At 35.9% G+C, this 72,089-nt stretch overlaps 1 protein-coding gene and 1 pseudogene across 1 annotated transcript; both read right to left on the reverse strand.

Moving 5' to 3' along the window:
- Positions 1–13,902: 13,902 nt before the first annotated feature.
- Positions 13,903–15,775, reverse strand: LOC112919236 (ubiquitin-conjugating enzyme E2 variant 1). The gene has a single exon (XM_025997580.2). It carries the CDS (start codon positions 15,753–15,755, stop codon positions 15,312–15,314), a length of 444 nt encoding a protein of 147 aa, XP_025853365.1. The 5' UTR covers positions 15,756–15,775; the 3' UTR covers positions 13,903–15,311.
- Positions 15,776–25,601: 9,826 nt separating this feature from the next.
- Positions 25,602–38,264, reverse strand: LOC112919249 (ubiquitin carboxyl-terminal hydrolase 49 pseudogene; annotated as a pseudogene).
- Positions 38,265–72,089: the final 33,825 nt, after the last annotated feature.

Raw genomic sequence — 72,089 nt, forward strand, 5'->3', positions numbered from 1 at the left:
TTCTCTTGCCTTTGCTTTAGACACGGAGCTCCAGACTCCTGTGTAGAAGAACAGGGTCCTATTACTGATGTAGCTTATGAAGCTCTCCCCTGGGCCCTGAAAGGTGATTCCCAGGCATGGGAGAGTGAATCCATGAGAACATCACAACTTTGAATAGAGTCCAGTGGGTTGGGAGAAGGTGGGTGGGGGTGGGTGGGAGGTGACAATTCTCAAATTCTGGTTAAATAAAACATGAATGTCCAATGGAAAGATAAAAAAAAATAAGATAGTTCTTAAAGAGATTTTGTTACTTGATATATTGGAATGTCAACTGCATATCAACAGCAAAGGAGAGCACTAAGGGTAGAATCAGAGATATAGAAGTTCACATAGCCATCGCTTACTGATCATGTATATTAGAACAGTTCAAGGGACATAGGAATCACTACTTTCATTCAAATAGCTATGGTCCAGAAAACGTCGTTCTAGTAGGGGACATGGGAACCAAATAGTTAATTAGTGGCAAGACTGACATCAAGAGAGTGTGAGCCTGTGATGTCCACGGTGTAGATACTAGAGATTGTCTTACATTCTGCTTTCCAAACAACAGAATTAATTCCGGGGGATGCAAATTTTCAATATAACAAAGCTTGGTGAATTGACTGAAGCTAAACATACATATCAAACTACTGTACTGACAGCTGATGAAATGGCATAATGAAAATTACAACCTTTTATTTCCTATGATGGACACAAAATATATTTGAACTGATAAAAAAAAGGTATTCAGAAATATATTTAGTATTTAAAGCATATAAATATGAAGTTAAGTGGATTGTTTTATGGTGTCTTGGAGCCAGTGTTTCTTATGAAATTACCCTTGATGGTTTACCCTACTTTGAGTGCACATGCTTTGTTTTAAGCTTCCTGATGCTTTGGTCAGCCTCGAATGACAAGACTAATTACATTGCATGTCCATTTATTGAGAGGATTGTCAAGCAAGCCCTCAGCACATCTGTGGTTACATTCTTTACCCCAAAATTTTCAAGCTTATTGATTAGATTAATAATAAAAGGAGGCAGCTTCTAAAAGAAATCTCATGACTCATGGGTACTAAATAAATCAATATCCAGAGTAACTCAGGTTCTCAAGAGAGTGATAATAAAAACTATGAGGTGATTTTTAAGCTGTTTAAATCTTTATTCCTATTTTGCATGTTCTATATACTTTTGAATTGTCTCTTTTATTGTCTAAAAGTACGAGGAAAAACATTTTCTTCTTCAGCTTTTGCTTTTCAAAAAGTTTTATTTCATTAACGTTGAATTGACACACATATTGAGAAAATACTCTGTGCCAGGCCTGTCTTAGCTATATTGATCAGACAAATCAGAATATCTGTATATTAATTAGGAATATCTTAATCCAATGGTGCATCATTTGTTGGCACCTATGGAAGTCCCCCCAAAATTGCTCAGGGTGTGGGGGGTAAGCTTTGGCCATGGGTATACGCCCAACAGTGAGCAGAATGGCAGTTCCAGAGAGGCCTTGAACTGTGAATCCAGGTTAATGAAAGGCCAAAACAATCACAAATCCAAGATTGTTAGAAGTCAAAAAGTTAAGGGCCCTGGTAAGAGTGCAAGAATCCAGTGAAATTGGAATTTGTCAACACAAATGTTTCCAGACATTAGCTTCAGACACTTCCAATGATCCAGTGCTAATTTTCTGCATTACTCAGGCCTTCTCCCATTCAGTTTTGTGCTCATCTCCAGAGAGGATCTAATGACCCAGCATGTGGGCCCCGAAAGCTTTGAATGGCAAAATAGCTGCTCCAAAGTCAGCAGCTGACTCTGAGCTGTGACCTGATGGATATACACATGCCCCAGTTTGCTGAAATATTTCTGGTACAAGACAGAGAGAGGTCAATATTCTCAGTTCTGATACCAGCTCTTCAGTTTTACATTAGAATCATCTTGAGAGATTTTAACCAATGTGTAGCTGGGCCTCACCCCTGAACTGTTGGGTCTGATTGCCTCAGGGGTGAGAATGGGCAATCTGTTTAAGAAAAAAAATTCCTAAGTAATTTTGACACAATGCTTGATACTAAGGCTTTGAGGCAACAGTTTGATATACTAATTAGGGAAATAATGTGTTAAATATAACACTGTCTAACATCTGGTCAAAACCTGAGGCAAAATAATAAAAAAGTAATCAAAACTATTTATCACACTTTGGTGTAGAATAGGGGAAAAAATGGAAATTACCTCAATGTCAAACTGAAGGGTATTAGTTAAGTACATATTATTTAAGTACAATCAAATATGACATGGACATTTAATGACAATGTAGATCTAAACACAATGACCTAAGAATTATCTACAATATACCATACTACACAAAAAAGCAAAATGCTGGGTGATAGTGCACAGGAGAAGCCCATTCTAAAACAAAAAAGAAAGAGAAAGGAAGAAAGGAAGAAAAGAAGAAAGAAAGAAAGCAGGCAAATATATATATATGATCTTGGAATATATACCATGATAATGTACTTTTTCTCTGGGTGGTACAATTATGGGATATATTCATTTTATTCATTTCATTTTATTCTATTTCACTTATTTTTTTGTAATTACTCCTTTTTACTTCTATAATATTTCATTAAAAAATCCAGAAACTGGGGCATCTGAGTGGCTCAGTAGGTTAAGCATCTGCCTTTGGCTCAGGTCATGATCTCAGGGTTCTGAGATTGAGCCCTATGCTGGGCTCCCTGCTCAGTGGGGAGTCTGCTTCTCCCTCTCCCCATGCTGTTTCTCTTGCTGTGCTCTCTCTCTCTCTCTGTTAAATTTACATAATCTTAAAAAATAAATCCAGGAACCACTATACATTACAATTGGCATCAGAGTTGTATGTAGAAAAGTAAGAGGGAAATTATCTGGGGACATAGGACTCCTGTTATCATCACCAAGCTAGTAATTCTCTAATTGTTCTATAATTACCACTGTTAGGACAGCCTCACTCACTACAAAAGAATCACTTACAGTAGCAGAAGAATTGGTTCAATATTTAATAGTCCCTCACCTTGCCTATTTCCTAATGCAAAAACCAGCCCTTTATCAATTCATACATAGCTCTGAATTTGCCAAGATCCTGAATGCCAGCTAATAGAAGATGCACATGGAATAATTAACAGGTAAGATAAATGACCTATCATGTATTTTAGAAAAATCGTCACTAACCAAAAATTTCACCTTCCAGTAACTGTTAGGAGTAACCAATTAACACAAGTAACTAGACCACATTAATGTTTATCACAAGCATTTTGGCCTTTTCAATGAACACAAACATTCATATGGTTAAATTTCAAATGCCAAGTTTCATAGTTAATGAGGTTACTTCATTTTTGTCAGATCTGTGACCTGCATGGAGCTCTTATTTGCTTTAAAAGGACTGAGATACCTATGAACGTCAAATCAGTAGTCTCCCAACAAGAAAATATGCAATTGAAATCAACAGTGAGGTGTGAATAGTGTCTCCTAGGCAGAAAACCATAGTGAAGAAAGTTGGGGAGCAGGGGGTTGGAAGGTGAGACATTCTAAATGCAATGATGGAGCTTTGAAAGATTATTGCAAGAATGCTTTGAATGACATTGATGGAAATAGCAAAGGTCTAAAGCATGTAAATATGAAAGTCTGAATAATACATTAAGTAAAGTCTTACTACTTCAGGAAGGTTACACAGCTCATATGTCACTATACTTTCTCTATTCCACATGGTTAGAGAACCGTGTGCATGTTGTGAGTTCAACAACATGTTGAATAACTGAAAGGAACCTTAGCATCTTCTTTTTTATCAGTGCTACATTTAATTAAGATGATCCATTTCCAATAACATTAAAACACATAAATTCTGTTGTTGTTAGCCACTAATATTTTATTTTCCACTATATAGTAAAGAATGTTTATATTGTTAGATCTCTACATTTCCTATGAACTGTAATTTCAAGCATGCAAATTATGTGAATGGGGAGTAGTAATTTTATTACTTATGAATGAGCTCCTATGTCCAGCATTATCACTATAATGGAAGATGCTTAATAGCCCCCAAAAATTAGACAATGGTATTATTTAATATTGGAATTTCTTATCTTTATCTGAATAAAAAGAATGACACAACAGATGCTTGTATCTTTCTCTTTATTAAAAGCTAATTAAGAAATCCCTACTGAAAACTTTACATTTAAATGCCTAGTTCTTTGGAGAGACATCTGAGTCAGGCTGAATTAAGTAGTGAAGCACCACATTCATAGCCCTAAGAACTATGCAATGGTTCCTAAATTTGTGCTTAACAGAAAATATCATAAGTCTCTAAGGAGAAGAAATCATTCAAAACCAATTATTAATTCCCTAAGTGTGTTATTTTTAAAGGATCCAATGAGCCAAGTTGAATATTTAACTTAATTATCATCATAAAGTACACAGTTATGATATGTTCTGAGATAATTCAAAGAGGGATTTTTACCTTTCAGATAAAATACAATTTCCATTCATTTAACCTTTAGATGTGTAAACAGCATTATTAAGTCAATTTATCAAGTGAAGAAATAGTATAATGTGTGATGGGGTGGCAAATGGAGAGATTAAATGTAAAGTGTAAAATTATACTTTAACGTTGAAATTGCTTTCCCCTTTTGGGCTGATGTGATTTAGGCCGGGTGGTCAAACACATTCTGGTAAGAGGATGATGGCCACTGCCTTCAGAACTCACATCCTGATGATTTTGCCCTTATCTCCAAAGGAAGCACTTAGTTCATTTACATTAGAATGTGTCACAAAATACTCCTCTAGTAGAGCCTTATTAAAAGAGCATAATGCCTTCTAGAATGCTTTTGGGGAAAATGTTGTTTATGTTTAGTGTAGACATACAACCAGGACTCAGCCCACAGCCACCAATATAACAATACTGGTTGTTCCAGCTTGTTATCTGTCCTTGCTTGGCCAGAGCCCATACTGTTAATACCATTAAATGTTTTGATTATCACCCTTGTGAATCCACATTTTGAGATAGATATTGTCTAGAAAACATGTTTATAGCATGAAATGACTCATGTGAAAAACAGCTTTTCTCCCAAAGACTTTATTTACACAGTTGAAATATGTTAAAAAATTTAACAAATCTTTCTGAAAGGTCTTCTGCATGCTAGACACAGGTGGAACAGGTAAAGGAGACATTGTCTCTGCCCTGTCACTATGACGTTATCATCAAGCACAGGGTTTCTCAGAGCAGCACTATGGATATCTGAACCAGATAATTCTTCCCAGTGAGTGGCCTCCCTATTTGTTGCAGGATGTTTGGCAGCATCCCTGGCCTCTGCCCCCTGGATGCCAGTAGCTTTCCCTTCCCTCAGCTGTGAACACCAGGAATGTCTCAGGATATTAAGTGCCCCCTGGTGGGGAGAATAGCCTACAATTGAGAACCTCTAGTCTACCATGTTAGAAAAGGAAAACTACTTATTAAAACATGAAATTGTAAAGATTCGATAGAGAAACATTCATAAGTGCTACAGGAAAGGGAGGGTGTAGGAGCAGCAGGTGTTCTGTACGGCTGCAGGTTCTGAAACAATGGGTAGAAATGGCCAAATAGAAAGGGGGCAGGAAAGGTGACAATGTTGCTTTGAAGGTAGAGTAAGGCATTTTGTCTATGCCCATCTCTGTCATATGGAGTCTTCAAGAACAGGTATTCTTTAAATGTTTTATTACTACAATTTAACTAACTGGACTCTGTTTTTTATCTTTCTTATCATAGGAACATTTCTTCAATTTAATATTTGTGCTCCTCCATCCAACTCTAGTCCTGTATTAATATTGGTATTTATAATGTAATAGCAATACATACTCTATGTTTATCACAGTTCTGAATACTGTATGTGATTTAATGCTTATAATAACTATGTGTGGAAAGTATTGATATTATCTCCATTTTGCCAATATTGAAAACTAAGCAAGAAATGTTTTATTCAAGTTATCCCCATAGCTAATAAACATGGTGCTGGAATTTGAACCCAGGTCATCTGGCTCCATCATTGATATCCTTAACTGCTGTGATACCTAGCCAAATAAACCTTCCTACTTCCCTAGCAGTCCTCACTGATCCATACTTGGCTTAATCCAGCCTGATACTCACCCACTAGAGTGGTTTCAAATCTATAACTTAAATATCCCATTAAATCAATTTGTGAAGGCAAACTTATTCCAAATAATGCTATTTAAAATCATTAAAACTAATTTACTAGTCTAAAATTATCTGTAAAATATTGTATTAACCTTTATATTGGTGTTGTGCATCAGGATGGGACAAGCATCACTAACTCCATTTTGCAACTGTCAAACTAAAGAATAGGAGACTGAGCTACTATCTGCATTTTCAGAGGCCATTCATCCAAGGAGGATTCGGGCACAAATCTCCAAATGACACTCTCACTGTCTCGCCTCCTATGCTCACCAAACACATTTCTATCACCATAAGACTGGAGCAGCTGGCATACACTTTATCGATCTGGTTTTCTAATTTCAGTCCTGAAATCATTTGCTTTTTGCTACAGCTTCCTTTAGTTCGCTTGGCTTTGTTTCCTTTGTTTCACAGCTTTATAAAATTCCTTCCTTAGCAAAAAGCCTTCTTTCAATCTATTCTAGCTTCCCAACAGGGCTCTCCTTTCTAGATTTTACTGTTGTTTCCTTGAAGGACAATATCTTTGAAGACCTTGTTCCACTTTTCTGACATACTTTTGAAGAAGTCTTCTGTCTCAAACATTTTAAAGAGCTATGGATTGTATCTCCTGTTTTGTTGACAACACATTATGGAATCATTATACCTTATCTTAAATGGGAAAAATAAAGACTGAAATTATCCAAGTAATACTTGAAGTTCCATTTTACACATTTCTTATTCCATTTTTCCCCCTCACAGACACTTGAAGTAGAGGTGAAACAAACCTTCTTAAATTTTTCCACAGTTTTATCCAACAACCCTAGAAATATTTTCACAGATATGCCGTGCAAATACATATCCATTGTTATAAGTGTTGTGTCTAATGCCTAAATGTATCTAGTGTTACGTTTTAGTTTATAAATGAAATTATTTTCATAAAATTTTTAAAGTCGATCTGCATGTTTTAAATGATTTTTTAAATCTGTGGATAAAAATAATATTTGTGAAGACTTTTATGTCCAGCATCATGGCAGACAGAATAGCCTGAAAAATCTTGCATTAACAACTAAAATTTTGGAGTGCACGCATGTGTGTGTGTGTGTGTGTGTGCACAACGTGTGGGTGCACACAGGTGCCTATGTACATGCACATGTAAATATATCTAGCTGGGGAAATAAAGGGAAAATATTAAAAATCCACTCCCCTGAAGATACAATTCTGAAGCATGACCCCAAAGACATATACAAGTACAGAAGCTCCTGTCTGTTCTAAATGCCTCTGCGATCTTCTGTGACTTAAAGATTTTATTTCAATGGGAGTAGGAGCACAGTCCACATGGGGGGTGGACCAGGAAGCCCTGTGTGAAATTATAAAGATTGTAAAAAACTGGAGAAACAACCAATAAACAAATAAACCACAATGGTACCCCATCAAACCCATTCTCTCAAACTCGAGTCTAGGTATGGAGATGGAGAGGACCTCCTATGAACCCCAACCTTGTTTTCAAGTGAAAACCTTGTTTTCAAGTGAGTTTTTTATCTGAATGAACACTATCCTTATCTAGAAAAACAAACAAGCAAAAAAACCCTCAACATCATTGGTTTGGAAAAGTTTGGAAAAGTAGGCCTGGTTTACTTGATGATTTGTAGATGATGGTAAAGACAACTTGAATCTGTATGGGAAGATTTATAAGCAGGGGTCACCATCACCTCATTTAAACTTGGGGTAACAATACTGGTTGTGGAATAAAGAATAGATTAGAATGGGACACATGTGGAAACTTTGAAACTGCTAATGGGGTTCTTTATAATGTGGTTCTGTGTCATTGAATAGCTGAGTGGACGATGTTTCTAATGAGCAGTAGATTTAAAAAGGGAAAGGCATATGAGTGAAAAATTTAAGAAAATAGTATTTGCATAAATAGTATTTGCTCACAGATGAAACTCAGATAGTGAGAAAGGAAGAGCAGCAGGAAAAATCCCAAATTTTTGGGTAGACCAAGTAGATACAGGTTGGTGCCATTGTTAGAAATCCTGTTTGGGCAATAGTGGAGAGAGATGAAGATTTCAGATCCCATTAGGCAAAATGAAATGAACAAAAGTTTAAAGCTTTTGAAAGTCCCTGGAAAAATTCTCTTGTGAATTAATTACTATATTTTAAAATAGTATTCCCTATTATCTTCTATAGAATATACTCTTCCTTGTTGACTATTTATCCATATTTTCTCAGATATTCTATAACTTTTGCTCTCCTATGAATTCCAGATTCCTTCTTTTCTTTAAATTTCTTTAGAAATCCTGGCTGTGATTTTTATTAGACCAGCACTTAATTCATATATTAATTTGTGGCAAAGTTCCCTCTTTATAATATTGATTTCTCTCATCACAAAAAAATAAATCTCCCTCCTTATTAAGGGTTTATTTTATATATGTCAGTCATTTCTTCATAAATAACTTGCACATAATTTTATTTATTTATCCATAAAAAGCTTATAGTTTGGGTTGCTATTCTGGATGTCAGCATTATTCCACTTTCATTTTCTATTTGGCCATTGCTGTAGTTAGGAATACAAATGGTTTGTTGATCTTCTATTCACCAAGTTTGCTAAACTCTCAATTATTCAGCAAATTATTTTGGAGTTTTTCCTTTTTTTTTCAGATGGAATATCATATGTTTAAATTGTACCAATTTTTGTTTCTTCCTTCTAATCTTTATCTCTCAGTGATTTTTGTGGTTATATACAGTTCTGTAAGTGGCATTCCCTGGTATCCCAGACTCTGAAACCAGCAATAACTTTCAGTGTTGCCTTCCCTTTGGTCACTGTGGATGGATGACTACTGAGAGGTCAGTTCAGGCTTGTGCTCCCCAGAAATTCCTCTACTTATGGACTGAGGAGTGTGGTGGGTGGTGCAATGTGAATTTATATATTTATCCTGAAATTATTGATGTGTTCTTTCCCATTAGGCAAAATCAAAAGTTACCCTAAAACTGGCAGATCCACTAATCTATGACCTGATTTATTACCTGAGTGACAGTTTTTGACCAGAAGTGAAGAAATTGTGTCATGTTGGTTCTCAGTCCTTTACTGAGGCTAGATTGAAGGAGAGCATACATCAGGAATTGTGGGGAATAGATAGTATTCATGGTGTTACCTGGACAGGCCCAAACAAAGGACACATGAATACATGAAAACAGGATGAAAGGAAAAATTAAATGTAATGATGTCAAAACAAATATAAGTTAACAACAAAAGCAAAATGGGTATATAAGAAATGGAAGAAAGGGAGAAGTATGGGCAATGAACCAATGCCACATCCTATGGTATATGATAGATTAGTTTCCTCAGAGCAAAACATGAGTCATTTCGTTTAATTCATTTCAATGACTATGATTGATTTACATTTATATTGAAAGCTACCTCCAGTCTGTTTTAGAAGTAGATTATTATATATATATGAAAAAAAGAAAATGCAATCACTAAGCAATAAAGTCCTCTGCAGTGGTATTTTTTGACAGCCCAGTTTTGACTAGTAGGCCCCCAAATAGGCCCCTTACATGTTACAGAAATTGTAGAAGCAGCAAGTAGTATAAATCTTCTATTTAAGTAGTACATAGAAAACTTCTGCTCAGCAGAAGTCAGCAAAATCAGCAAGTCCATGGTCTATAGCATCCTTAGATTAACCAATTTCCATTCAAACAGCTCAAGTTTGCTAGAATACAACTTGAAGATTTTACAAAGGGAAAATAGATGCCGCATGAGAAATTAGAGTGAATGGTCAACTGTATAAAACCTCCGTGGACCAAGTGACAAGTACCGTACTTATTACTCACGTAATTTGTTTTAATAATTCAGTGGCATCCATTACATTCATGAAGTTATGCAGACACCACTTTGTTTGTTCCAAAATATTTTGATCAGCCCCAAAAGAAAACCCCATGCCAATTAAGTAATTAATCCTATTTCCCTTCTTTCAGCCTCTGGCATCCCCCATCTACTTTCTGCTCTCTAAATGTATATATTTGGAATATTTCATAAACATGGAATCATACAGTATGTGATTGTCATCTGGCTTCTGTCACTTAGTATAATATTTTATTTTATTTTAAAAAAGATTTCATGTATTTATTCATGAGAGACACAGAGAGAGAAAGGCAGAGACATAGGCAGAAGGAGAAGCAGGCCCCCTATAGAATGCCTGATGCAGGACTCGATCCCAGGACACCAGGATCACGACCTGAGTCAAAGGTAGACGCTCAACCACTGAGCCACCTAGGTGCCCCAGTATAATATTTTGAAAGTTCATCTATGTTGTAGAATGTATCAGAACGTCTGTAATCTTTATGGCTGACTAATATTCTAATATATGTACATACCATCTTTTGCTTATCTATTCATCCACTGATGGACATTGGGTGTTTCCACATCTTGGTTACTGGAAATACTATGCTGTGAACAATTGTGTACAAATATTTTGTTTGGGTACCTGTTTTTAATTATTTGGGTTATATGACTAGGAGTACAATTACTGGGTCATATAATAATTTTGTGTTTCACTTTTTGAGGAACCACCAGTGTTTTCTATAGTGGCTGCATCATTTTTCATTCCAAAAATTTATGAAGGTTTCATTTTGTCCACATCCTCACAAAAGTTGCTACTTTGATTTTTAAATCACAACCATCTTAGTGGGTGTGAAGTGATATCTCATTATAGCTTTGATTTGCATTTCCTTAATAACTAATGAAGATGAGAATCTTTTCATGCATTGAACATCTATATATTTTTTGAAACCTGTCTATTCTACTTACACATAAACGAATCACTAACAAAGAAGAATTTACTTATTTGCTTCTGCCATTTTGTTATTTGTTTTCTATATATTCTATATGCTTTGTGTTCTTCATTCCCCCCAGTACTTCCTCCCTTTGTGTGTAATTGATTTTTTTCATAATGCACCATTTTGATTCCTTTTTTGTACCCTTCTTTGTCCATTTTTTTCAGAGCTTACCATGGAGTTTACTACTAACATGACAAATTTATAACCATGTAGTTAAAATGACACCACTTTAGCTGCAATGACATACAAAAACTCTACTCCTACACAAATCTAGTTCCCCATTATGTTATTGTCACAAATTTGTACATTGCATACCAATTAACATGGATGTCTAATTATTATTTTAATCATTTGTCTCTTAAATGATGCAGGAAACAGAGGAATTAGAAGCCAAAAATACGATAATGCTGGTTTTATATTTACTTTTGTGGTTTGCTGTGGCAGAGTTCCTTATTTATTTAAATAGCTTTGAGTTGCTATCTAATGTCATTTCATTTTAGACAGATGGACTGACTTCCTTTGGCATTTCTCATAGGGTAATAATACTATAATGAACTCTCTTTTATTTCTTTGAGTAAATTTTTATCATTATTTTTAAAAATAAGCTTTTATTTATATGGAATGTCTCAAATTCTCCTTCATTTTTGAAGCATTTTGATGAATATAGACTTCTTGGTTGCCAGATTTGTTTTCCTTTCACCACTTTAAACATGTCATGCCTCTTCCTTCTGGTCTGGATAGCTTTTGATGAGAAATTGCCTATTAATCTTATGAGGATACTTTGTATATGATAAGTTTCTTGCTGCTTTTAAGATTCTCTCTGTGTCTTCCAACAAGTTGATTAGAATACATCTAAGTGTGTCTTAGAATATGTCTAAATATGTCTGTTTATCCTTCATGAAATTCCTTAAGCTTTTTTTGATGTGCAGATTAATGTTGTTTTTTTTAATACAATTTAGGAATTTTTCAGCCCTATTTCTTCAAGTAGTCTTTGTCTCACAATATTTCCCCTCCTTCTGGGACTCCCATTATACATATATTGGTATGTTTGTTAGTGTCTCATTGGTATCATAGACTCTCTCTCTCGCTCTCTCTCTCTCTCTCTTTCTCTCTCTCTCTCTCCCTCTCTTTCTCTCTTTAATTCAGTTCCTCAGACTGGATCATTTCAATTGATCCATCATCAAGTTCACTGATTTTTTCTTCAGCATGGTCAAATATGCTATTTAAAATCCCTAGTGAAATTTTAATTTCAATTATTATAATTTTCAGCTCCAGAATTTTTGTTTTTTTATAATTTTTATTTCTATTAATACTCTGTATTTGGCTATGCATCATTCTCCATGTTTCCTTTAGCTTTTGGTCTGTAGCTTCTTCTATCTCTTTGAATGTATTTAGGATAGTTTGTTCAAAGTTTTTGCCTATTAAGTCCAGTATCTATGCTCTCTCAGAAACAGTTTTCTCATTTCTCCAATAAATGGGCCATATTTTCCAGTTCCTATGCTTGGTACCTATTTTTGTGTGCATAGGAAACTAGACATTTTGAATACTATAATGTAGTAACTTCGGAATCAGATCCTTCCCCTTTCTGAAGGTTTGGGTGTTTGCTTGCTGTGGGCTTTATGTTCATTTAGTGACTTTTCTAAACTATGTTCATAAAGTCTCTATTCCTTGTCTGTGTAATCTCTGAAGTCCCTCTTCCTCTATCTTATGCTGAACTAGCATTTTGAAAGATTTTCCTGAATGCTAGGAGAAATAAGGAAAGAAGGAACGAGAGAAAAAAGATATCCTGGTCCTTATGCTTTAGCTGTTTTCAGACACCTATCAACACTTGATGAGACTGTTTATAGCTTTGTCTGGGTCTTCTCTTTCTGCTTTAAAGTGTAGAGATAAGTCATAGGAGAAAGCTTAGAGTATTCTTAGGTCATATCTGAACATATGGCCTCTCTGCAAGCATGAGTATTCTAAATTCCTCAGGATACATAAACTCTTTTCAGTGTCTTAATTTCACCAATGAACTCTTTCTTAAGATTTTCCTCACAGTTTTTCAGTTAATCTATTGTTTATCTCAACTGTAATCTTTTGCTCCAGAAATCTATGGGTTGTTCATTTATCGTTAATGTTCTCAAAGAATGCCCACCGCTTTTCCATCTTGAATAAGTTCCTAGTTGGGTGAAAGAAAGGCAAATACCTTCCATTAGTTATTTAGATATTCCCAGGTGGGTTAGAATAGACAAAACAATTATTTGAGAGTAAGGTCCGTTCTGTTTCCTCTGGAACCAGGGACCAGATCCCACACTGGAAATGTGAGCTACCATCTTCAAGACTGACACCAAGGTCAAAAGCAAGTAATATGACACAAAAATTTCCTATCATTTTTAAGGGTTTTTAAAATTTATTTTTGATTCACATTTCCTTTGTTTCAATAAGTCTTGGAGTATTTTCCAGAATTTCAAAGAATTGATTCGACATTTCCCCCAATATTTTAGTGTTTCTATACAGGAATGAGCCCTAGGCAATACCTACTCTGCTATTTTCACTGATGTAACTGGCTTATAGGATTTTTAAATCTAGAGTTAAGACAGTGGGTCAATACTCTATGCATAGCAAAGTAATCCAGTGCCCTGCTTTATTTGAAAGAATGCATAGAGTTGGACAAAAGCACTCAATGAACATCAAGTCTGTTCTGATACTTCAATAAGGTAAATGTTACATTATTTCAAAGGCCCTTTGCCAAATACAAAATTTAAATGACTGTATAGAGATGGCTGCTTACAGAAATTTTGTGAAGACACAGCATGCCTCCCACAGAGTTTTCACCCATAGTGAAAACTGGAGCATGGAAACCTAAGAGTTACTGAATTTATTTTTTTTTTATTTTTTTTTTTAGAACACAATGAATCGCTTTTATTTCGGTATGCATCCACATCTCAGCATTTAGTGGTCCTGAACAGAAAAGTGGAAAAACGCAGCAATTTGCCAGGAAGTCAAGCCCGCCAATTTCGGGGATCTGCTGTGCACACTGAGTTCTTTCTCGATCCCTGCTGAGGACCATGAGACGCAGCAGCACCAAAACCAAAGTATGCACCGAATCCAAGGTTCTTTTCGTTCCAGTTGTCAGATTCCAAACTAGACGCAAATGGATTGTAAGATGACCACATGAGAACCCTGTTTAAAACTTCTTCAATTGTTAAAAGCAAAAGCAATTACAGGAAAAGAAAACAATTCATTCAGAGGGATCGTGTGTGCTTACAAGTGTCTTCTGTGGCCTTTCTCCAAGTTTTACCACCAAGCACTTTGAGAGCTGGCAGGTCTGAATACCCCTGGTGACTGTTCTTTTCACTTTATCAAAACCTGAGCTAAAAAACGGCATCAGCTGATGATGACAGCAGAGGGTGGCAGGGCTGAGGACCCAATATTCATTCCCAGGCTGGTGGAGAGTGAGTAAATGTGGTTCCAAACTAAACGAGGGAAGTCAGAGACTCTTTCCAACCTTACCTGATGGCTTCTGGCCAAAGCAAGGAAGTATTGGGTTGTGATGGTGCAAAAAGGGACTTGAGGAGGAAGGAAAAAGCAGCACCCCTCGATTAAGGTGGGGGAGAAGATATGGGGAAAGCCCTGAATTCCTCACCAAAGGCCAATTTCAGAGGGGAGCAGAGGGGGTTACAATCTATGCTTCGGCCGAGGGTGGTCATGGGAAGTGGAGAAAGGATGATGGCTTGGAGGGGGGAGGGCATCATTTAAGACTTAAAAAAAAAAACCAGGGGTGCAGCTGGAGCACCCCTGCACACCCAGCAGTAGTCCCACAGGCTGCGACCTGAAACCTTCACGCCTATTCTAGCAAGCCACCCCAAGCTGGAGGGCTGTTGCAGGGACAGAGGGGTGGGTGGGTAGAGGGAGGGAGGGAGGCAGCAGGAGGAGAAGGGGAGAAGGCAGAGACCCCAGGCCATGTAATCAGCAGCAAGGTGATTGTGTGATGTGTCTTTTCACAGTTGAGTTAGATGTGCCCCACCGGTTATGATGGGAATCAATTTAAATATACTTTCTTGATCCCAGAAGTTCAACTATGTGGACAGTGGTTACACTTGACAGGATGATTTGTTATAGCACAACTTATATATTTCAAATGGACAAAAAATTAGTATCGTTTACAGTATCTTAAGATAAATTGCCTTTGAATGGGAGCTTCCTTTCCAGTACTTTTGAGGTCTACAAGACGTATCTAGAAAATGTACTACTGTGGAAAATGACTGCTTAAATCGAATGGGGGGGGAGGGGGGGCCTGTGGTTTCTCTTTTTGATTAATTGCTGTAACACTGTCCTTCGGGTGGCTGAGGGAGTTTCATGTTTTCTTTAGACATCATTAGGCGCCGGAGCTCTTGCAGGACAACTTTGATGCTATATGAATTCTGCCATTTTGCTAGCACGGATATGGCTCTTGGGTCCACCACTCCATTAGAACTATTAACTCCATTCATATTAATTTTTGTTACAAATCTTACAAAGGGGGGTGCTTCTGGGTATTTAGGTCCACATTCTATTTTAAGGCTGTATATTCGGTTTTCATAAATTGTTCTTGGAGGCCCAATTATCATCCCTGTCCATCTTGTAAGTGTCATGTCTTCGTCATCTTCTAGACCCCAGCTAACTGTGCCATCTCCTACTCCTTTCTGGCCTTCTTCCAGTTCTTCCAACAGTCGAAAATTGCGAGGGACTTTTACTCCCGAGCCCGTGGTGGCTGCCATCTTGCGTCGCTGTCGCTCGAAGGCCCGAGTTACTGAATTTATTATAAGAACTAGGAATCTGTGTTCAAGTTATACACAGGACCAGGAGTGTTTCCACAGAGCAATTACCAACAAGATACAATCAGATAAATAAAGAGATTGATGACAAAAGAATCAAGTATTATTCCATCTCTGCTTGCTTTTCTGCAACACATACAATTATTAATGACCCAATGGGTTCTTTATATAAGTGAATTAAAATGTCTGTTCTCACAACAACTAAACTAAGTGGCAGCACAGTAAACTGGGGCTCATAGGGGTGAGGTAACTTGTCAGTAAGATGCATACCTTTAATGTAATCCCAGGTCAGATGACTGTAAAGTCAATTTCATCTCTATTACATTTTCAGGGTCTTAATATTTTATAAATGTACTTATTTTTCTTGAGAAACAAAATTGATAAAGAGCTCAAGTATCTTTTTGGACTAGGTGCTTTCAGACTAGTTGCATACTTCTAGAAGGCTGCACTACTCTCCTGCTGACTAATGGTGACTGCGGTGATTGCAACCTTATTGTGATCCACACACTTTGGCTGAGTCTCAGGCCAGTCAGCAGTCAGTACCACCCCTCACAGCTCCTGTAAGGTGAAGGTCTTGGCAGAGTTCGACCTTGACTCGGCTCACGCACAATTGATCATGGATGATGCTGCATAGTTGTTTGAGCAGTCATCATTCACTGACAGATGTTCTAAATTATGTGCCTTCAGTTCAGAATTTCTATTGCCACTGGAAATTTCCAATGATTCATGAAGTTCACTTTTTTTTTGAATTCCACAAATGGCATCATTTTTCAGCTATATCTCATTGTTTGGATTAGTAAAGAATGAGCATAGAAATACTTCAAAAATTCTTGGGTGACTTGGATAATTTTAAGAGTGAAGTACAAAAGAAAGAAGTACAAATTTAAAAAAACTTTCAATGGTCATACTTATTATTCATTCAACTTTTATTAAGTGCCGGTTAGGTATTAAGCCCTGTATGCCTCTACATATTTAAATTTTTTGAAAATATTTTGAAATAGTTTACTATTGAAATGGTGGGAATAGTGCTCCTTATTCCTATAATACTATATTCTTATTAGAAATAAATTAAGAGTTAGGACATGATCTAAATCCATTTCTTGATCGTATATAATCAGTTGCCAGTAGATATTTTTTAAAAATTAACATATAGTAGGAGGAATTAGGAACTTCTCAGAAATGACCTTCATTGTATCATTTTTAAATTTTCTTAAAATAGCATTAAAAGATACCAATCTTTGGGGAAAGACATAACAGACTCAGGGTGAGAGCATAAGAAAGAGAGATGATAGATAGAGATAGATAGAGATAGAGATAGAGATAGAGATAGAGATAGAGATGATAGAGATAGAGATAGAGATAGATAGAGATAGATAGAGATAGAGATAGAGATAGAGATAGATAGAGATAGAGATAGAGATAGAGATAGAGATAGAGATAGATAGAGAGAGAGGGTCTCTTAAAAATTTTAATTGGAACTCCAAAACCCAGCTCCATCAGCAGACATCTGATTTAATATTACTAATATTTTCTGATAGAAATACTGACTATATCCTTTCATATAAGAGGATTCTTGGAGTGTAGACCTTGCCTCCCTTCAGATTTTATAAAGGCCAGAGGTGAGGTTGTCTAAGTCCTTAGAGCTTTAGCTACAGTTTGCTAGAATAAACCAAAGAATTTTTCTTTTTTTTTAATAAATTTATTTTTTAATGGTGTTCAATTTGCCAACATACAGAATAACACCCAGTGCTCATCCCATCAAGTGCCCCCCTCAGTGGCCGTCACCCATCCACCCCCACTCCCCGCCCTCCTCCCCTTCCACCACCCCTAGTTCGTTTCCCAGAGTTAGGAGTCTTTATGTTCTGTCTCCCTTTCTGATATTTCACACACATTTCTTCTCCCTTCCCTTATATTCCCTTTCACTATTATTTATATTCCCCAAATAAATGAGAACATATAATGTTTGTCCTTCTCCGATTGACTTATTTCACTCAGCATAATACCCTCCAGTTCCATCCACGTTGAAGCAAATGGTGGGTATTTGTCGTTTCTAATGGCTGAGTAATATTCCATTGGATACATAGACCACATCTTCTTTATCCATTCATCTTTCAATGGACACCGAGGCTCCTTCCACAGTTTGGCTCTTGTGGACATTGCTGCTAGAAACATTGGAGTGCAGGTGTCCCGGCGTTTCATTGCATCTGCATCTTTGGGGTAAATCCCCAACAGTGCAATTGCTGGGTTGTAGGGCAGGTCTATTTTTAACACTTTGAGGAACCTCCACACAGTTTTCCAGAGTGGCTGCACCAGTTCACATTCCTACCAACAGTGTAAGAGGGTTCCCCTTTTCTCCACATCCTCTCCAACATTTGTGGTTTCCTGTCTTGTTAATTTTCCCCATTCTCACTGGTGTGAGGTGGTATCTCATTGTGGTTTTGATTTGTATTGCCCGGATGGCAAGGGATGCAGAACATTTTCTCATGTGCATGTTGGCCATGTCTATGTCTTCCTCTGTGAGATTTCTGTTCATGTCTTTTGCCCATTTCATGATTGGATTGTTTGTTTCTTTGCTGTTGAGTTTAATAAGTTCTTTATAGATCTTGGAAACTAGTCCTTTATCTGATACGTCATTTGCAAATATCTTCTCCCATTCTGTAGGTTGTCTTTTAGTTTTGTTGACTGTATCCTTTGCTGTGCAAAGGCTTCATATCTTGATGAAGTCCCAATATCATTTTCGCTTTTGTTTCTTTTGCCTTCGTGGATTTATCTTGCAAGAAGTTACCGTGGCTGAGTTCAAAAAGGGTGTTGCCTGTGTTCTCCTCTAGGATTTTGATGGAATCTTGTCTCACATTTAGATCTTTCATCCATTTTGAGTTTATCTTTGTATATGGTGCAAGAGAGTGGTCCAGTTTCATTCTTCTGCATGTGGATGTCCAATTTTCCCAGCACCATTTATTGAAGAGACTGTCTTTCTTCCAGTGGATAGTCTTTCCTCCTTTATTGAATATTAGTTGACCATAAAGTTCAGAGTCCACTTCTGGGTTCTCTATTCTGTTCCATTGATCTATGTGTCTGTTTTTGTGCCAGTACCACACTGTCTTGATGACCACAACTTTGTAGTACAACCTGAAATCTGGCATTGTGATGCCCCCAGATATGGTTTTCTTTTTTAAAATTCCCCTGGCTATTCAGGGTCTTTTCTGATTCCACACAAATCTTAAAATAATTTGTTCTAACTCTCTGAAGAAAGTCCATGGTATTTTGATAGGGATTGCATTAAACGTGTAAATTGCCCTGGGTAACATTGACATTTTCACAATATTAATTCTGCCAATCCATGAGCATGGAATATTTTTCCATCTCTTTGTATCTTCCTCAATTTCTTTCAGAAGTGTTCTATAGTTTTTAGAGTATAGATCCTTTACCTCTTTGGTTAGGTTTATTCCTAGGTATCTTATGCTTTTGGGTGCAATTGTAAATGGGATTGACTCCTTAATTTCTCTTTCTTCAGTCTCATTGTTAGTGTATAGAAATGCCACTGACTTCTGGGCATTGATTTTGTATCCTGCCACGCTACCAAATTGCTGTATGAGTTCTAGCAATCTTGGGGTGGAGGCTTTTGGATTTTCTAGCTAGAGTATCATGTCATCAGAGAAGAGGGAGAGTTTGACTTCTTTGCCAATTTGAATGCCTTTAATGTCTTTTTGTTGTCTGATTGCTGAGGCGAGGACTTCCAGTACTATGTTGAATAGCAGTGGTGAGAGTGGACATCCCTGTCTTGTTCCTGATCTTAGGGGAAAGGCTCCCAGTGCTTCCCCATTGAGAATGATATTTGCTGTGGGCTTTTCGTAGATGGCTTTTAAGATGTTGAGGAATGTTCCCTCTATCCCTATACTCTGAAGAGTTTTGATCAGGAATGGATGCTGTATTTTGTCAAATGCTTTCTCTGCATCTAATGAGAGGATCATATGGTTCTTGGTTTTTCTCTTGCTGATATGATGAATCACATTGATTGTTTTACAAGTGTTGAACCAGCCTTGTGTCCCAGGGATAAATCCTACTTGGTCATGGTGAATAATTTTCTTAATGTGTTGTTGGATCCTATTGGCTAGTATCTTGTTGAGAATTTTTGCATCCATGTTCATCAGGGATATTGGTCTGTAATTCTCCTTTTTGGTGGGGTCTTTGGTTTTGGAATTAAGGTGATGCTGGCCTCATAGAACGAATTTGGAAGTATTCCATCTCTTTCTATCTTTCCAAACAGCTTTATTAGAATAGGTATGGTTTCTTCTTTAAACGTTTGATAGAATTCCCCTGGGAAGCCATCTGGCCCTGGACTTTTGTGTCTTGAGAGGTTTTTGATGACGGCTTCAATTTCCTCCCTGGTTATTGGCCTGTTCAGGTTTTCTATTTCTTCCTGTTCCAGTTTTGGTACTTTGTAGCTTTCCAGGAATGCGTCCATTTCTTCTAGATTGCCTAGTTTATTGGCGTATAGCTGTTCATAATATGTTTTTAAAATCGTTTGTATTTCCTTGGTGTTGGTAGTGATCTCTCCTTTCTCATTCATGATTTTATTAATTTGAGTCTTCTCTCTCTTCTTTTTAATAAGGCTGGCTAATGGTTTATCTATCTTATTAATTCTTTCAAAGAACCAACTCCTGGTTTTGTTGATTTGTTCCACAGTTCTTCTGGTCTCAATTTCGTTGAGTTCTGCTTGAATCTTTATTAACTCTCTTCTTCTGCTGGGTGTAGGATCTGTCTGCTGTTTTTTCTCTAGCTCCTTTATGTGTAAGGTGAGCTTTTGTATTTGAGTTCTTTCCAGTTTTTGAATGGATGTTTGTATTGCGATGTATTTCCCCCTTAGGGCTGCTTTTGCTGCATCCCAAAGATTTTGAACGGTTGTATCTTCATTCTCATTAGTTTCCATGAATCTTTTTAATTCTTCCTTAATTTTCTGGTTGACCCTTTCATCTTTTAGCAGGATAGTCCTTAACCTCCACGTGTTTGAGGTCCTTCCAAACTTCTTGTTGTGATTTAGTTCTAATTTCAAGGCATTATGGTCTGAGAATATGCAGGGGGTGATCCCAATCTTTTGGTATCAGTTCAGACCCGATTTGTGACCCAGTATGTGGTCCATTTTGGAGAAAGTTCCATGTGCACTTGAGAAGAATGTGTATTCAGTTGAGTTTGGATGTAAAGTTCTGTAGATATCTGTGAAATCCATCTGGTCCAGCGTATCATTTAAACCTCTCATTTCTTTGGAGATGTTGTGCTTAGAAAACCTTGATAGAAGCGCGAATTCTTCTCACTGTAGCATTCCAGCTGTTCTCTCTTTACATTTCAGGCCGAATTTGTAGATTTTCAGGATAATTTGAAGGTTATCAAGGTAATTTGGTGGGGACAGGTGATTTGGAGACCCTACTCTTCTGCCATCTTGCCCCTCCTCCCAAAGAATTTTTCATAGACACCTTATGCTTATTTGGAATCAGGAATCCCACAAACAGTGTGTGTGTGCTGCTTCTATTTCCATGAAGAACTAAAATTATATACTAAAATTTAAATGTATATGTACTACAATCTTAAAGACAAAAACTCAATAAAAAATAGGCAAAAATAATTGACTAGAACCTTCACAAAACACATGAAAAGATCAGAATTCACAAAAGAAAACAGATTATAGCCGTCATCAGATACAAACATAATAGTGTGGCAAGTGTTGACAAGGAAGTGGGCAACTGAATTTCATCAGGGAACATAAAGCAGTATATATGCTTTGAGGAATTGTTGGTAGTTTCAAAACCTATGAAATAAAAATTCTACTTTTAGCCAAGAAAAATGAAGCCATAGATCCACAAAATGACTTATAGGCATATGTTTTATAGAAGCTTTAATCATTATAGTTTTTAGCAAATCTAGAAACAATGTAAATGGCCATCAACAATGAGTGAATAAACAAATTGTTTTATGTCCAAACATTGGAAAATACTCAATAACGATGACAAAAATGTATTCTATGATTCCATTTATATGAAATTCCAGAACAGGCCAAACAATCTATGGTAAAAGAATGGAGGCCAGGGATGCCAAGAAATTAAGTATAGGAGGGCCCTGACTAAAAACAGGCCATGAAAGAAGTTTTGTGAGTTGATTGAAATATTCTACATCTTGACTGGGGAGTTACACGGTTGTGTAAATTATACACTTAAAATGGACACATTTTTATGAATACAAATTACATGGCAAAAATGTTGATTCAAAATTTTAAAGGAAAAATTCAAGGAACTATTTTAAAATGAATTATATCTTCAGTTTTACATTGTGGCATTCTCAGAAATAAAAACATTCCTTACATTATGAATATTGAACAATTAGATAGAGGCTAACAGTTTTTCTATTTGTAAAACAGAGCTGCAATTGAGTTACAAGAAATTCAAAGATGCACATTTGCTACTTAAAAGGAAAGCATATACTTTTGAAGCCTCTAAGAGTCAAAGGCAAATAATTGAGCACTCTTTAGAATATATGTAGATAAATTCTTTCAGGAGAAGCACATGCCTCACTCAGGCAGCATGTTGGAGAGGATAATATCAAATCTCAGTCATTTTTACAGGTAATTATTCTACACTGGAATCTTCTTAAGCCCTACTTCACATCAACATTTTCCCAATTATAATAAAAGATTATCCTATGGTATTCGGTATGTGTGTAATTGTTCTGACTTGAGAGGGTTTTTTTGACTTAATAATTTGGTAAGTTTTCCAAAGATCATGAGTGCCTATAATTCCATGGATATGTTTTGTTTTCTAGAAATTGTTATTTTTTAAATCTTTTATATTCATTTAATTGTAGCTGTGGGTAACACTTCACATATGTTACCATCCATATGAATGTAAACATTCTCTCTCTAATGTGAAATAAAAGCAATTATACCCCATTCTCTCTCCAGCTAAGTAGAAAGCATCATAGTGTAAATAAATGTCACATTACATTTCATTTGAAAATCACAGTACTAATATATGCTTTGAGTTGAGTATATTCTAAAATATATCTTGAAAGATAATTTACAAATTATATTCAAATCACTTGGAATCAACTTGAGAATTAAAAGCTGATAGGATATTACTTTTGAAAAGATTAGCAGTGAATCTTTGCAATGCCAAAGACCCAAGTTTAAGGAGTAGTAAATATAAAAATGCAAATAAGTGGTGAGAATCAAAATTTGCTTCAGTAATCATTATTTATGGAATAAAATAATTTCTTAAAAAAGTGTCATATTTATTTTATGTAAACTAATATGTATTTTTTCTTTCAGTTAGTTTAAATAATACTGATAATAGCTACCACTTTTGAGACTCTGTTGTTTTCAAAACAGTTCATCAGGATAAGTAATACTGTCCACAATATCCCTATATTCAGATGAGGAAATTGAAGATGGTAAGTATGAATGACTAGTTCTATGATACAGTTTGTCAACGTATATCATCATCAACTCATAAAATTTGATTCTAGATGTCTGTGATTCCATTGTATTCTTTGTCAAACCAGATAAATTCACCATACTTTTCAAGAGATCACCTAGTGATATTCAGTATTTGTTAGTCCCTTTAGTTCTTTCATGTCATATTGCCAATCAAAGGAATTATTTATGAACTATTTATTATAAATCATTTACATTTATTTTAATGGAACATATTTTAAGATGGCTTTACAGAAATTTCCCAGTATTGACCAATACAAAGTGTGAGTGTTTGTTTACCAGTCCATAAGATTAATCGCTGTCCATAATAACAACGTCGTGCTGTCTGTTGGGAACTCTCTAAACTGAACCTTCATTATCTTAAAAGAGAGTATAGGATAGTATGAGAGAAAATAATCATAAGTCTAGATGCATCTAGACTTCTAGATACCACAGAAGCATGAAAATGCAGTTGACAAACTACCTCGTTCTCTATAATGACTGCATGGGATAATTATAGATATTCCCAAGGCGCTTCAGAACTTGAGCATGTTTTTCTAAGGAAATGTTTTTATGGTTTATTTCTATGATTATATTTTCTCTATATTATAGTCCATAACACTCATTCCATAAACTTAGCTAAACCCTAATTCTTGTGATATTGGCTTAAGCTCTATTTAATAATATGTAGGCACATATATGTATATGTGTATGTATATTGTATTTGTAAAATTGAATTCTCAGTGCACACCTATAAAGGAGTTACCTTTACTTTTTCCAGTTCAGAATTTTTATAGCCACTGTCATTGCCTGGCTGTCCTTGTATTTTAGTCTCCATTATTAAACAAACTCCTTAAATTTGTTGCCAATCCAGGTCAGATCTAAGTTTGCCATTGTCTCCTTAGACATAAAATTTTAGTGACATTTTATTTTTCCCCAATTCTTTTGATATGCTAACCAAGAAGAAAAATTAGTTGAGATGAAGATGATCACTTGACCTTGGCTACACATACCCCTTCTTCATAATATCTCAATATTCCTTGCTGGAAAATTCAAGAATGTTAAGCCAAATTACAATAAGTTGTTAGCTTTATAAAATTTATAATCAGAGTTCAGAGTCAAATATTTCATTGTACCAGTAAGTAATTGTATATTTCCTTATATATTCTGTGTCTCTGAAACTGTGCTCTTATATAATTCAAATATTTAAATCCAACTGTTGTCACCAAAAGAAAGGTTATCAAAACCTAAAAATAGATTTCTGTTTTTTCCATAATGGTTACATGTTGGATCAAAATGATGTTATGTAAAGTTCCTGATTACATAACAGTTGTGGAGAAAGAAATGAGAATTCAGAAATCCTCCAGGAATTGCTAATACATCTGGATACATTTTCTATAAGAGAACACAGTAAGACTATTATAAAAGCATTGTTTTGACGTTAAATGCAATTTGAGGGCAGAGGGATATAAAATTGTCTATAACTTTGAGAATCACATTAAGATTCCAAAACTGATGGTCTACATCTATCACTGCTGAGTTTTTGTTACATACTCATTTATATACTTCACTATAAAAATTTGCTAAAGTCATTTCAGTCTTTGAAAATATGAATAGTTATTATTAGTAAAGAAAAAAGAAAACAGAGAGAATAGAGAAATGTTTCTCAAAAAAAACCTTTCAGTTTAAAATTAGAAAATAATATGGAGTATTTAGACTGTAGAATGTAAGAAAATGGCTGGTAATTAAGTATCTTTTTGGTTACACTGTCATCCTTTGGGCAGTTCCATTCCAAAGGTGACATTGTAATTCTAAGCTGATCTCAAGGAGCTTTGGCTTAAAATTATAGAGATGCTTAAAAAATGACTCTTCCATTTTGTATGTAAAATTTTATATAGTATATGTATGTCATAATGATAAGCCAGGTATAGATTATTGTACAACGTATGCAGAGAGCAGATAATAAATCTATAGCAATTCAAGAAATTTCTGTAATAATGGAAATATTCTAAAATCTTCACTATCCATTACAGAAGCTAGCCCCATATGGCAAGTGAACAACAGAAAAGTGGCTAGTGCAAAGGAGAAACTGATTTTTTTTTTCCTTTTGATTTGTTTTATCAAAGGAGGGAATTCCCAATCCATTCAAAAGAAAGTGACCACAGGTTTTATGATAAGACATGAGTCACCTGGCTGGCACCTTCTGCTGTAGTCCCAGTGGGGCAAACTTAGTACTCTGTTCCTGCACTAAACCTTACTTCCTGCAAGAGGAAAGGTGTATAAACACCAGCAGTTTAAAAGCAAGCCAGTCCTTGAAACATGCGTCCCACTCAGTGGAAGGGCCGTGGTCTGCCCTCATCATTGTTGCTGGACTGCACCTGAGCTTCGAGTTGGGTTTCTGAAATTCTTGCATTGCCCCGAACTGTTCTTTGAGTGTAAAAAAGGATGTGGGTTTGAGTTTTGCCCACTTCCTCGACACTGCATACATTGAGCTTTGAGTCATTGCAGTGGACCCAAAAACCTGGTCAAAGACGACATGGACCCCAATCTTCTCTCGATGATTACGGCCAGACCACCTGAATCTTTTAAGGTGCAGCCGGAAGACCTGAGGTAGTCTGTTGATCATTAACTGCTTTGTAGCTTCACTCAGAACAAGGGGTTTGGGATGGATTTTCATCGTTTGCTGTTACGCTGGTCCCAAGCGTAGATTCTCCCTTCCAGAGCCTGTCTCGTGACCTTAGCCAGCTCCTCAGGGAGCAGGCTCTCTGTCTGATTCAAAGGGACAGACCCCTTTTCTGCGCAGTGGTACCGTTCAGGGGATTCCAGGGACAGGTCCCAGGAGGGCTCAGTGGTATTGGATTTGCAATTGCATGATGTACATGTGACCCGAGGGGCTGCCCGTGGACTACGGTGTTCACTACCTTTAAGACCTGACTGGTGAGCTTCCTGCGGGAGAAGGGGATGCGGGTCCGGCGCGTGCTGCCCTCGGACTCGGGCTCTTGCTGCACTTGCGCAACAGCTCGCAGAGCAAGTCCTGCGCGTCCCGCTGGAGGCAGCCGCCGAAGGGGCCTGCGGCTCCGCACCGCTGAAGCGCGGCGAACGGTGACACCAGGCCCGCTTCCCGGACCACATGACTCGGAAGGCGGTGCAGCTCGGGGCGGGGGAACGTGCTTCAGCTCGGCTCCTTGTCCGTGTGAGTTCTAGGCTCCTGCTGGTGGAGGCGCCGCCGTCGGAGCAGGGGCCCCCGCGCTCGCACGCCGAGGGGGCCGCCTGCCGCGAGCCCAGCCTTCCCGTTGGGGGCCTTGGGCGGCAGCTGCTGGGTCTGGGAAGGGTCGAGGTACAGAAAACGCTGGTGGAGCTTCTGGAGGTGGCTGAGCGCCTGCAGGATGGAGCTCATGTGGCAGGTGCTGCCCAGGGCCGGCGCAGCGTGGCGGTGGGAGAGAAACTGAATTTTTAATTTAACTTTAACTTAACTAGTCACATTTGACCAACATATACTTAATTGAATAGCACAGTTGGAATATCACACTTTCATTTTAAGCATGAAGAAATTGAAATGCATAGTTAATTTATCCACAAATACAGCAAAGAGAGACAACAGGAGACACCCCATCTTACTTATGAGCTTCATGTCCCTTCTTCCTTTAAAAACAGAATTATTTATTTGAGCTCTCTTAAGGATAACAGTATACTGTGGGGCACTTGGGTGACTCAGCCAACTCAGGTCATGATCCCAGGGTCCTGTGACGGAGCCCCATGTCAGGCTCCCTGCTCAGCAGGGAGTCTGCTTATCTCTCTCTCTCTGCCCCTCCCCCTCTCATGCACAGGTGTGCTCTCTCTCTCTCTCTCAATTAAATAAATAAAATCTTAAAAAAAGGTAACAATATATTTCAGGCTAATAATATATAAAAACTGGATTTTAAAATGATATGCTGACTCAAGAATGTGTGCTAGCTAATGCTAAGGTGGTAATCATTTTGCACTATTCAAACGTATCAAATCAACACATCATTCCCCTTAAAGTTACATAAGGTTATATGTCAATTATCTCAAAAGCTGGTAAAAAAAAAAGAAAAGAAAAAAAAAGAAAAAAATTAAGCTGGCAAAAAGACATTGAACTGTTTTTTTCACATTTTATTTTCCTTGTTGTTTTAATGGTACCTTGTCCTCACAATATCTTGGAGAGGGTACCAAATGAAAATCAAAGAGATTGAACTATGTCTCCGTATCAGCATTGGACTTGGCCTCATAAGCTCATAATTGGGGGTATAGCTCCTCTTTATCACAGCTCTACTAGAAATATTCAGCTGTGTGCAATATATTGAACCAATAACAGAGACAATGGGAAAAGTTTCTACTGAATGGCTTGATGTATTTAGTACATGTAAAATTCACAAGGATAACTTTAAAAATGCAGACACTGGTTAAGATTAGAAATCCTAACTTTAGCTCAAGATTCAGTGGGCCATAGGTAGAAACTAAAAATCAACATTTTAACAGTTTCATAAGTAATTCAGCTGGAGGTGTTCTATTTTAAAAATTCAGTTCAGAGTTGAGAGCCCTGCCTCCATATTCCTTAAGTTTGATACTTGCCTTCAGACCTGGGGCAAGATAAATAATTACACCCACCAAACCTCTGTTAACCCAACTGTGAAATGAATATAAGTTACATGGCAAAATCAGGTCAACTCATAAGTGATGATCATAAATTATGGAGAAATTAAATGAGAATCTATAGTAAATGTGCTTAGCACAGTACTGGGCACAGGGCAGATGTATAATAAACATTTGATAATTGTTTTTCAGAGCTTTGTTGAGATATAATATGCAAAAAATAAATTACACATGTTCAAGGTATACAATTTGTGAGTGGTGTGGAGATTCTTTTAAGTCATAAATTTGAAGCAATTATAAGGTTTGCTCCTCTCATGAATCATCATCCTCAGTTGCCTGAAGTCAGATGGCTTGAAAACTCTTGTTTCTTATATTGTGTCCTGATTTTTTACTGATTTTAGGCAGGAGGGTAAATCCAGTCCCCCTTTTACTTCAACTTGGCCTGAATTGGATATCCGATTGTAATTATTGTTGAGCCAGCTCATATACTTATATGTCAGCAATGTCCAAGTCCTAAATATAAGGCACTGAGAAAGAATGAACAAGTATGTCAGACCATTCTAGCATATCAAGAGGTATCTTCAGTCTCTCCCTTTTTTTCCAGAAAATTAATTTTCCTATACAAAATAGCTTATGGTTCTCAATTGCTCAGTGACTAGACTCTCAACTGATGTATGTCTTTTTCCTTTGTCAAATTCATTCCCTCTCCCCAAAATTGCTGATAACATACCAGCACTGTTATCAGCGTCTTCTTTGACTTCTAATTACAGGTAACCATGCTCTGTTGGAGAACATCACACAGTTAATTTATCAATTCAGTGTAAGGTAATTCTGTTGGACCTTGGACCAACAACTGGACTTAGGAAAGAGATTAGGGGAAAGTGTAGAATTAATTTCAGATTTGGTGTAAATGAACAATGTTTATCAAGGTCATAAGACTATTTCAAGTATGTTTTATAGATCTTTCATTCTGTGTATGTACATTATAAAAGTAAGCCACTCCACTACTTGGAGGCCAGTATTGATTTATATGGATATAGTGGGTGGAGTGGGTTTGAAAAGGAAGAGAAGTTATAATAAATAGTTTTATTTTGGGATGCCTGGGTGGCTTGGCGGTTTAGCACCTGCCTTTGGCCTAGGTGTGATCCTGGAGTCCCAGGATCAAGTCCCGCATTGGGCTCCCTGCATGGAGCATGCTTCTCCCTCTGCCCGTGTCTCTGCCTCTCTCTCTCTCTGTGTGTCTCTTATGAATAAATAAATAAAATCTTTAAAAAAACAGTTTTATTTTTAAAAAGATATATGTATATATATATTTTTAAGATTGTATTTATCTATTTGGAAGAACAAGAGAGAGCGTGAGAGCAGCAGACAGAGGGAGCAGACACCCTGCTGAGCAGGGAGCCTGACTTGGGACTTGATCCCAGAACCCTGGAACCATGACCTCAGCTGAAGGCAAATGCTTAACCCACTGAGCCCACCCAGGTGCCCCCATCACAAGTAGTTTAAAGTAATTGAATGCTTGCCTGAAGTTTTTGTAATAATATATAACATTCTAACAGTCATTTAAGTAGTAGGAAAAGGAATTTTTTCATTAGAAAGAGAAACTAAAAAGTATGTGCTTTTAGTATACAATGCAGGGAGGCCCGAGAATGTTTGCACAGTTAAGAAGGAATTCTCCTAGAGTCCTGGAGTGGAAATGAAAGAAGTATCAGAATGGAATAAAAACAATTAGAATGTCTATGGAACAACTTTCCTTCCTGCACAATGCTGTCTAAGATCATGTATGGTCAGTAGTCACATCTCCAAGGTGACAGAATGACTTGTGGAAGACGTGTACTCACACTTTTTCAGGACTTTGGTAAGTTTATATTCAATCATATACAGGCTATGAAACTTCATTTCCTGTTTCAAAACCATAATTACCCCTTAGCAGCTGAAGCAAAACGTTCAACAATGTTTCCTAATGCTGCTAGACCTCACTCGTTCTTCACAAAAGTTTACAAGGTTCTTTACAAAACCTTGAAATTCTGATGTTTCATGTATCAGAGACAAGTGATTCAGAAAGCACTCAGTGAGAAGAAGGGAAGGGGGATGGGACACACTTCTTGAAGAATTTGCTTTGAGGTTATGTTATCAAGGGCAAAGTTGCATTTGATAAATAGTATTATCCCACATGCCTTGATAATATGATAATGAGCTAAATCTATCACTAAATGATTAAATTTTGATCATGTGTGATAGGAAGATTTTCCCAAATGTCCAAGACTTAATCTTAGGTCACCAAATATTTATGATGGCCAGATTGGTGCGAATCTGAGAATGTTTATGTAACTATAACTTGAAGTTCTCAAGCAGGCACTGTGTGACCAGGAAGCAGAGCATACAAATTTGCAGAGGAAGAAATTAACGAAACTTATGTGCAGAAGCTGAAGGAGAAATGCAAGGGTGGTGGTGCATGCTACAATCTAGGTCACCAAATATTCTTCAATTCCCAAATTCCTTGGGTGTTTGAATCTGATGAAATAGCTCCACTTTCCACAATTATAATAAAAATAAGTCATTTACTTATTTTACTTGTTTAACAAGTTTGTTTATTTTACATATATTTTCAATAAGGCTTCTAATTAATTCATGGTAATAATGCCCTCCTATTTCCTTCAGTTATTAAAACCCACAGTATTCTATCTTAGTTACCTGACCCCATTTCCTGCATGATGCTCTCCCCAATGTTAAGTCCTCATTAATATCTTACTCCTCTGAACATCATCACTTACTGTCTTCATTACTGATCTTGACACTAAATTACACTTGCTTTAGAGGATACTTTCATTCTGTTACAGGAAACTTTGATCTCTTTAGCTAGTTCACAAACCCTTAGAAGGCATAGAACAGACTGAGATAGACTTACAGTCCTGTAACCTTACAAGTTTTATATTCATATTGAATAACATTGAACTATGTTGATTACATGAATTACAATTGTGAATATCATAGCTAAGCAATTTGCCAGTTACATTCTACTTAAGAAATAGTGGTATTTTCTATTACCAGTAGTAGCAGGCTATTAGAAATGATTTATTATTATTATTATTATTATTATTATTATTATACAGTAGTCCCCCACTTACAAGGATTTGCTTTCCCCAGTTAGTTACCCCACCCAAGTCAACTGCAGTCCAGAAGCAGATGATTCTCTTTCTGGCCTATATCAGAAGATCAATAGTAGCCTAACATTACATCACAATGTCCTTCACCTCACTTCATCTCATCGCATAGGCATTGTATCATCTCATGCCATCACAAAAAGCCGGGTGTGTACAGCATAATAGGGCATTTTGAGAGAGAGAGACCATATTCACATGCATTTTGTTCTAGTTTTTTGTTATAAATGTTCTATTTTATTCTTAGCTAAATAAGAAAGCTTATCTCTTACTGTGCCTAATTTATAAATTAAACTTTAAAGTAGGTATGCATGTACAGGAAGAAAACAGTATACATAGGATTCAGTACTACCTCTGTTTTCAGGCATCCACTGAGGGTTTCTTAAGGACCTTGCATTTTAATTTTCTCCATCTCAGCTTTTCTTATATATAGAAACTTATAACTCCAGTGTGATACATGCATATGAGTGTATGTGCCTTTGTGTGTGACAGAGACAGATACAGAGACACACTGAAGAAGGTATAGATTTTGCTAAGCTCATTTTCTGAATGTATCAAGGAATTGATATCTTAAGAGTCTGGTATAAAGAAAAATGAGACCATTCACTTTCAGGTCAGTAGTTTGAATTCAGCTCAGCTCAGTATTAACTCTAACTATGAAATATGTGTTGTTTAGGTTGGTTCCAGAATAAAAATAGAACAGCTGCCCTATTCAGAGCTGAGAGCCATCCATATTCTCCAAATCAGCAGCATACTATTCATGACGAGTGAGGCTAAATACAATAAGATGCATTAAGGTGGCTTATTGTAGCACCTTCCTCAAGCAATATGTAAAATATTCTAAATCTTCTCAAACTATTTTTATTCAAAACAGGAATTAAACAGTTTCCATTCTGGTTATACATCAATAGTGGAATGTATGAGTCTATGCTTTACTAAGACTATAGAATTGGGAGCAAGATCTTATTTTGGCTGTAAAACTGTGCTGTGAAGTAGGAAGTTTGCATTGTGGATGGAGAACATACCTTAAAATCCAGTGTTATATTTTTCATTTTGATTTTCTATGATTATATTATACCTAGGTATAATGCCTTGGTTCAATGTAGATGCTTCTTAGTATTTTTGTAATGGATGAATGGATGCCTTGATGGATGGATGGACGGATGGATGGATGGATGGATGGATGGATGAAGAATCTGTGAGCTAAAAATGGAAATCGAATCCATACTATATCCAGTTATTTTTATATAGCTTGAAAATATATCAAGAAAAGCCTGAAGTATAAAGGACACAGTGCTCTTAGAGAGTGCCTGGAAGAGAAAGCACAAATGGAGAGAGACCTCTTGCCCTTCATCCATTTTCTTCCTCTGAAAAAGCTATATTATCCTTTCTACTTTCTGTATTGAAACTAGAAGCAATATCCTTTGTACAATTCAGATTCTACATTTCCTTTCCTCTTGCTTCATCTTACTTCACAAGCCTTTATTTAAGTCTGATTCCTCTTAAGTCAGAATGCATTGAGTGTTTCATGTACAGAAATGTTGTATGGGCACTTGATAAATGTTTATTGAAATAAATTGGATAAGTTGGTGCTATTTTTCATTCATTCCTTTCCAAAATACTTGAATCTAGGCTGTTCTAAACATGGTTCTTGGTACCAACAAAAATCCCTGCCTGAGAAGCACAATAGACAGATAACAGCCCATATAAATAAGCAAAATTCTGGACATAGCCTGGAAGAGATGTGTTGAGTGGGGGGAAGGGAGATAATTATAATTTTAGATAAAAAGATCAGAAAATGCCTCACTGATAATGTGACATTTGAATCAAGACCAGAAAATGCTAAGGAAGCTCACAATGGGATGAACAGATAAGAATCCAGGTGGACTTAAAGGCAAATGCCAAGACCTTGAGTTGGGAAAGTATTAGTATGCACAAGAAACTGCAAGAGGGTTCGTGTAGCTGGGACAGAGACTATGGGAAGGATTTAGCATGCTTCAAGGTAACAGGGCTTTGTAAATTAAGAAAACTGGTTTGTACTTGGATTGAGATTAGTAGCCACACAAAGGTGTTGAACAGAGAAATCTCATGATTTGACTTATATTTTTCCGAAGATGCTCTGTTGGTTGCGAAGACTGTGGGAGCCGAAAAAACAATGCAGATACCACTATTGTAATCTAGAGGAAATTTGTCACTAACTTGGACTGGAGGTGGCAAAAAGTGATAACAATTTGAATATAGTTAGAAATAGAGTCAAATACACAAGTCAATATATAGTCAGGTATTTCGAAGAGGAAAAGATAGGATATAGACAATCACATAATACAACTATTTGAGAATCTGGAAGATGGCCTGTCAGGTTTGTGTTCAGAGAACCCGGAAGTTGCTAATGGCTTCCTGTCAGGACCTATGAGAAATAATATTATCAATACTGCCCCAGCAGCAAGGCAGTGAGAAGTTTGCATCTATCTCTTGTGAAGAAGAATGGTATGGCATTTGCCCCTCTTTACCTTCCAAAACTTAAGCGCTATCCCCAAGGGACTCTGCTGGGAATGGCATGTGGGAAACATAGAGGTGGTCTGGAAGGGAGGGTAAAGGGTACTGAGTGGATCTAGCCAATTGACAGTTTAGATGTGAGGTGAGGAGAAAAACACATCAGAGACAACACCAGGCTTCTGAACTGAGTCAAATGGAATTCCCATTCACCAAGATGGGAAAGCAGATCCAAGGTAGACTCTGTACTCAATTTAGGAGCTGTTTGATTTTTAGGTTAGGTATCCAAGTAGAGATACAAAATGGATATACATATGTGGAAGAGGTGGGACCAGGTTCAGAATGGAGATATAAATATGAGTCATTAACAAGTAGATGGTATTTGAATTCAAGAAAGTAAATGTCATCAAAGTGAGGAGGTTCTAGAGCATCCAGTGTGGTGGAAAGAAAACTCTACCCAGTCCTGAAGGTCAAGAAAATACTTTGAAAAAGGAGAAAGGAGAAATAAAAATACCATAAAAATACTATTGATGGGTCTGAAAACCAAGAATTGATCATAGGATGGAAGCCATTGATATACTTGATAAGAGGGATTATGGTAAAACGAAAGAAGCAAAAGCCAGATTGGAGAGAAATTGGAGAAATTTCAAATTTTCCTACAAAAGAATGACATGATACCTGGAGGTGAGGAACTGGGAACCAGAGAGGGGGGTCTTATTTTCAGGTTTCAGTTTTTAATGGGAGAAATACCAGCAGGTATTTATGCTAATGACAGAGATGCAATCAGAAGGCATAAGCTGATGCTGCTCAAAGCAAGGTCTAGAGACAAGCAGCACCAGCAGCACTTGGGGCCCTGCAGAAACCCAGAGTCTCAGGATCAGAATCTGCATCTAAGTCAGGCAATGCCCGAGTGATTTGTGTTCACAGGAAAGTTTCGGAAGCACTGACCTATCGCACAAATGGAGGGATTGGCTTTAGGCAGAAGAGCTTGTGGTTCACCTCTGGTAATCAGAAAGAAGATACAGTCCCAGATGCCAAAGAGGTTGAGAGCTGTGGTATTGAATATGTGGACTTATTGCCTGATTGCTTCCACCTTCTCACTTAAATAAGAAGAAAGGCCATCAACTTAAATGAAGCATGGGAGAAAAAGACACTACAGCTTAGATAATATTACTAGTGGATCAGAACCAGTCTACCAGGCAGGTGGGAGAGAAAGTAGACAGGGAAATGAGGTATAACTGCCAGGCATTATCAGGGTCCCTCCCCAGTGAGGTGTCTGATGAGTTTAATGCTGTGTTGTATCCAGATCTAGTTGCAGAAGGTAATTGTTTCCTATGGCTGCTGTAACAAATAACCACAAACTTAGTAGCATAATGCAATTTTGTTTTACACTTCTAGAGGTCAGAAGTCCAAAACGGGTCTCCGTGGGCTAAAGATGTGGCAGGGCTGTGTTCTTTCTGTAGGCTCTAGGGGAAAATCAGCTCCCCTGCCCTTTCCAGTGCCCAGAAACTGAGCCTATCTCTTGGTCTGTGCCCCTTTCTTCCATCTGCAAGCTAGCGACATCAGACTTAGTTTTTCTCACACTGCTTTCTCTCTGGTTCTCTCTTCCAATTCTCTCTTGCACTTTTAAGGGCCCCTTTGATTCCATCTGACCCACCTAGATAAGCCCCCAGTGTAAGATTGGTTGATTAGCAATATTAATTCTACCTTCAACTTTACTCTTTGCCCTTGCCATGTAAACATATTCACATATATCTAGGATTAGGATGTGAACATCTTTTGGGGAGCATTATTCTGACTGTCACAGTGTGGTACTGTCAGGAAATAGAACATACTCCAGTAGTGGTTTTGCCAAGGGAGGTGTGGTTGAAGGGCAACTATCTGAAACAGATTAAGGAGAGTTCAAGGATGCTGTGCTGGCTCACACTGTGGGACGAGGTGATGGAGAGGAGGGGAAGGGTCACTGGTGAGACCAGGCCAACACTTTGGAAGGCCAGGTGCTAAGAGTGATCATCTACAGGGATATTGAAATAAAAATGACTCAATTTGTGTAGCAATTCACTAAAGGAGTATGTTACAGAAAGCAAAAGAATCTTAATTTCATTTTTTAAACAATTAGCAGAGTGTTGGCACATTGTAGACTTTTACTAAATGTTTGTGGAATATATCTTATAACACTGATTTGTGTATGCAGAGTTAAATCAAATGCAAAGCCTGGGGATTATATGACCTAGACTCTCAGAATTAAGAATCTAGGCCATATTATGTCCCATAGGAAAATTTAACTGGTGTGTGTTTGGGTCTCACAGGCTGCTATTCCTATATTACACATATGCTGGCACCTTCTAAACCAGCCTTAACACATCCTGATTTTACCTTTATTCTAAATATTTTTGACATGAAGGATCTGCTAGTTCTGGCTATCAAGACATAATACTTCCTAATTACAGTCATCTTTAGTTAAATAAATATCTATAATGAAAAAAATCTATAATGAATTGGAGTCATATACCACAATTAATGCATTAAGATACATCAAAGGAGAGTAGACCGATTACTGCTCATAAAGAAATTAGAGACATATTTTACATCACAAATTATGCAATCATATAGATCTTATTTTAAAATACATTTACTCAGGGGTCCCTGGGTGGCTTAGTTGGTTAAGCAAATCTGCCTTCAGCTCGGGTCACAACCCCAGGATCATGATCCTAGGGTCCTGGGATCAAGCCCCATGTCAGGCTCTCTGTTCTCTGTGAGGGAGTCTGCTTCTCTATATGGCCCTCCCCCTGCTTGTGCTCTCTCTCACTATCTCTTTCTTTCTCAACTAAATAAATAAAATCTTTAAAAAAATACATTTACTCAACATTTCATATTACATAAGATAAGCAAAGTCTTAATAGAAACACTGGAGCTGATGATCAATAAAATCATTTTCACTATTATTCAGTATAGAATGTAATATTTAACATGGATTTATAATAGAGCTTTCTCAGATTTTGATGATTAAAAAAGATGAAGTATTTAAAGAATTTAGAACATTAGGTATTACGCAAGAAATGCAGCATACAATCTTCTAAACATACGTAAATTTTAAAATGGGCAAACACTTGTTTTTGTTTTATAATGTATAAGATTTGAATCTATAAGTTGTTTTTTGATTATTTTTATTTCATACAATTGCTAAACCCCTGCAGCATAGAAAGCCGTGGTCAGTTTCAGAAAAGTATTAGGAAGCAATGAAGAGAACAATTCATTTCTTCATATAGAAAGTAAAAATAATAAAAAAAAAAAAACAGGCAAAATCCAGAAACATAGAAGGAGCTGAGTTATTGACATTAAAATAAAGGCTTGAGAAAATTGTCATTTAAGTGGTCCAGGTCCTCTGTCTGGTTAAGAAACTGCCCATGAGTGGAAAGAGATTTGCAAAAAGTTCTCACTATAGTAAGATTATCACAGTCAGACAGCTTAATGAGACAGTTGCCAGAGCTGAAGAAAGGATTATATTTTTTGCTTTTTGTGAAGCAGGAAGGTCAAGAAAGACATTTGAACGAAGTTGTAAATTGCAGATTAGGCTAAAACCCCTTATCAGGATTTCTTTGATGAATCCTTTCCTATCGGCTTTTAAGTGCCAGTGCATTTGAAGCCTCTGTTTTAAAGAAAAGTTCATAATATAGCTGCTGATTGGCACAGAAAATATTGGGAGAAAATGCCTAGCAATCATTGACTCCAGCTTTGTCATTCTGAAAAACAGACTTTTCGCTGTAAAGAGGTATGATCACTATATAATGAAACACCAGTATGGTTCTCCCAGTCACTGGTTAATATTGTTTAAGGCAGGACTTCAGACCAAATTTCTCCAATCAAAAGAGTTACTTTTGTTTGGCAATTGAGTGAGGGCCATGTCTGTTTTCCAAATTGAGTAGATAGCAGATAGGAGGTCAAGCTGGGAATGCCACGAGGGAAGAAGTAAGCAGAGATGGGTGAGGACAGAGACACTGTCTTCCTGAGAAATAGTGGTGTTTGGTCTTCTGGACCATTTATGTTATCATTACATTTATTCATTTCTGGCTAATGTATGCATAGAATTCTTGACTTTTTTTTTTTTAAGAGTTATATTGATTTATTCATAAGAGACACACAGAGAGAGGCAGAGACACAGAGGGAGAAGCAGGCTCCTTGCAGGGAGCCCAATGTGGTACTCGATCCCAGGATTCCGGGATCACACTCTGAGCCAAAGGCAGACACTCAACCACTGAGCCACCCAGGGGTCCCAAATTTTGACTTTTTTGTAAAGGAGCCCTGTTTGCATAATAATAGAGAGCAACTGCAAGATGGATACACTCACATTGTTTCTAAAGCAAACCTGATAGTTTATACTATATTAGTTTCCTATTGCTGCTGTAAAAAAATTACCAAAAATTTACTGGCTTAAAATAACACAAATGGATTACCTTACAGATCTGGAGGTTGGAATTCTGAAATGAGTCTCACAGACTAAAGTCACAGTGTCAGCAGAACTGTGTTCCCTTTTGGAGGCTCTGGGAGATGTTTTCTTGCCCTTTCCAGCTCCTGGAGGCTGCCTACCTTGTCTGTTAGCCACAGCCAGTTGAGGTCTTTGTCACATTGCAGCACAGGGGGTGACGGTATGGTCTTAGATCTCCTCTCCCATTTAAAACGCTGGTGATTTATTAGCCCCACCTGGATAACCCAGAATGATCTCATGAAGGCTAGTTGGATAGCAACCCTAATTCCATCTACCACCTTAATTCCCTTCAACATATAAAGGGATATATAATCATAGGTTCTGGAGATCGACACCTGGACATTTTTGGAAAGCCATTATTCTGTGACCTATCCCTGCCCCACATGACCATCATCAGCAGGATCATAGCAAGCTATGTGTATTTTCCATTTTCAGGTACTTTTGTTTCAGGTAAACTTTTCTATGCAATATTTAAATTTCCTCTTACTATTGACTGGGGACAATGGTATCTCAAACAATGAATGAACAAAACCTGTCTCGAGATGGGCCTGTACCCCAAACCTTGCAATTTAACTATTAATGATGATGTTGTCAACTTAGATGTGGGTAGTGGCTTAAAAAAGATAATTATTTTGAATATATACACTTGCTTCAAAAAGTTAGAATATTTTCAATGAATAGTTTTTGTTTGACACATCTGATTTTAAATGATTGCCACAAAAAGTTTTATCTAAGATTCTATCTACTTAAAAATAGATAGGTATAGTATCTATCTATAGATAGTTACAATTTATATTTATTAAAATATTAACTCTAGATAGTCTTAATATTTTGTAATAACCAAATTATTTAGTATTAAGAGTTTACTAGTATCAAGTTAGTTTTAGATAAATATGTCAAATAAATTATAAAAAATATATGAAGTATTATATATATTTTACATTACAATGAATATAAATATATTAAATTTATACCTGTTTTGAAAAAGTGTCTTATCCTGGAAAAATCATTCATATGGAAACCAGTAAATGGATCCTGTTTTTAATTCTATCAGCACATAGCTTTAAATCAAGTTAATTATAGACTCATTGGTTTACTAAATCATAGATGAAGACGTTGGGCTAGAATTCTGAGTTACATTCTAAAATTCCATGCAATTGAACAGAATTTTTCAACGTATGACCATGGGATATGAATATGTCAGTTTCAATGAAAATGTCAGGGGCAGTTATCACTATAGCTATCTCAGAGAGTCTAAACAATTATTAGCATATTAAAGCCTATGAAAGCTCTTAATGAAGTCACTATTTAACATTGCCTAACACAGAAACTTCTGATCCTCAGAATAAACATTGGGAAATGCTAGTTTAGAATATGGTTATAATATTTTAAATGATTAAATAAGTAAATATATACTCCATATTCGTTCTTATGATATCATTATTATTCTCTTTTGTTTCCACTGTTATCCCTTTTATTATTCTGCCTACCAGGCCCCAGCTCTAGGTCTATTTTAACGCCCCTCATTTTATTACTTATTTATTTACTTGCTGACTTTCTTACTTACTTAACTTAATTTTAAGTAATCTCTACCCCCAACATGGGGCTCAAACTCAACCCAAGATCAAGAATCAGATGCTTTCCTGACTGAGTCATCCAGGTACCCTTTAACATTTTTCATTTTAGTAACAATGGCCTTCTTCCCATCCTTACCTGTTTTGGGCCTATGGTCACACAGCTACAGATTATATTTCCAGCTTTATTTATCGAAACTGAGAGTGTCTGAGGTAGTACCTTCCTTACAATCTAACAAGTTAACCTGGGTTGATGCTAAGAGAATAACAAGAACAAAAGCATGAGTCTCCTGGATCAGAGACAAAAGGACTTTATTACTAAATCCAACTACAGTACCCAGATATATTAGTTTCCATGACCACCGTAACAAAAGACGATGGGCTGGGCAGCTTAAACAACAGAAATTTATTTTCTTGTAGTTCTGGCGGCTAAAAGCCCAAGAGCAAGATTGGTTTCTTCTGAGGCCTCTCTCCTCAGCTTGTAGATGGCTTCCTTTTCCTGACATCTTCATATGGTGTTCCCTCTGTATGAGTCTGTGTTCTAATCCCCTCTTCTTAAAAGGACACCAGTCATGTTGGATTAGGGTACTCTGTCTTCTGAAGCTATTTATTAAACAAACATATTTAAAAGATGGTCCTGAGAAAAGGCAATTATTGACATATTCTGCTTGCAAAAAGTGCTAAAATGTGAGAGCCTAGGAGAATTATCCACCAAAAATATTCAACCCTCGTTTCTATACCATCTTGCCTCTGGCTAACTTTCCCATAAGTACAGCATTCCATTGGCTTGACAGAGCTGGTACTAAATCCCCTAAATTTTTCTCATTTGGGATTTTTTTAAATAATAAATTTATTTTTTATTGGTGTTCAATTTGCCAGCATACAGAATAACACCCAGTGCTCATCCCATCAAGTGCCCCCCTCAGTGCCCTTCACCCATTCACTCCCACCCCCCGCCCTCCTCCCCTTCCACCACCCCTAGTTCGTTTCCTAGAGTTAGGAGTCTTCATGTTCTGTCTCCCTTTCTGATATTTCCTACCCTTTTCTTCTCCCTTATAATCCCTTTCACTATTATTTATATTCCCTAAATGAATGAGACCATATAATGTTTGTTCTTCTCCGATTGACTTATTTCACTCAGCATAATACCCTCCAGTTCCATCCACGTTGAAGCAAATGGTGGGTATTTGTCGTTTCTAATGGCTGAGTAATATTCCATTGTATACATAAACCACAACTTATTTATCCATTCATCATTCAAGGGACACTGAGGCTCCTTCCACAGTTTGGCTATTGCGGACATTGCTGCTATAAACATCGGTCTGCAGGTGTCCCGGCGTTTCATTGAATCTGCATCTTTGGGGCAAATCCCCAGGAGTGCAATTGCTGGGTCGTAGGGCAGATCTATTTTTAACTCTTTGAGGAACCTCCACACAGTTTTCCATAGTGGCTGTAAGATAAGAAGCTTTTGCACAGCAAAGGATATAGTCATTTGGGATTTTCTTAAGCTACTATCAATAGAACTCTAAGAATCCCAATGAGGCAACCCTGCAGTGTTGATCTCAACCATGTGGCCGGGGTCCCAGACCTAACCAGGTAGAAAAATCCCATAATTATCTGATTCTACCTGACAGCCAGGTGACTTTCTGCTTGAGTTTCTGTGTTGACCATTGTAGATGGCCTGAGACATTAATCAGATAATATTATATTAATAGATACTATTATTAATCAATCTGAATATTAGAGATTGTCACATCTGTCTATGAGCTACAAGGACCAAATCTCACAAAAATTTATCCTCAAAACCACCCAGACCAGTGAGCTGTGTGTGTGTGTCACTGATCTCAGCTAAATTTAGGTACAAATTCCACATGATTTTTTTAATTGGATTGGAGCCATTGTAGGTAAAACTATCCACAGGGAGAATCTAAATAATGAGTCCATTATCTCTCAAGATATTCCCCAAGGATCTAAGGGAAGCCTCATTTTGAAGAGATCTCTGCCATCGTTAATCAGCTTGTGATGTTCTCATCCTTTCTTTTGCACAAATCCATGCCTTCATCACCATCTTATCATCATCTCCGAAGCTCAGTGATTCTGAAGGGGCTGGCATTCTACTCTACTTATTGCAGGCTAACAAGCGAGCCTGCCACAGTTTGACATGTTGGCAGAAGGCAGTGACAATATCCAGGAAATAAGTTTTTCTGTGGCAGTTTCCTTGGACCCCATCCCCACAGGGTTTTATGAGGAGGGCAGGTTGACACAACACAGGGAACTGAGTTACAGAAATGGAATTCAGAGTTTAGAAAGCTAAGAGCTAAGGGGCAGCAAGTATGCCTGACCTGCATCTTAAGGAAAGACACTTTCTTTACCTCCCATGGCTATTCGATACACAAAAGTCTTTGAGAAAAATAGTCCAGAGTGAAGGCAATCCAGTGATTCATCCACAGGATGTGCACCAATGTATGAGATGCAACACTTTCTTTGTTGCTAGAGGTTAACAGGTGAATAAATGTAAGCCAATAGGCTGTAAAACAAATGTGTGTACAACTTCTAATTTAGGACCTCATGCACGTGGATGTCCTTGCCTTCCATGTTCCTTTCGCGTCTCTCTGGTTTGAATGTTAAGTGTTGGTGTACTGCCTTTGGGGACTACTGGCACTATCGATGCAGAGATGGGGAATACCTGTTAAGGATGCCAGTCTTCTTGCCAGGGAGGGTTCTTGAAAGACTTGCTGAAACACAGCCTACCCTAGATCCTCATATCAAAGAAAAGTCAGCTTTTGTATTTGTGGTCTGTGTGTTTCAGCAGCTTGGTCTTAAGCCTGCCTACCATAAGCATAATCCTTGTTCAAGGTATAATCTCCATTGGTTACATTGGAAGAAAAATATCTGTTTTAAAATAATGAGTACTAGCCACTTTTTTTTAGATTTATTTATTTATTTATTTATTTATTTATTTATTTATGTATTCATTCATTGATTTTAGACATAGAGAGAGAGAGAGAGAGAGAGAGGCAGAGACACAGGCAGAGGGATAAGCAGGTTCCATGCTGGGAGCCCGATATGGGACTCAATTCCGGGACTCCAGGATCGCGCCCTGCCAAAGGCAGGCGCTAAACCGCTGAGCCACCCAGGGATCCCCAGTACTAGCCACTTTAATATGTTGTGATGGAAATTTAGATTCCTTAAACACCAATCAAAAAAACCAATGGACTTTTTTCTACTCTACATTCAGTGCAATTTATTTCCAGAACATCTGGAATATATGAGAGAATTTTAAAAAGCAAAGGCAGGAATATACTCACAAACTGTATATCCTGAAGTTAAAAAAGTTGTTATCTTATGGGAATCACAGAAGGTAGATGTGTTAGTGTGGAAGGTATTATATCAAGTGGTTTATATCATTTAAATTTGTGGGAAATAGCAAAATCAGATCATGGTAACAAATGGTTAATATCATGTCAACAAGTAGATTTGAAATGTGTGGTGGGAGCTTCAAAAGTTCTAATCTAGAGAAACTTGGAATTCCCAGTAACCCATGAAAATATGATAATTTAAACTTCAAAAAAAAAAAAAAGTCACCTGGGTAACTCAGTTAGTTAAACATCTACCCCTTCCCAGGGTCTTGGGATTGAGTCTCCCCCACCACAGTTGGGCATCCTGCTCAGTGGGGAGTCTGCTTCTCCCTCTCCCTCTGCCACTCACCTTGCTTGTGCTCTCTCTCGCTCTCAAACAAATAATTAGTAAAAATCTTTAAAAATAAAATAAACTTCAAAATAGAAGACTAAAAATAAATTTCAGGGAAATATTTTAGATGAGTGTGAAGAAAAGTTAATAATTAGAGGTTAGGTTACCTAAGGAGGTAGCCTATGAATAAATATGGAGACAAATGGCTAGAAAATAGGTGTCAATTTTAATAATTGATGGGCAGGAGATGCTTTATATTCCAAGGCGGTGGTTGTCACAGGGTAGTCTCTGGTGGCAGCATCTGCGTCCTCCCCCAAGAGCCTGTTGAGAATGCAGATTCTCTGTCTTCACTCACAACTTCTGAAGCTGAATCTTTGGAAGTTGGAGACAGATTGCCATTTGGGATTTAATAAGCCCTCTGTGACCCTGAGGGGGGTCTAAGGTTGGACAACAACTGGCCTAAAGTGTTTCCGTGATAGATAAAAGGAAATGAATGAATGACATTTATTTCCCTTCTCTGATGAATTATGTGACATGATTGCCACATCATTAGTCAGCTTGTCCTAAAGAGTTTTCCAAAATAAAGTAACAAATAGTATCATTATCATCACACTGGAAACCATTAATTCCATCTCAACTCTATAGGAATATAAAAAACTAAGTTCTACATTTACTCTGTATATTCTCAAAAGATTTACTTTTAGTCATGGTATTTTCCCCTTTGGGGAAGTTTAAACTTCAAAAAAAAAATAATTAAGAAAGGATTAACACTGATTTTAGATCAAAGATCCCTAGACAGGTATATTATTTTTGTAAATATATTGAGTAGCTGTAATGAATTAACACCAATTGGTTTTCCTGTCTAATGCATGTTTTTACATATCCAATTGCTCAGAAAACTATAAAGAAATCAATGCTTTTTTTTCAATTAGATTCACAGCTGGTTATTCTAAATTTGACCTTTTTAATGACTATAAATTTCATATATTTGATTGTGTTGTATTTATCTCAACCATGTGGCTTTCACTCTTGTCTTTAGCAAATTAATTTTTCAGAAGTTAATCTCAAACACAGTTGCCAGCAAGATTCTTTCCCTGCTTCAGTAGTTTGCTAGCACAAAATATTAACAATAAGCCTAGGGAATTCTTCTTAATCTAAAACAAAACAAAACAAAACAAAACAAAAAAGTGGTAGGGGAAAAAAACAGACTGTTATGCTATGATAGTTGCTATGGATACTAAGCTCCTTCACAGATTTGAGCTGTGTGCAGGAGCATAAATATTAGCCATTTGATTAACTTGTGATTTTATTCAGAAATGCTATAATTCACATGTTTTATATGTCTACCATAGATTAAAGTATTTTCACTCACAGATAAGACAACTTAAAGATGAAAACTCTCGCTCTCTGATTTCCATCTGGAACAATGATTAGAAATGCATCAAGAATATATGAAACTTTAAATAATAAATCCCATCAATAAAAACTTGCATAACCAACTTTTTTTTTTTTTACTTTTTGAGGTAGGAAATAAAAAACAAGATTAAAGAAATCTTATAACACACCTTAGCAAAATAGTTTGAATACTATAGTGTATAAGGATTGTGAATAGCAACATTCTCTGCTGAATTTTTTTACAATATAAAACTTTACCTTAAGTGAGGTTCATTTATGTTTCATCTGTTTCAGTCATATTGCTAGTATAATATTTGCAATTTATTTTTTCAATCTCAGGCAATATATTCCCCTTTATCCTTCATTTATTAAAAATAATACAATCATATGTATAGAGTTATATTTAACAACAGGACACTTTGAGTCCCAACCATTCTAACTAAATAATAGCATACAGATAAAACGAGTCATAGGTCACCTTGATGGTACATTGATGGGTGTCTGACAGCCCTGTTTTCTATTACTCCTGAGATGGTCGTGTCTTGTATTGGAAACATCTCATTTCTCTGACAAAGAGACTTGTAATAGATTCCAACCATTAAAGACAGATTGATAACCAACATAAATCTTCTCCTCTGACTCCAACCCCATGCTAACTGCAGATTACAGACACAACTGTCCAATTATATACTTCCAGCGGTCCTTCCTTGACTTACTCATCACCTTCATCATTTTCAAGCGATTTATTCTTCTTTAGAGTATTGCACTCATTTTGGAGTATTGCACCTATTTTGCAATACTCCAAAAACTAGTAAATTATCATTGATCTTGCTCATTTTTGTTTTTAAAAACTTGGTAAGTAAAACTTTTTTTCCATTATTTTCTTTTTACTTTTCTTAACCTATCCTTTAAGAAAATATATTTTTTAATATTAAAAGGCAGAATCCTTGCAGATAGGACTCAGAACCCAAGAATGAGAAGTAATTAGCTTGGAAGAAAAATTAATTATTTAGACTAATTTTCTTTTTTAGTGCTAAATAATTTCATGCATTACAAATTTATTAAATAAATATTTTAAGATAAGCTTTTCTCTTATTTTCACATATTTCAGTGGCAGTTCGGGATATATAAGAAAGCAGTACCTCGGATCTGGTATAAAATTTAAATTATTTAATACTGGTTTTAAGGTTTTGAAGAACTGTTTCAAGTAAAAAGGAAAAAAAAAATAGGTTGTCAATTTTGTATCTTTAGGCCTATCTTCTACCCAAAAATGCTCACTCTTACAATCAAGGTTTTCTAGAAAGCCTAAATTTACTACTACAACTTCCTTAGCTAAAACAATGTAAAAAGGCATTTTGTTTCCATACACTACATTGTAGCTAATTCAGAGATTTATTTAAAGCAGTGAATTTTAGATATTTATAAGGGCTCTGGGTTGTGTGTTTCTGTGTATGAAAGACAAAGACAGAGAGAGACAGAGAGAGAGAGATTAGTAGGCAGTCATTTAATTTTACCATAAGGTGCATATTTTTTGTAAATATATGTATATAATATGCAAAAAGCAAAAGCATCCACAAATGCCTACCTTCCCATGCACAGAACTCCAAATATAATCTTCCCAACCTGAGATACTGTCACCCGTCCTCCCAAAACACCAGATATACGATGAACTAGTAGCTGGAATATAAACCATACTCTTTATCATATCTGGCACCCTGATGATTTAATCCACAACACAACATACAAACCAAGATAGGATTTTAGAATCATGATAAAAAGCCGTATTCAAAAGGAAAAAAAATGAAAACCACAGATCCATTGCATATCATACTCCTGAAGAATGAGCCTTCTATGGGCACATCTGTTCTCCTCCCAAAGACACTTTCATGCATGTCAACCTGAACCTACCTTCTGGAAATTGTGGGGTGATTGTTCGAAGTGAGGTCTCTGGCATCAGGGGAGCTGAACTTGAGTCCTGTCATTAACTATGCACAGCCTTTGTGAGGTGGGACAAGAGACCCGCTCTGGGGATCCCAGTCCTATCTGACTCATTGTTCCTCTAACATGGGCTGTTGGAAGGCTGACCAGCACAAAGTGAAGTGATCATGGAACGTTGTTAGTGTCCATATTGTTATTCGTTTTCTTGCCAATCATGACATCATCTGCAAAGTCATCGTGGAGGGTTGCTTTAACAACCCACTTACTGATGTAGTTGGTGTCTGATTTTTTTTTAAGATTTTATTTATTTATTTATGACAGACACACAGAGAGAGAGGCAGAGAGACAGGCAGAGGGAGAAGCAGGGTCCATGAAGGAAGCCTGACGTGGGACTTGATCCCGGGTCTCCAGGATCACACCCTGGGCTGAAGGCCGCGCTAAACCCCTGGGCCACCAGGCTGCCTGGTGTCTGATTGTTATACCTGCTGATTTTACTTTGTTTGGCAATACAGCTTTAAAACTGAAAACTTTTATTGATGACCTCTGATTCTGCTAATTGATTAGTGCATGGGGACTATCCTAGTAAAGCCAATCAGAACATGTGAAGAAAATATTTTATAAAATATTCTTAGAGTCATGAGAGACATCATAAGGTGATGTAGAATTATCAGGCCAAGAACCTGGAGGAGAATATCCTGAGAAGTAAACCACTCAGAATCCCCTTTTCCACAAGCGGCAGCCAATTCTTCAGGAGAAAACTGAAAGCGTAAGATTCTAAGTAGCATGTTTGACAGCCTCATGGGCTTTATGGGGCCCAAAATAGAGCACAGTATCTGCAGAACAGGAGACAGGCTCATTAGCACCCACCTACTGGGTTATGAATCTGGGGTGTGAATCCATAGGAGCAAAGATGTCCTCAAAACACACCAACCTCCACCAGTGATGGAGGCTGAATTTCAATCACAGAGACCCTGGACATAAGATTAAATTTGACTCATAAATTACCTGTCAGAAGCAAAACTAAAAGATCTTGAGAGAAAAAATTTGATTAGGTCTCAGATTATTTCCAAATTTAAAAAGCTTATAATTTTTTCAGAATTAGCAAAACACAAACTAGACAAAAAGTGTGATAGTCAAGAAAAACAATATACAATGGAGAGAGAATCCTTAAGATTCGGATTAATGAAATTACCAAACTCAGCTCTTAAAAACCTAAGTTTAAGATTTTTAAAATAATACCGGGACAGTAATAAAGCTTTAGATAGAGATAGAAAAATATAACAAGAGAACTAAATTAGAATTCTAGAATGGTATGATAGCTGAAATTAAAAACTCCGTAGAAGGATATAAAAGCGGTCCGAAGAGAGAATTAGTAAATGGAAAAATACTTCAGAAGATGAGATTCCAAGTGATTCACAGAGTGACAAGTTGAAAAAACATGAAAGAATGTGTAAGTTGGTAGAAGTGTTAATAGTGTTAATAGAAGTGGTAGAAGTGTTAATAGACGGAATGTGTGTCCTCTCAAAATTCATTGGCTGAAGCCTTTAACCCCTCAATGTGGCTGTACTTGGGAAGGAAGCCTCTTGACCTAGGTGAAATAAAATCACAAGGGTGGGGCTCTCATCTGACAGGACTTTTAAGAAGTGACCCTGGAGAGCCCTGGCTTCCTCCGTGCCCTGTGAGGACATAGGGGGAAGGTGGCCACCTGCAGGCAACAGAGATAGCTCTCACCACAATGTGAATTTGCTGACACCTTGATAGTGGGTCTCCAGCCTCCAAAACTGAAAAAAAAAATCAATGTCTCTTTTTCAGGCCACTCAGTCTGTGGTATTTTATGATGAAAGCCTGGACAGATTCAAACAAGAAGATACATTGATAAGGTCTAATATACAGTAATCTGAGAAAAAAAATAGAAATAATAAAGGAGAAGATATTTCTTAAGAGATAATTGTTGAGGTTTTTTTTCAAAAGTAATAAAATGATATGTTGTCACAGATTCCAGAAGACCAAAGGGGTAAAAATAAAGAAGTAAAAATAAAAAAGAAAACCAAGTCTATATTTATTATAGTAAAACTACCAAGAATGAAGTGACTTTATAATTGCAATTTCCATGAGTATTGACAAAGTTTCTAAGATAATTTCATGGGGAAGAGAATCTTCTCAATCATTCCTCTTATTATGAAGTTGTAAGAGTTCTGTATACCTTTGTAAGTTGCAAATATATTCTCCAATTCTGTGAGTTGCCATTTTGTTTCATTTTTTTAAATGGGACATTTCTTAGAGCAAAAGTTTTTAATCTTCATAGAATCCATTCTGTCATTTTTTGTGCTTTGTGTTTTTTAATCTGTTTAAGATATTTTTGTCTGGCACAACGTCTCAAAGATTTTCTTCTTTGAGACGAAATTGACAGTTATACCTCTTACATTTAGATCTATATAGTCCATTTTGAATTAAGCTTTTTAGATGTTGTGATATAAGACTTGAGGTCAATTTTTTTCATACAGATAGACCTATTGCTCTAGCACACTTTTTACAAATAGTAAATTACCTCAGAAACTTTGTCAAATGTCATTACAGCATGTATACTATATAAATCATATTTTAACTTGCCAAATCATTATATCTTATATGCTACATACTATATATGTATAAAATATTATGAAGTTTGAGGAAATAAAGGGGCTGTTGTTCTGAATGCTGCTTCATGCTAATAAATAAACCATGATAACTATATAATATACATAGTTATAATTTGTTACAATATTATATTTGATATAATATTTTAATTGTATAAATGTTATATGGTTATATATTAACATGCTTATTTGTTATATATTTATATCTATATGTTTATTTCTGGACCTTCTATTGTTTTCTATTGAAGCACCTATCTATCCCCATGGTAAAATCACACAGAAATTTATCATAAATTGATAACTTGATAAAAATTCAATTAAAACCTCTTTACAAAGATTAGAAAGAGACTATATATATCAACTATAACACCTAATGGTGAAATTGCAAAAGTAGTCCAACTGAAACCAGGAAGAAAACACAGATGCTTGTTTTGACCACTTCTATTCAACACTACAATATGGTGTTTGAAATGTATTAAAGTATAAAATAGAAAAAAAGATTGGAAAGGAAAAATGATAACTTCTTAGTTTGAAATTATAGTATCATATACCTAGAATATCCAAAAAATATATAGCATGTTATGAGAATAAACAAGCTTACAAAACTATTAGATAGAAAACTAATATACAAATACCAACTGTATTTCCATATATTTATGGAACACAATTAGAACATGAAATAAAAACATACCATTTACAAGAGCATTGCAATTACCCTGGGCCCAGAAATCAATCTAACAAACAATGCAAAAGATCTCTACACAGAAAACTACAACCTAGAACACGTTATTGAGAACAATTACAATTTACCAAATAGGTGGAAGGAAATACAATGCTCACAATTTTGAAATATATATGATGTGTCTTATATAGGTGTCAGCTTATCTCAATGATGCAATGTTCCTCAGGATTCCTTTCCTTGTATGGTTCTCTGTGCATATTGTAGTGACAGATATTTTGCAGTGATACAAGGAGTAGAATTAAAAATTTCACCATATGTGTGGGCACTGTAGTAGTGATTGTCATTTATTTTTGACATGAGGCAGCACCCAAGACTCTTAGCCACTCCAGCTCTCTGGACTTCCTAGTCTGGGGTCAATGGTATGCACAGCTCTAATGCAATGCATACAGGCTTCCCCTACAGGTCACCCTAGAGCAGTGTAGCTGGAGATGATAAGAGACCAATACCAGTTCCAATTTTTCTTAATGGGTTGCTCTTTTTCTGATAGGTTCCAATTTGTGTTTCATCTTGGACTTTCTTTCTCTAATGCCAATCTGGCTGACTTGATGTCACTGTAGCCTCAATATTAGATCCAGAAGCAACTGCGGACCCAGACAACTCCCCAGCTTCCACCACTGCACAACATTTGATCTCTATAATAAATTCCTGATTTTGTATCACTCATAGCATTTCTGCCACTTTGACTAAGACTTGACTAATATAATATGAAGATGTCAATTCTCTCCCAATTTGTTTTTGTTAGTTCAGCTAATTGTCACCAAAATCTCAAAATAGCTATTTGTAAAGATACTAGCAGATTGCTTTATGGAACCACAAATGGTCAGAAATAGTTAAGATATTACAAAAGGACTAGATGCAGAGGCTTGCTAGAGTAATTAACACATGGTCATTGCAAAGATAGGCAAGTAGACCAATGGGACATAATAGAGAACCCAGAAATCGACTTATATGTGTATGAACAAATGTACATCCGTGGAAAATGAATTTCTTTGCATAGTGTAGGTTCAATTAGATATTTATTTTGGCAAAAATGAAAAAAAGAGCCTGCTGTTACAATAGATATGAATCCAAGATCCAGTGACATACTGTATATTTATGCAGTTTGTAAAAATGTACATTTGTAAATGTATGTGAATGTAAATAATTCACAAGAGGAAATTTATGGTGGAAAGTCTTGATCTGACAGATGATATAAAACTCTTCTACCTAATGAATGCCAAGTCAATCAATAAATGTAGTAAAATTTCACTAAGATGTATAAAATTAGTGAATTAGCCATACATACCATAAAAATCCATATAATTTGAAATAGGAATTTCATGCTATCAGTTACTTAGTAAAAGAATGTCATCATGTAGCACTTTCTTAAAAACAACTACTTAATGTGAAACAGGATAAAATTTTGGACTCTGTCAGGGAGGATGCTATAGGTAAAATAGAAAATATTTTAGTAAGGTATACAAAGTTATGTGGTATAAATGAATTTGAAATGTTGTATACAAGTAACATCAGAAAATAACATGGCAAGTTTTATAAAGAGAGTAAATTCCAAAGTGATTAATCACATGATAAAAGATTATAGATATAAAAAAAACTAAGTAAAAGAAGAGTTTTTCAGACCTCTTAAGATGATTAGTATCAATGTGTAAACTCATAAAGGACATGGTGAATATTTTTTTAAACAAATCTCAAGAAGTTGACTTTTATTCTTTTATTTATTTTTAAAGATTTATTTATTTATTTGATGGAGAGAGCCCATGAGTGGAGGGAGGGGCAGAGGGAGAGGATCTTAAGCAGACCCCACTCTGAGTGCAGGGCTGGTTATAGGGCTCCATCTTACCACCCATGTGATCATGACCCAAGCCAAAACCAAGAGTCAAAGGCTTAACCAATTAAGCCACCCAGATACCCCAAGAAGTTAATTTTTAGATGTGAAATTAACAGTATAGAAAGATTTAGGTTAAAAATTCGACTTTATATATCACATACTTTCATTGTATGATTTAAGTACTCATAGCCTCAAGTAAAATTTGGATAAATTCATTATCCAAGATTGGTATGTTAGTGATGGATGTAGACATATTTCAGCCTACATTTCTGGCTTTATATGATTATACCTGGGACAGGGCTGTGCCATAAACCACATACCAGTTGTGTCTCAGAGATAAAATATTAACCTGGCTAAAAATGATTTATTGATTTTTCCAGCTATTCCCATTCTCTGTCTAAAAAACAGAAAAATAGCACTCCTTAGGACTTGATGAAAATATTTAGAACAAACACAATTTTCTTTTAAAAGGAACATGGATACTTTCAGATATATGTGCAAGAATTTTAAAAGTACAAATATTTTCAACTTAGGAAATAGAGTTACTAGTATTAAATTTAAACATTAGCTTCTTAGAATTGGCAACATATGTAGTTATTTGTTACTTCATTTTATTTCAAACAATATGCAGACAATTTACATTTAAATTTGACCTTTAAAATGAAAATTTTTTTAAAGATTTTACTTGTTAGAGAGAGAGAGAAATAGCGAGCGAGAGAGCAAAAGCAGGGGGGATGGCAGGCAGATGGAGAGGGAGAAGCAGGAGCCAGACTTGGGGCTCAATCCCAGGATCCTGGGATCGTGACCTGAGTTGAAGGCAGATGCTTAATGGACTGAGCTACTGAGAAGCCCTGAAACATTTATACAATAAGACAACTTTGACAAGTGTAAACAATAGAGCAGATTCCAAAAATCATTTCAAAAACTAACATGTGGGATCCCTGGGTGGCGCAGCGGTTTGGCGCCTGCCTTTGGCCCAGGGCGCGATCCTGGAGACCCGGGATCGAATCCCACATCAGGCTCCCGGTGCATGGAGCCTGCTTCTCCCTCCCCTTGTGTCTCTGCCTCTCTCTCTCTCTGTGACTATCATAAATAAATAAAAAATTAAAAAAAAAATTAAAAAAAAAACTAACATGTAATTTGTCATGCATATAAAATTGAGAACGTATTTTCTGATGTTGCTATATTTGATTACACCTTATTAATAAAATCTTAGAAAGTAAATATGCATTGTTAACTTTTCACTTTGTTTCTTGCTGTGTTTTTGTCTTATTGAAACAAGATATTTTAAGTGAGAAAGTCTTATTTTTGACCTATATTATGGAAAGCCTGCATCATTAACAAGCCTCACTCACTTGTAGCCAGGTTATAACAAAAATGTAAAGCAATTGATAATATTTCCTCTTATATTCTTAACCACATTCAAAGATAATCACAACATTTGACAAGGAAAATACATAGATATAGTATAGAAGAATCTCTCCAGGACTATTAAAAAGATAAAAACCAAGAATTTTTGCATTTCAAAGGGTCTTGGTCGAATTTTCACAAAACAAACAGGAGAAAATATGCTGAAAACTAGATATATTTTCCAAAGGTGACTCCACAATATTGAGACTTTACCACTTCAACAGAGCAGATAATTAAACAATTGCATTAATTATAAGTTGACAAAGCACAAGCAAACCTAATGAATTATTACTACAGGTTACAGAAGTAGCAAAAAGAAATTTAGTAAAAATCATTTTTAGAACAGCAGTAATACTTCAGAATTTCTTTCCAAATTCTATGTAAACAATAAATCCTACATTTAATAGATCTCATAATATTTCACTGAAAGATGTGAATTGCCTTTTTTTAGGAAATTACAATCCATGATGTGAGAAGGGTTTTTGGTATGACTAAACTGCTAAGAAATAGAATTTCCAAGTGCTTTCTTAAACTTGTTTTCATATCATTAATTATTCAGTTCTTATGTGGCAGCAACATTCAAGGTATTCAACCAAAAATGAAGACTCAAGATGTCTGTTTCTGAATCTCAGCAACTTCACTAAATTCTTTGCCCATTTGGGCATTGCAAACTCCGTCCTAATTGTCATGGAAAGAAAGCTTCCTGGAAGAGTTCAGTTTGAGACATTTTCTTCTGGACTCACCAACGAATCTGCAGGGAAAACACGGCACCCTCAAAATTGAGTCTTTCCTTTGATTAGAAATTTAGAGTGTCCTTTTTATCCTCTTCATTGAGGCAGCCTCAATTTCTCCTAAAACATTAAAATATGACATTTGAGGTTACTTCAATGATTAAGGAAAAATACTCAAGACAACATTACAATCCTGATTTTGATGTAGATGCTTCTCATTCTCCATATTTATGAAAACATAAAAACTCAGCAACTTAAAAAAAAACAGAAGATTCTATAGGTGGAATCCTCATACATAAAGCTGTTTAAGGAATCAGAGCTATGTTGAGCATGTTGGGATTCCACTTCCTCATGACAGAAGATTCTACTTCTATACAACATCACTGCACCTAATGAATGCCTGAAACAACATGAAGTTAGCTATCTTAGGTTGTTTCCCTAGTAAATAGAGAATGAAGCCAAATGCAATTTCCACTGTTACAAAGGGAAATGTGAAATCTGTTTAATCTGTATGTGTTTCAACCTAGCTGAAGGATGGAAAAAGTCACCTTCTTCACCAAAATCAGATACAACAGGATGTCAGTTAATTTCTGAAAAAAAATAATCTGACGTTTGCAAAGTAAAAATATGAAACTGGCATCACAATACAATATTATGAACAGGAAAGCATAAGGGGAGATAAACACGCTATTACTCCCCCTGAAAGAAAAAAGGGAAGGAGAGAGGGAAGGAAGGACAGAGGAAGGGAGGGAGAAATGAAGAAAACAAAAATGAAGTAAATTGGGTTTTATGGAAACTGAAAATAGTCATAGAAATTACAATAATGTTGGAAAAAATGAAAAAGCAGATGTAATACTGAAGAAAATCTAATTGTTGAAGTTCTAATAGAATATACTGAAAAACAAATTGTAGATAGCTGTCATCCCTTAAAGAAGAGACCAGAACAAATAAATATATGGATGGATACATAAGTGGAGAGATACATATATATATGAACACATGTGTGTGTTATATGAATGTATGTGTGTCATGTGCATAACAGATATATATGTGTCTTTGTTTATCCATATTCATTTATTTGTATTTAAAATACTAAAAAGTTTTCTAAGGTGAAGAAAATTACTTCACCAAAATTACCTTCACCAAGGTAAAGTCATAAACATTCGTCCACTCCCAAACACATCATTGTGGTAGAGGTTAAAGAATAAAGAGAAAATTATACAAGCATTGAAGAGAAACTATTTTACGTACAAAGAAACAAAAATAATACAGAATACATACAGGTATCTTGTATAATAAATTTCAGAAAATAATGGCATATCATCTTCAGAATTTTGAGATAAAGATTGTGGGGTAATAAAGACAAACACACTATTAAGCAAAAATCAGGGGGGAAGGCACTACCATTCTTGAAAAAATTAATTCTTGTATAATTTTTAACTTACAAATTTTAATTTAATTGTAGAATATGGCATTTTTAATCATTTATTATGTGGAGGAGGAGGAAAGGAGAGAGACTCCAAAGGATTTCGGAGACCATCAAATTTTAACAAATAAGATGTGAGTAAATATGGTAACAGAAACTCTGAAAAGCACAAAGTGTGGTATATTATTTACTAACAGTAGATCTATAAAAAGAATAAAAACATTTTGAAATATCTTCAGTGGTAAAAAAGAAATTAAGACTACAGACATAAACTTCAAAAAGTCTATGGTACTGTTGTCCAATAGAAATGTCTGTAGTTATGGAAATGATCTGTAGCCACACTGTCCAGTACCTGCAGCTAAGATGGTGAAACTGACTTTTTGGTTTTATTTCACTCATTGTGAAATAGACACATCTAATGGGTACCATATAGGATGGTCCAGTTCAGTAACCTAAAAGAAATCTTAATTTTTTGTCTTCAATCAAATACCCCACCAGAAACAGACCTGTAGTTAAGCTACCAAGCTGGAACTCCTTCTTGTTGCAGAGAGGAGACACCCACAATATTTGGAAATGGGGAATATTTCAGTAAGAGGGTGTTAGACGGAATCTATTATAAGAGGTGGGCTTTGGTTAATGGCTTGGAAGAAGTCTGTTTTGATTGGATGCTGCCAAAAAGTGGGTCCATTCCCTGATGGGATATTGTAATATATATGATCTAAAGGGAGGAGAGGTGAGCACAAGGTTAAAGCTTATAATTGGATGAGGAGCAGTGGTCATCTATTTTGGTGATGATGGTGGGGAAGAGAGACATGGCATTTTGTGGATGACATAGTGACCTATTTTGGGTGTACTCAAATGAAACTATGAAGTGGACTCCCTTCAGCTCATTTTATCATGGTCTCAGTAACCCTGACTGAGGTCGGTACTCTGTAAGATTATTTTCAAAAGGAAAATAACATGGTCTGGTGGTAAGCACCAGGCTGGCTTTTGAATGTCAAAGACTGATACTTTTCATTTTCCTCCTTCTTACCAACATAGACCAGGTAATATATGATTGACCTGCTTCTAACAGGGCCATATGTCAGTTTTTCTTATAATTCGTCAAATAGCCAATATACAGAATAGCTCAGTTTCAAAATACACTTATTTCTTTTTAACAATTTGGTTTATTTTACTAGCTTTCCTTTTCCTTCCTCAGAACAATATTTTTGGGAGAGCTCGATTGCTCCCCACTCCCTGATACTGTAATAGGAGACAGACAGAGAAGGTGCAGGGTATCTTATTCCAGGACACTCAATTTATGCCACCTGACTATGACACTCATTAATTCTCATCGTTCTACTCATTTACAAAGATTCTGGCCAATCTTCTTACTTTTGTGAGTGTTTTAGCTTCCAGTTCAATTTCACTCTGCTCAACACTTCTTAATTCTTGGTGACTTCAAAATCTGCTTACATGGTCTCTGCCATGTCCTGACATCTCCATCATTTGACCTCCTCTTCTTCTGTCACTGATTCCAGGGTCATTCCCTAAACTTTATCATTAGAAACCAAATGCTCTATCAAAAGAATCATTCCAAACACCACCCTCCTCTTCCAACCACCACCTCGTTTTTTCAGCTCTAATCCTCCAATGCCCAAACTCTTGCACCCCAATAGAGGCTCACAATTCACTGATCTTAGCACCTCCATTTCATCCCTCAGTCCCACTTATCTTTTTATTCCTCTATATCTTGCCTCAGCTTCAATCTCAATCATTTTAATCATCACTATGAATATACCGTCAATTTTGCGGCATAACATACCTTCCTTCATCTTACTCTAGGGCAAAACCACATATCTGGTTAAATCCAAATCTGCTTTATCCATTCCTGTGCTTCAAGCTATATGTGTTTGGAGATAAATACAACTATGGTGACTTAATCAATTTAAAAACTTTTACTCTTAAATACACTGTTAAAAAGAAAGAGGTAAGCCCTGGGGTGAAAATGTTTGTATTTGCACAGTTTATTATATAACATAGGGGTATAATAAGGAGTCCATAAAATTCAGTTAAAATGTTTTACATTGATATTACTGGTTATATTTATTTGCTGGTTTTTTGATACAGTTTTAATGAACTAAGACACCCAAAACTTGCCACAAAGATATGATAGTTCTCTTCTACCACCACTTTCTTGCTTCAGCTCTGAAACATTTGTATGTGTGAAATATAAACAATAAATACGAATTGCTACTACAACATCTTCTGCTGAATAATCATTACATACTATACTTTCGTATCCCTGTAATCACTATTGATTAATAAGGATCAAAAATTTATTATTCATTTAACATAAACAATGTGTGGATTTCTTGTATTTCAGTTGGGAGTATTTGAGGCAATGGTCTGATAAAATAGATGCTAATGATATTGTTTATCAGTATATACAATTCTAACTGAAATTTAGTGTAGCCATAACATTGGATGAAGTTGTGTAGTTAGAAATATATGGATCACAAAGGACTATGTTGCACTGAGTCACATAGAATAATATATAGTAAATGGGTATTAGCCAACCAATTAAATGTTTTGTGACAAGTGATTTTTTTCAAGATTTATTTATTTTAGAAAGAGAGAACGCAGCAGGAGGGACAGAGGCAGATGGAGAAAGAGTCTTAAGCAGACTCCGCACTGAGCACCAGCCCCACACAGGTCTCAATCTCACCACTCTTGAGATCAGGACCTGAGCCAAAACCAAGAATCTACTGTTTAACCACCTGCACTACCCAGGCTTCTCTGACAAAGTAATACTTATCCTCAAAGGGGAAAGATTGGCTACCAAGTTCAGAAAACCATTTTGTTTACTAACTGATGTGTTAACACTCTTAAAAGCAAGTCACATCAATGAAAGTGATAAAGATGCAATTTTACTGTAGTGGGGAGGATTCTCTAAACTCTGATCTGTACAATATACTCTAAAAAATTTACACTAGTCAATCAGAAAAAATATATAAAATAAAAAGAAGAAAAATTGACCTACAAGGGTGTATTATTGAAATTTAAAAGAATTTGATATTAAATAAGGATAAAAAATGTGGATCATCTTACTCATAAAATAACCAACAACTTTGGCGATCAGGGGAATTGACATCTTCCAAAACTAGGCTCATATCATAGCCGGCCCAGTTTCTCTTCTCATAATCAATCAGTGAAGCAATATCAGAGAAGTAATATCTTGTGAATAATTATTATGTAGGGACACTTAATTTTAGTTATCGCAATTGATCTCTAAAGGGCCCTATGAAGCATATATTAGCCTCAATTTACATATGCAAACTAGCTCAGAAAGGTTAAGTAACTGTTAATGTTATAATGTAATTAGCAAACAATATAGCCTAGAACCATTTGTCTTTTAAATATAAGCTCTCTCCCTATATTACACTGCCTCAAAGCAGTAGTCCTTGTCAATGTCAACTCACAGATTTTTTTCTAAAATGATGTCATAATACACAGATAAAAATGCTGGAAGAATCATTGTTTTTACATCTTCTGAGGAAAGGGCTCAACTTTTTTCTACCCCAACTAAGCGGAAAAAAATACCATAATGGAGCCACTTAGGTCAATTTTGGATAGTGAGGGCTGCTACAATATGTTTTATTCATTTTAATAAAGCACATAATAAAAAATCAAAAGCTTCAGGATGAACAGCAATGCCATCTGCTCTATTCTTTAGCCCCCACAATTCTGTCTGCAGAGATTACCAGATACAATGTTTGTGATGTTTGGTAATTCTGGTGGTAGTGGACATAACTTCCATATATTTATAGAGCCACTGATTTATCAACCTTGAATATTATTTACTGATGGTTGTCATTAAGTCATGAGCAATCAATTTATTTAAATTACCTTTTGCCTCCTTAACTCCTTTCTCTCAATCTGATATATATGATTTTACACCTGTCTGTGGTTAAGTTATATACTTAATCTTCTATGCCGTTTTCCATCAGTTTTAGTTATTTCTTGTCTCTTCGTCATGTAAAATAAAGACATTATGGCTCACCACAGCCCTTTATCAACACCTCTTACCTCAACATTTTTATTTTTACAACTGTGAGATGCCACTTCACACCTATCAGAATGGCTAAAATCAAAACCACAGGAAACAACAAGTGTTGACAAGGATATGGAGAAAAAGAAATCCTCTTGCACTGTTGGTTGGAATGCAAATTTGTGCAGCAATTGTGGAAAGCACTATGGAGGTTCCTCAAAAAAACTAAAAATAGAACTACCCTATGATCCGGGAATCACACTACTGGATATTTAACCAAAAAATACAAAAACACTAATTGAAAGGGATACACATACCTCATATGTTTATTACAGCATTATTTATGATAAGCAGACTATGGATGAACTCTCGCCATTTGCAAGGACATGGATGTAGTTAGAGAGTGTAATGCTAGGCAAAATAAGTCAGTCAGAAAAAGATAAATGTCATATAATTTCACTTATATGTGGACTTTAAGAAACAAAAGAAACAAAGCAATGGAAAAAAAAAAGAAAGAGAGAGAGGAAGCAGACCAAAAAACATATTCTTAACTACAGAGAACAAACTGATGGTTACCAGGGGGAAGGTGGATAGGAGGTTGATGGAAATAGGAGGATGGGGATTAAATAGTACATTTATCATGATAGAAATAAAATAAATTTTAAAAAGACTGGTTGAAGATCTCAAGCATACTTCACAGTATAATGATCAATTATCTAAAATAACACCAAAGAATATCATATTAAAAAGAAAATTTAAATTTATTCTATAGCAATTCTCTGAAGTAGGCACCAATATTGTTATCATAAGACTAAAAAGTATCAAGAGACTCACCAAGGAAATGCAACTAAAGATGATAAAGCTAAGGATGTTGTCTTTAACATTAAACTTCCACCATTAAAGTATGAGCTCCTTGAAGACTACAGTTTACACAGTATTATGATCAAGACGATAGATAGAAGGTAATCAATAATTTGCTAAATTTATCTTTTTTCTTGTAAATATATTAGTATCATAGAATTGACAGTTTTACAAAGACCTATCATAAAATGGACAGCATAAATAATAAAAATGATACTATAGTTAATATAGTAAATTTAAAACCATTCAGCGCACTTTATAATTCATTGATATTTATTCAAAGAGCATTGGATGTAACAGGGTTCACACTCTCAAGGACCTCAGAGTCTAATGGAAAATTCATAAACTAAAAAATATACTATAATGCACACAATAATAGAGGACCACAAAAGGAACAGAAGACACTCGGTGAGAGTTCAAGGAAGGTCTTATAGAGGAACTTATACCCGAAGCTGAATTTGAAATGTTCATATAAGTTGTTCATCTGTCAGGGGAAAGAAAAGCGTTTCAGACAAGGCAACAACGTACATGTTTTCAAGAGAGCAGATTCAAGAAAAACAATGCAATATGCTTAGATATTTGAACACAAAAGCCTGGGAATGGAGGGAGTAACAAGAGATTATACCAGGCTTTGAATGTGATAGGGAGCCTCAAAGAGGACTCCCAAACATCCCCTCTCCTGGCGTTAATGCCTTTTTATCCATTCCTCTTTATTGTGGTGGGGTTTGGTGACTCTCTTCTGGCAAAGAGAACATGGCAAAACTGATAGGATGTTACTCTTGAGATTAGGACACAAAAATACTGTGACTTCCATCTTGCCTGTCTTTTCTCATTCTCTTGTAGAGTGTTAACTTCCAGGAAAAAAAAAAAAAAAAGCTGCCATTTTATGATTAGCCCTAGTGAGTCCCAAGTAGCAAGAATCTAATAGTATCTAGCCAATGGCTGGTGAGGCTTTAGGCTCTGCTAAAATCAAGAACCAGTTAAGCTTTAAGATGACTACAGGCTGGTGGACAAATTGAATGTAGTTTAGTGAAAGACCCTGAGCCAGAGGCACCCAGCTTAGCTGTGCCCTGGATTCTCGCCACAGAAAAAATGAGAAGGTACATGGCCATTGTTTTAAGGTGTGAAGCCCTTGTATACTACTTTTCTGTAGCAATATATAATTATTACCATTGGGTAGAGACAGATGATAATGGCCGCATATAGATCATGCTGAGAACACTGAAACTGAACTCAAAAGCAATGGGATATAATAAAGATTTCGGAAAGACCTGGCTGCATGAGTAAATTTATATTTAACAACAAATGATCTAAATGTAAATGATTATGGGTATATGGTGTTGGAGGTGGTGGTATCAGAGAGAAAAGCCTAATTGGAGAAGAATCGGTCTTACTGAAAAACAGTAAAGTCGGAGTGTAGGAAAAGTTGCTCAGAAATAGGTAGAAGGCAGACACAACAGAACTTTGTAATAATCAATTCAAGGCAGGCAAGTGAAGAAGAAGCATTGAAAATGATGTCATGATTTTTACATTTGCATTATTGACTTGATGAAGGGGCCACACCACGAGTCCTAAGAAAGACCACCTAGGAAGAGTATCTATGTCAAATGGGTAAGGACAGGAACAGAGTGAGCTCCATTTCAGACATGGAATGTTATAGGCAGGCTGGAGTGCAGGTGTGAATGAATCAAAGAATCTGAAGGATCAAAAGTGAGGGCAGCATCCGACCCTAAACACTAATATCTACATACTGGAAGGAAGGGGAGGATAAGGTAAAAGAGATAGAAAGGAGCATCAGAAAGGAATGAAGGGGGCCAGGGGAGCCCAGTGTCACAGAAGTTAGGTACGAAAGAGGCTGCAGAAGACAAGGGGAAAGTGCCAAATGCAGCAGTAAAAAATAGATGCTTGATCCCTGGCAATTGGAGGTAGAGAACTGGAATCATGGCTACCAGAACTATAGCAACTGGTAGACATGTTTTCATCAATTTTAATAAAATTTTTCACAAGTTGTTCATTCTTTATATCAATGAGAGGGAACAAAAACCTATCACAAACTGGCTTATCATGAAGGACTGTCAACAAAATCTGCTGTTAGTGCTATCTTAAGATTGAGAGGAGGGACATAAACTTTACTCTGGAAAAACTAAGGAATAAAATTGTTATGACCTGTCTAGTAATGAAAACACTTAATAGAAAGAACAAAATATCCCAACATATATTTTCTTAATACCTCCAACAGATATTTTCCCCTTTCCCATTCTTCTAATTTATTAATCAAATGAAATATTTTCCCACTTATTAACTTAAAACACTAAATTAGAGCCACACTAGTTTCTACTAAGACCATTAGTTGATGAAAAATTTCACCCGCAAAGTAGACCATTATCTTTCAAAGCACAATAATCCCCTTTCCCTCACCATTTAGTAATACCAAGGTAAGGATGATAACATTGTCCTTAAACATTACCTTTTTTCTCTTTTGTCTGTTTTGTCTTTCTAGTTACATGAAACACTAGGGCAGAGAAAAAGTTTGACAACTTGCTCATGTGACCCCAGTAACAAGTTGCTATGTTTACCCTGGAGGTTGGAAGATGAGTTAAATAAGACAGATGCTAGAGCATATGGGCCTTAAGGCACAACCACCCTTGGGATATCATTTCATGGGTATTTGGTGCACCAACTGGAAAGTTAGATGGCTTTCCATGTACGTTTATCCAAGCGGGTAGTGGGAGCATAAGTGCTCCAAAATCCATGAGGGGTTGTGCTTGCCAAGTCCTGTGGTTCGTGACCATAAGTTGGGCTCTGATCGTGCTGTTCATTATGTTCCTACTTAATAAAAAATGGAAAACATTCAGCTTTTCCAGCATGATAAAAGCATATGATCAATGTGTTTTCCCTTTCAACTGAAGAGAAGATCTTTTACTTCTGCAATGCCAGATGGATCCAAATGTAATTTTAACTAAAACCCTGTGAGTGAACAGTTCTAAAGTGAGAATTCTGAAACACATGCTCATTCCTCAAACATTTTACAAAAGGAGGGATGCGATGGAAATATTTAACTAATAAGTCGGTATTCTCTTACTCTACACTGGTGAAGGAAAATCAGATTTGTATTCCTTCTTGGTCAATGATGCAGTTGCAACTCAGGAAGACAAGATTATGTACAGCATGCAGGCACTTTCAAATCCCCTATCATGCTGCTGTTTCCAGCTACTATTATACAGCTATGAAAATTATTTATCCCATCAGCCCAGAACCTTGAAAATAAATGAGCAAGAGATTTACTGGATATCCATGGCCACCCTGAGCTGAAGGTCTTTAATTACCTCTCAAGAGAGGTTTTGTGTTTTGTTTTTTGGTTTTATATTTTCTGATACCTTGGTCAAGATTTTTCTCCCTCTTATCCTATTTGGTTTTTATACCATAATCTTCTCAATTTACTTTTCGTTTTGTATGTATGGTTTAATTTTAAAATCACAAAGACTTTTTATATTTTTAAATTAATATCAGTCAAGCAAGGCAACAAAAGAAAACTTTGGGTATCACTTGTAATTATAGTTCTGTCTACAAATGGGATTAGACATTTTGTTCCTCTTAACTAATCATATTTTTAATAAAAACCCAATTTTTCAAAGAAGCTTTAGGTTCACAGAAAAATTAAGAAGAAGGTACAGATATATCCTTATCCCCACAAAAATGCACAACATCCCCCATTGCTAACATCCCTTATCAAAGTGGTACATTTGATATAATTGATGAATCTACATTGGCACGTCATAGTCACCCAAAGTCCATAGTTTCCATTAGGGTTCACTCTCAGCATAGACAAACATGAAAGGACACGTACCCCACATTACAGTAACATGCAGACTATTTTCACTGCCTTAAAAATCTGTGCTCTGGGATCCCTGGGTGGCGCTAGTGGTTTAGCGCCTGCCTTTGGCCCAGGGCGCGATTCTGGAGACCCAGGATCGAATCCCACGTCGGGCTCCCGGTGCATGGAGCCTGCTTCTCCCTATGTCTCTGCCTCTCTCTCTCTCTCTCTCTCTCTCTCTCTCTCTCTCTCTCTCCCTCTCTCTGTGACTATCATAAATAATAAAATAAAAAATTAAAAAAAAAAATCTGTGCTCTGCCTATTTTTCTTCCCCCCATCCCCACTACTCAGTCCCTGGAAACAATTAATCTTCTTACTATAACCATAGTCTTGCCTTTTCCAGATTGTCATATAGTTGGAATCACAGTAGATAGCCTCTTTAGATTGACTTCTTTCACTTTATAATATGTATTTAAGGCTCTCCATGTCTTTTCATGGTTTGGCAGCTCATTTCTTTTTAGCAGTAAATAATATTCTATTGTCTGGATGTACCAGAGTTTATTTATTCATTCAAATTTTTTTCCTTCAAGCTATCATGGATCCTTTGTCTCCCCGTATAAATCAGTTTGCCAACATTTAAATTCATTCGAATTTTTATTGGGATTGCATTGAATCTACAGATTAAGTTCAGAAGACCTGACATTTTGATATTGTTAGGTCTTCTTATCCATAACATAAGATATATATCTATTAATTTAATGCTTTTTCCATTTCATTCATTCTAGTTTTATACTTAAGTTAAGGTAGAGCATGTTAATATTTTGTCAGACTTATACCTAAATGTTTCATTTTGGGAGACAATAATGTAAATGTTATTGTGTTTTTAATTTCAAATTTACTTGTTCATTGTTGGTATAAAGGGAAAACAATTAACTATCATCTAATAACCTTGTATCCTGCAACATTGTTGTAATCATTTACACATTACAGAAGTTTTTTGTTGATTCTTTCAGATTTCCTACATAAACTATCATGTCACCTACAAAGATTTATTTCTCCTTTCCCAGTCTGTACACTTTTCATTTCCTTTTCTTGTCTTATTCATTTAGGCATTACTTCCAATAAAGTGTTAATAAGGAGTCATGAGGAGGGGATATCCTTGCCTCATTCTTTATCTTACTGAGGAAGATTTGAGTTTCTCACCATCAACTATGATGTTAGCTGTAGGTTTTCATATATATTCTTTATCAAGTTGAGGAAGTTTCACTTTGTTCCGAGTTTACTGAGAGTTTTTATCATGAATAGCTATTATATTTGGTCAAATGCTTCTTCTGTATCTATTGATATGATAATGTGATTTTTTAGGCTCTTGATGGATTACATTAATTGACTTTTGAGTGTTGAACCTGGGGATAAATCTTATTTGGTCGTCACACATATATGTTTTTATACATTGTTGAATTTGTTTTGCTAATATTTTGCTGAGGATTTTTGCATCTTTGTACATGAGATGTTTGTCTACAATTTTCTCAGGTGAAAGAGACAGTCATGGAGTTGGAGATTTTGAAGATAACAGAGAATATTTAAATCATTATTTTGGAGAACAGAAGAGAAAGTTCACTAGGAGATGTAGGAGGATTGTTGGTGGTATTTAGGACCCGGTTTAAGTCTGATGTTCTTTCTTGCTCACTACTGGCATCAACCTATATTGCAGATACTTTTTAAATAACACTGAGAAACCTGGGTATAGTCATGAAGAAGGCATCAAACTGGAGTTAAAAACAGAAGCGGAGAGTCTGAGAGATTCAAAGTTCAAGGCAGAGTTAGCATACAATTCCTGGCTTTGATGAAGAAGGGGACTATATGTCAAGGAATGTAAGCAGCCTTTAAGATCTGAGGTCTGCCCCTTCTGACAGCCAACAAGTAAATGAGGACCTTATAACTATGTCAGCAAGACACTAGATTCTATCAACAGGCTGAATTATACTTGAAACAGATTCTTCCCCCAGACCCTGCCAACAGGAACACAGACTAAGAGATGCCTGAGTTTGGCCTTATGAATTTGGTGGAATACCCAGTTGAGCTCACCAAACTGCTGATACTCCTGACCCAGAGAAGTATGAGATAATAAATGGATGTTGTTTTAAGCTGATAAGCTTGTGGCAATTGATTGTGGTAACAACAGAAAAGTAATTTATACCCAGTTGTAAGGATCATTACACCTTTTTATAAGGTGGTGGAAAAATAATTATATGGAATCAAAAGTGTAAACAGAAAAGGGCAGTGACCCTTAGGAATATGGGAGGTACAATACTGAGATTTTAGAGAGATGGAGGGAATTTATTTTCCTTTTTTTTCTTTTTTTTTTTTTTTTTTTTGAATTTATTTTCTATGAGGAAAGAGAGGTTTCAGATAAGGTGGGATATGAAGGGACCTTTTAGGAAGGATTAAGGATATAGAATATGGTGAGATATTGGCCAATTGGGTAGGTTCAGAAGCTGAGCAAGTAGTGGTATAGATGCCATGCTGTGAGGGAAGGTCATGTTCTTCATGTTGCAAGGGAAGGGCAGTGATGGGCAGCACACATCTTGAGTAGAAAAAACTTTGTAATCTATGTGTAAAAAACATAAAAACTAGTTATTTCACACTGGGTGAGGATGCTGGAGTTCATATGTGATGTAAACTTGATGTAAAATATTTCATTTTAAATAGGGTTAGCCTTGAGTTGGGTATTTTTCTAACCTGTTGGCCAAATGCCATATTAATCTATCATTTTCAAAACTCAGAATTTTTGCAAAGCTCTCTCTTATTTACTGTTGCTATATATAACATTTCTATTTCACTAATTCATCTTTGTCATGTGCCACCCTAACTCTTTTTTAAAATATTCAAGACTCCAATAAATGCATAAGTAATTTTCAGTGAAATTGCCATTCATATTTTTTCATTCTTTTTATTAGGTATTTAATTTTAATTTCAGCACAGTTAACATACAGTGCTATATTAGTTTCAGGTATACAATATAGTGATTCAACAATGCTATACATTAGTGCTCATCATGATAAGTGTACTCTTTAAATTTCCTTCATCTGTTTCACCCATCCCTTCACCAGTCCCCCCCCCCCCAATCATGAGTCTGTTCTCTATAGCTAAGAGTCTGTTTCTTGCAATTCATATTTATTTAAAATTTTAAATTCAACCTTGATCTAGTCAAGCAAATTTGTACTGTCATATCTAGTCACTAAATTATTTTAAATAAGTATCCTCAAAATTGTGAGAATAAAAGTATATCACAATATGTCTTAAGTGGCTATACCATGGAATAGTGTGCCATTAAAAGATGATTATGTAATAAATGATTACTGTTTCAAGGGAGAAGTGCTAAAATTTAAATAAGAAATAAATGTTTGTTGCTGTGGATCATGTTTGGCTGTTAGAGTTCATTTTAGACATTTTACTAGCCAATAAAATAGTACTAATGGATGAATTTTGTGTTTTTAAATTTCGTTTAGTGAGATTTACTGTTTCTTTTGTTAAGGAGCAGCTCAATATTAGAAATATTCTTATTTTTATAATACTGAACTTTCTTGTTGATGGAGAAAAAGTGTTTTATCAGTTAAGAGCTTTACATATTGTAGCGAGTGAACACATACTATAATTCAGATCAGACCTTTTAAAAATGTCCTTTATTTTCAAGCTGAAACATAAATGATATTGTTTGCTTAAAACTTTAGCACCTAATTTATTTTCAAAAGAGAGCTTTGGGAAACAGATCATGTCATATATAAATATATATAACAGCACAACCACATGCATTAATGATCATATTTTATCTCAAATACATTTCTGCATGGCCTTATTAAAATGTTTCTCATAAAGAAGATTTAGCTTGTGCTGTTAGGAATATCTATGTTCCAGTTACATTTTTATTTTCTCCTACTCTAAGTATACCTTGGTTCTCATTATAGTCCTTTATAACTGCTGCTGAGCATAGAGACCTACCCAAAGTTCAGGAAACAGGTCAAGTTATAGTTATTGCTACTATGGCTTTTACACATGATTCTTGGTCTCACTATAGTGTTATTTATTGCCTCTATAATGCAAAATATGTTATAATAAGTATTCAGCTGCCCTACACAAGGTATTCAGCTGTCGGTCCTTTTATGTGCAGTCAATAGTTTACTAATTCAAGGAGGCATATTTTACTCCAGATTACCCTGAATAAATATATCCCGCATTTATTATACTAGAGGTTAGAGCACAGATGTTCTTTGCAGACTACCATTTTATAATTCAGAATCACTCCAAGTAACTCTAATTTTATGTAGCAAGCTTAGACTTGGCAACTAAAGAGAACACAGATTTTGAATACCATTTGTGCTGTGCAGCTAAATTATTGCACATGCCTTTAGCCAGGTGGAATTATCGACATCCTTTTCTTTTTTCTTTTGGAGTAATGTACTTTCAGCCTCTTGTTACAGCTGTGCAAGAATATTCTAGTCAACCTTTATGCATCAAAAACTTTCAGGAAGGGTACAATGATGGCTGATGGAGGAAAATCATGGTTGTGCTGAATATATTTGCCAGCATTTCAGAAAACGTTTACAGAAATTTGTAATTAAATTTGCATATTTTAAAACCATATCTTTCTGGCATTGTTCCAATAAAATCTTATGTATTAAGTAAGTACTATTCCCTCAGGATGATAGTACAGACCAGACCAAGGGAGAGCTGTGTTAAGACACAACCTTTTCCGTTGATGAGATTTTAACCTATCTGGATAAATAAAATAAAACATGGAAAAGAGTGTCTATAAAACAGTACATAGATCAATTCAGAACTATGCCATAACATTACCAGATTTCATTATCAGATTAAATCCAAGGATAATAAAATATGGAGATACCAGGAAAAATGCATATGGGTTGAGAAATTATAGCATATGGACTTTGGTCATATAATCCAGATTATAGCCCAGGCTACAGTTCTTTCAGTATATGTAACATTAGACAAATTAATTAAAAAGGGTAAATTTCAGATTTTTATCTCAAAAAATGAAAAGGTAAAATTACTAATAGGGTTTTGATAAAGTTAAATGAGAGAGCAGTAATTGGCAATTATAAAACACTATGTGTCGCTCTTCAAAATGGTTTACATTTATTAACTCACTGAATCCTCGCAACAGCTCTGTACCCATACTATCATTTCCCCTTTTATAACAGGGAAAATGGAGATACACAAAAGATAAACAGCTTAAGGTCACATCTATTAAAGGAGGAGATGATATTTTAGCTGTAGAGCTCATGCACTTGAACACTATATTATGTTGCTCAATAAATTTACTGATTATCATTGTCATAGATAGAATGAGATCTGTCCTAGACCTTGAAGCATTATTAAGATATAAAGACTTAGGAGAAAGAAACCACATACAGCAATGCTTTAACATTTGTATCTATATATAGTATGCAAGATTTGATTCATAAAATTGTAGATATGTAAAATTGTAACCATACCTAAAATTATTTTTTTCAAAAATCAGTCATCTTTCATATAGATTTCTGTGCACATAAATAATACTTCTGAGAAATTAGGACATAGATGATACCCATCAAAATCTACTCAACTCAAAGAAAGCAATCACATTGGTAATCCATTAAAAAATCTCTGACAATATAATTGCTTTATTTTTTCCATTTGAGTTCCAAGATGTATGGAAGATATCTAATGAAAAAATTATTAGTGAGCTTCAATGTTAGCAGTTGTTACCCTCAATAAGGTAATATTTTATTCAAACATTGCAAGAGTATAAAATGAATAGCAATGACACGATTGATAAATTTAAACCAACAAGCTTATATATGGGTTGAGTTTTCTCTTAGAGACATGATAATCATTCGTATTTACTTCTCGGCAAAATACATGAGGATATCGACTAAAGGTTTTGATATTCTCTGTACTTGTTATTCATATTCTTTTGGACAAATTACTTTTTTGCTCCACTTCATAAGTAATATTTTAAAAAGGGAAATATCAGGGTGTCTGGGTGGCTCAGTTGGTTGAGCACTGGACTCTTGGTTTCAGCTCAGGTCATAATCTCAGGGTTGTGAGAGGGAGCCCTGTTCTCAGCTGGGACTCTGCTTGAGGATTCTCCCCTTCTCCCTCTACCCCCCACCAACTCATTGGTACAGGCTCTCTTTTAAATAAATAAATCTTCAAAAGAATAAATAATATAGAAAGGAACATATTCTATTGTCTTTGGATTTTAAGTAGTTTGCTACCTGTTATTTTTATTTCAGGGGAGAGGAAACAATAATTATCTTAATTATGTAAATCTACTTACTTAAGTGAGAAATATAAAGTAGTCTCAGCCTTCTTATTTGCTCTGGGAATTGAGTAATAATACATACAGAAAGTATTTATTTATATTTAATTTTCCCACATGACAGTTTACTTATAGGTCTGTCATCACTACTTTATTTTTTCAAATGGAAAAAATAAAGCAATTATATTGTCAGAGATTTTTTAATGGATTACCAATGTGATTGCTTTCTTTGAGTTGAGTTGAGTTGAGTTGAGTTGAGCACTACTGAAGGGCCAATTTGTTTCTAACATAAATCTTGAAAACTAAGCTGCTCAGAAATACAAATATACACTGAAAAAGTTAGATTCCAGTTTCAATACTAGTAAACAGAAGAATCTGTAATTTTGGAATGCTAACTGGATATCCCTAAAGAAGACTTAGGGCTATCAGAAACACCATTATAACAGAACTGCTATCTCAAGAGAGTTAAAGTTAATACCACACAGAAGCAAGTTTAAACATGTATTTTTAATAGAGAAGGTCCACTTCAAATACTTTTTTTAAAAAAATTCTTGCATCATAGAGAAGCAGAGAATCTTTTGGACTTAATGCACTGTTTAATGATTATCTTACAGCTGGAAATTTCTATATTCACTGCAGTCCCAGTTGCATGGTCCATAATATTATCACTGAATGAGGCTATAATGGAGAGAGCACAGTTTAAACACTGGAGTATCCCAAAGTTTAGTTTAGTTTACTTCATACATATTGAGGCCTACCCAAAGAGAGGTATCATATGACAGTGGAGTAGTACAGAAGACCTTCCCATTTATATAACCATTGAAATGTGGCAACTCTTTCCCAGCTTGACACACATGTAAAGGAAAAGCACATTTCTGTGATCAAAAGAAATAAGATAATAATGCATAAGGCTCCCATTAGTTTTGGGAAAAGCACTTTTTCACCTTCCATCCTATTCAGTGCTATTTATGAAGTGGGTTGTGAGTGATAATAGCAAGAATGAGGAATTCTACTTGACATCATTATGAATGGTGGTCTCAGAAATGACAGATACCATAAAACAGCAAAATAACACATGAAGGGCATGTTCGGTACAAGCCCTGCATTACGGATTGCATTGCAACTTTGATAGCTGAAAATTAAATCTATTTCTTGATAGATGGGACTACTATTTTCCATTTCTGCCTCGGATCACAAGATTTACTAAGTAGAAGTCCATGTAACAACCTCAACTATTGTTTCTTGAATATGCAACATGAGAACTAAAAACATATATTTTGAAATCTTAATTTTGAGCATTGGTTGTATTGATGAAGGAAATTTCAAGACAAAATCAGTATTTATCATGGTTAGTAAGTTTGTTGCAGACTCATGTCTGTATGAAAGTAAGAAATAATTGCTTAAACTTTCTACATTGCAAACAGTTTGCAATACGTGTATTCAATTGGCTACAAGTTGTGAGATATTAGTGATATATATTTACATGCCTTAAGTGACTTTATTTACTTTGTAATGACTGTAAACACAACCATCTTGGGTGTTTACTTTGCATTGGGCAAGAATATTTAATTGTGCTTCTTTCATTTTTCTTTACTTGTAAATTACTTATATGAATACAAAACATAGTAAACACTGTAGCATTTTAAAGTTATTCTCACCTA

This window comes from Vulpes vulpes, chromosome 5 (assembly GCF_048418805.1).
Source record: "Vulpes vulpes isolate BD-2025 chromosome 5, VulVul3, whole genome shotgun sequence".
Classification (NCBI taxonomy): domain Eukaryota; kingdom Metazoa; phylum Chordata; class Mammalia; order Carnivora; family Canidae; genus Vulpes; species Vulpes vulpes.

Coding starts and splice junctions, on each gene's coding strand:
- LOC112919236 (XM_025997580.2), bottom strand. CDS start 15,755: ATGGCAGCCACCACGGGCTCGGGAGTAAAAGTCCCTCGCAATTTTCGA.